Source organism: Staurois parvus, unplaced genomic scaffold (genome assembly GCF_062004578.1).
Source record: "Staurois parvus isolate SC_StPar_1 unplaced genomic scaffold, SC_StPar_1.0 ptg001948l, whole genome shotgun sequence".
In the NCBI taxonomy this organism is placed as follows: Eukaryota; Metazoa; Chordata; class Amphibia; order Anura; family Ranidae; genus Staurois; species Staurois parvus.
In genome coordinates, this window is record NW_028319744.1 from 73,552 (window position 1) to 145,258 (window position 71,707).

General features: G+C 48.5%; 2 protein-coding genes across 2 annotated transcripts; one reads left to right on the forward strand and one right to left on the reverse strand.

The window, feature by feature from the left end:
• Nucleotides 1–3,453: 3,453 nt before the first annotated feature.
• On the forward strand, nt 3,454–19,107 carry LOC149433168 (tetraspanin-1-like). Its single transcript, XM_089664569.1, has 8 exons — nt 3,454–3,545; nt 9,534–9,598; nt 13,224–13,442; nt 16,529–16,603; nt 16,830–16,928; nt 17,016–17,168; nt 18,120–18,203; nt 18,628–19,107. The coding sequence occupies exons 2-8, from the start codon at nt 9,542–9,544 to the stop codon at nt 18,694–18,696; spliced, it is 756 nt and encodes a 251-aa protein (XP_089520695.1). The 5' UTR covers nt 3,454–3,545; nt 9,534–9,541; the 3' UTR covers nt 18,697–19,107.
• A 39,399-nt stretch (nt 19,108–58,506) lies between these two features.
• LOC149433169 (tetraspanin-1-like) lies at nt 58,507–66,124 on the reverse strand. The gene is made up of 8 exons (XM_089664568.1): nt 66,036–66,124; nt 63,422–63,486; nt 61,376–61,594; nt 60,914–60,988; nt 60,527–60,625; nt 60,295–60,438; nt 59,963–60,046; nt 58,507–59,081 (listed from the first exon to the last, which is right to left on the reverse strand). Exons 2-8 carry the CDS (start codon nt 63,476–63,478, stop codon nt 59,016–59,018), a joined length of 744 nt encoding a protein of 247 aa, XP_089520694.1. The 5' UTR covers nt 63,479–63,486; nt 66,036–66,124; the 3' UTR covers nt 58,507–59,015.
• Between the last annotated feature and the right edge of the window lie 5,583 nt (nt 66,125–71,707).

Consider the following 71,707-nt stretch of genomic DNA (forward strand, 5'->3'; position numbering starts at 1 on the left):
AAGAATAATTAATGCGGGGTGCCTGGAGAATGTGATGCAAGGGCAGTTAATTTTGTTACTAACCGCCTACAAACCTATCGTAATATTTGGGAAATTTATAATAACTTCAGGGAAAAAAAGGAAGACAGTAAAAGTGGTGGTTTCCTCAAATTTGGTGGTCAGTGTAGATGTGTCCCCATACATTGGTGGTTGGTAGAAAATTGAACCCTTTGGGTTTGTTGGGTTGGCGCAGTGTGGTACGGTGGGTAGAAAGCACACAGAGTCACGATTTGCCCAAAATGATGAATTGCAGAACTAGTAAAAGTAGAACTGGGCCTGGCAGGGAGGCCCACCTGACCGAGGCGCTTGCAACAGTTCGGTACAGAGATAGCAGGATGCAGGTTCAGCATCTGTCATGAGGAGCAGAGTGCGGCCTGGCCGGTCCAACCCAATGGGGAGCTTCCTGAGAAGGTAGATGTAGTCCCTACTCTTTCGGCACTCTACTGGAACCTTTCCTTGCCGCTAATGCTGTCCCTGACAGACGGGTTACCTGTCCCCATGCTAGCCACTCACATAAAGCACGCCAAAAACCAGGGTCAGAGTCTTAAATAGACTTTGTCTGGCCCAAGATGGCCACCAGGGTTACATGGGACAAGTTTGTCGACAGACTCACATCCACTGTAAGATTAATGACTATGAGCTGGAAGCGCTGCATTCTGTTTTAGTTAACATGTTTCTGGCTCTGTCAGTAGTTCGCTGACTACATAACCCCCATCTGTCCCACTAATCACGGGACTGTCCCGGGATTTGAACCAAACCTGGGAGGGGGGGTCCTGTGGATTGGTGCTGGGAGCTGGTATTCGTATTCCACCACCTGATGCCAGGATTTGACTGCGGCAAGTACAGGAGATTAGGAAAATCTACGTATGCCTGCTTCCCATTTCCTGCACTGGTCTGAGGTCTGATTGGGTTTTGGAGGGTGGAGGAGGGTGATCTGAGATTTTTAGAGGGGCCGATCTAGAGTCTATAGATCTAAAGTCTACAAAGGGGGCAATCTAGGGTCTATAGAGGGGCCGACCTAGTTTCTATAGAGGGGCCGATCTAGGGTCTATAGAGGAACTGACCAAGGGTCCATAGAGGGTCTGATCTAGGGTCTACAGAGGGGCCAATCTAGGATCTATAGAGGGGCTGATCTAGGGTCTATAGAGGGGCTGATCTACGGTCTATAGAGGGGCTGATCTAGGGTCTATAGAGGGGCTGATCTAGGGTCTATAGAGGGGCTGATCTTGGGTCTATAGAAGGGCTGATCTAGGGTCTATAGAGGAACTGATCTATGGTCTATAGAAGGGCCAATCTAAGGTCTACAGAAGGGCTGATTTGAGGTCTCTGAGGTCTAAAAAAGAGCTGATGTTGAGTTTATGGAAGGGCCGATTTAGGGTCTATGGAGGGGCCGATCTAGGGTCCACAGAGGGGCCAATCTTAGGTCTATAGATAGGCCAATCTAGAGTCTACAGAGGGGCTGATCTAGGGTCTATAGAAGGGCTGAGGTCTATAAAAGAGCTGATGTGGGGTTTATGGAGGGGCCAATCTATGGTCCATGTAGGTATCGTTTTAAGGTCTTAAGAGGAGCTAATCTGAGGTTTATAGCTGGTCTGACCTAAGGTCTGTAGAGGGGCTGGTCTCAGGTGAAGTGAGTAGGGAGCACGGAAGGGCAGTGAATAGGGAGCAATAACTGGCAGTGAATAGGGAGCAATGATGAGCAGTGAATAAGGAGTGATGATTGCCAGTGAATACGGAGTGATGACAGGCAGTGAATAGGGACCAATGACGGGCAGTGAATAGGGAGTGATAACGGGCAGTGAATAGGGAGTGATGATGAGCAGAGAAAAGGGAAGAATGAGGGTCAGTGAATAAGGAGTGATGTCTGGCAGTGAATAGGGAGCAATGAGGGGCAGTAAATGGGGAGCAATGAGGGGCAGTAAATGGGGAGCAATGAGGGGCAGTAAATGGGGACAGTGAAAAGCAAGAGATGACCAGTAGTGAATAGGGAGCAATGAGGGGCAGTGAATAGGGAGCGATGAGGGGCAGTAAATGGGGAGCAATGAGAAGCAGCAAATGGGGAGGAATGAGGGGCAGTGAATAGGGAGCGATGAGGGGCAGTAAATGGGGAGCAATGAGAGGCAGTAAATGGGGAGGAATGAGGGGCAATGAATAGGGAGCGATGAGGGGCAGTAAATGGGGAGCAATGAGAGGCAGTAAATAGAGAGGAATGAGGGGCAGTGAATAGGTAGAGATGACCAGTAGTGAATAGGGAGCGATGAGGGGCAGTAAATGGGGAGCGATGAGGGGCAGGAAATGGAGAGCGATGAGAGGCAGTAAATGGGGAGCACTGAGCGGCAGGAAATGGGGAGTGATGAGGGATGAGGGGCAGTAATTGGGGAGCGATGAGGGGCAGGAAATGGGGAGTGATGAAGGCCAGTGAATAGAGAGGAATGAGGGGCAGTGAATAGCTAGAGATGACCAGTAGTGAATAGGGAGCGATGAGGGGCAGTAAATGGGAAGTGATGAGGGGCAGTGAATAGGGAGGGATGAGGGGCAGTGAATAGGTAGAAATTACCAGTAGTGAATAGGGAGCGATGAGGGGCAGTAAATGGGGAGTGATGAGGGGCAATAAGTGGGGAGCAATGAGGGGCAGTAAATAGGGAGGAATGAGGGGCAGTGAATTGCTAGAGATGACCAGTAGTGAATAGGGAGCGATGAGGGGCAGTGAATAGGGAGCGATGAGGGGCAGTAAATGGGGAGCGATGAGGGGCAGTAAATGGGGAGGAATGAGAAGCAGGAAATGGGGAGCGATGAGGGGCAGTTTAGTGGGAGCGATGAGGGGCAGTGAATAGGTAGAGATGACCAGTAGTGAATAGGGAGCGATGAGGGGTAGTAATTGGGGAGTGATGAGGGGCAGGAAATGGGGAGCGATGGGGGGCAGTTTAGTGGGAGCGATGAGGGGCAGTGAATGGGGAGCGATGAGGGGCAGTGAATAGGGAGCGATGAGGGGCAGGAAATGGGGAGCAATGAGGGGCAGGAAATGGGGAGCTATGAGGGGCAGTGAATGTGGAGCAATGAGGGGCAGGAAATGGGGAGCGATGAGGGGCAGTTTAGTGGGAGTGATGAGGGGCAGTTTAGTAGGAGCGATGAGGGGCAGTGAATAAGTAAAGATGACCAGTAGTGAATAGGGAGCGATGAGGGGCAGTAAATGGGGAGCGATGAGGGGCAGGAAATGGGGAGCGATGAGGGGCAGGAAATGGGGAGCGATGAGGGGCAGTGAATGACCAGTAGTGAATAGGGAGCAGAAGACGGAAGGCCGGGCTCGGCTCCCTATCACCACACAGTATGCCCAGGATTTGATACGCTCCTCACGTCACAGATAAGACGGTCCCTATGAATAGAATAGGCACCGTGTGGGGGATGGACGGGGCTCCAGTCTCACCTGTTATAAGGTGTGTGTACCTGGGATAGTCACACACCTGCACAGTCTGGATATCACAGATCTCTGCACAGCCACAGAACAGGTCAGTCATTCGGGATATCCTGTCATGTCTGATCCCCATTCCTGTCCCCTCTATGGAGGTTGGTGGAGCCATGAATAATCTGGAGGCTCCTCTCTAGTGATGGAGATTTGTCATCATTGTACAATCCCAGATCCGGAGGAGTCCATCCAACCCTTTCCCTCCCCGCCTGCTGGGAGACACTTCCCGGCATCTACTACTCCCCAGACCATTTACACCGATCTGCCATAACTTTATGACCACTGACAGGTTCAGGGAATAACATCGATTATCCGGTTACTATGGCATCTGAAGGTGGGTGGGATATATTAGGCAGCAAGTGAACATGTGGTCCCTGAAGTGTTCATGACAGTTTGTTGTGTATGGGGCTGTGTAGCTGCAGACCGGTCAGGGGGCCCCATGCTGACCCATGTCCACAGACAAGTGCCTACAATGGGGACGTGAGCATCAGAACTGGACCACGGAACCATGGAAGAAGGTGGCCTGGTCTGATGAATCCCATTTTACATCATGTGATTGGCCGGGTGGGTGCGCGTCACTTACCTGGGGAAGAGATGGCACCAGGGTGCAATATGGGAAGAAGACAAGCCGGTGGAGGCCGAGTGATGCTTTGGGCGATGTTCTGCTGGGAAACCTTGGCTCCAGCCATTCATGTGGATGTCACTTGGCAAGTACCACCTACCTGAACATTGCAGGTGACCAAGTCCATCCCTTCATGGAAATGGTATTCCCTGATGGTGGTGGCCTCTTTCAGCAGGATAGTTCGCTCTGGCACTTGGCCTCCAAATTCTCCAGATCTCAATCCAATGGAACATCTGGGGGCCGTGCTGGAAAGTCCCATCCATGGAAGCCTCACCTCCCAATTTACAGGACTTGAAGGATCTGCTGCTGAAGGCTGGGTGCCACCACAACGTACCTTCAGAGGTCTAGTGGAGTCCATGACTCAGTAGGTTATGGTGGGTGGTCATAATGTATGGCTGATCGGTGTGACGGACATTCCTCTCCCCAGGACCACCCTCCGGTGTATGTAGCTGGCATTGTACATGTTTGTTGGGACCGTCTCTCTCCAACCCAATGAATGTTAACATGGTGGAGGAAGAAGACTCCTATCACCTAATAATATGACTTGTACATTCCTTCCCCCGACTCATACGATTCCCATCCCCCGTGTACAGTATTAGCCCATTCCCCATGTACAGCTGTTGGAAGGGTTTCTTACTGTGAAAGTTGTGAGAAGAGTTCCTTACTGTGACAGTTGTATGAAGGATTTCTTGCTTTGAGATCTGTGGCAAGGATTCTTTACTGTGATAGCTGTGAGAAGGGTTGTTTACTGTGAGAGCTGCTGGGTGGGTTCCTTTCTTTGAAAGCTGTTGAAAGGATTCCTTACTGTCACAGCTTTGGGAAGAGGTAATTAAAATGAAATCCATGGGAAGTGTTTCACACTTACCTTGAGAGCTGTATGAAGGACTCTTTACTTTGAAAGTTGTCGGAATGGTTCCTTACTGTGAGAGCTGTTGGAAGGGTTGCTTACTGTTAGAGCTGTGGTAAGAATTCTTTACTGTGAGAGATGTGAGACAGGTTCCTTACTGTCAATTGTGTGTGAAGGGTTCCTTACTGTGAGAACTGTGGGAAGGGGTTCTTGCCTTAAGAGCTGTGGGAAGGATTCTTTACTGTGAGAGTTGTGAGAAGGGTTCCTTGCTGAGAGAGTTGTGAGAAGGACTCCTTACTGTGAGAGCTCTGAGAAGTGTTCTTTACTGTGAGAGCTGAGGGTAAGGTTCCTTTCTACTAGTGCTGTGCGAAGGGTTCTTTTATGTAAAAGTTGAGGGAAGGGCTGTTGGAAGTACTTCTTACTGTGAGAGTTGTTAAATGGGCGTATTACTTTGATAGCTGTGAGAAGTGTTCTGTACTATGAGAAGTGTGGAAAGGTTCCATACTGTGATTGATTACTGTGCAAAGGGTTCCTTGCTGTGAGAGTTTTTGGGAGAGTTCCTTTCTGTAAGAGCTTTAGGAAGGGATCCTTTCTGTTAGAGCTGTGAAAAAAATTCCTTACTGTGAGAGCTTTGGGTAAGGATCCTTACTGTGAGAGCTGTGGGAAGGGTTCCTTACTGTGAGAGCCACTTGAAGGGTTCATTATTGTGATAACATTGGGAAGGGTTCATTACTGTGAGAATTTTGTGAAAGGTATATTGCTTTGAGATTTGTGGAAAAGATTCTTTACTGTGAGAGCCGTAAGAAAAAATGTGTACTGTGTGAGCTGTAGGGAGGGTTCCTTGCAGCGATAGTTTTGGGAAGGGACCCTTATTGTGAAAGCTTTGGAATAGGTTACGTACGGTAACAGCCAGGGGCGGACTGACAACTCATGGGGCCCCCGGGCAATGGGGGATCATGGGGCCCCTGTGTCCTTTCCCAAACTCAAAAAAGATTATGAAATAGGTACCAGGGGCATCTCATGGGGCCCCCTACTGACCCCGGGCCCTCGGGCACTGCCCGAGTTTCCAAATGGTCAGTCCGCCCCTGGTAACAGCTGTGTGAAAGGTTTCTTATGTTGAGAGCTGTGGGAAGAATCCTTTTACTTTTTTAATTCTGGGAAGGGTTCCTAACTGTGAGAACTTTTGGAAGAGATGATAATTGTTAGAGCTGCAGGAAGGGTTCTTTACTGTAGGAGCTGCAGGAAAGGATCCTTACTGTAAGTGCTGTGTAATGGGTTCCTTACTGTGAGAGTTGTGGGATAGGCTACATACTGTACGAGCTGTTGGAAGGGTTCCTTACTGTGGAAGCTGTGGGAAGGGTTCCGTAATTTGAGAACTGTTGGAAGGGCTCCTTACTGTGGAAGCTGTGGGAAGGGTTCCATAATTTGAGAACTGTTGGAAGGGCTCCTTACTTTGAGAGCTGGGAGAAGGGTTCTTAATTGACAGCTTTGGGAAGGGTTCCTTTCTGTGAGAAATGTGGGAAGGGTTTCGTATTTTGAGAGCTGTTGGAAGGGTTCCATACTTTCACAGCTGACAAGAGAGCTCTCTACTACGGAACTGTTGGAAGAATTCCTTACTAAAAGAGTTTTCAGAAGATTTCTTTTAGGACAGTGAGAAGTTCCACAAGAGCTGGATAGGGCTGCATACATTCCTATAATACTTCTTCCAGGCAGAACATCTAAAGAAATGTGATTTTGAGGTTCAATGGAGTAAGGAAGGATTTTTGGCCAACACTACGAGGATTTTTTTCCTCCCTCTGGATCAGTTGGGATATTTTGGGGTATTTTCCATATAATCCACCAATTGGGTTTATATATTTTTGAGCACCTGTGTCCTGTTTGCCAGTTGTTGTGACTCATCTGCTGCCGGTCATATTATTCTCCTTCCTCATTTGGAGGATCTCACTTCTTGGTCAGGAAAATTTAGCTTTATTTCCCCCAGAGCAACCCTTCGGTGTATGTAGGCAACACCAAATATTTTTGTCAAGAGCAAGTGGTCTGTAGCTGAAAGATTAATTATTAAACAGGGGCTGATGTGTGTCCAGCTTTCTCCACCCTGAGGAAGGTCAAAAATGGTGAAGAAAAGTGACTCTTATCTCCGTGACGCACCCTGTACCTGGATGATAAATGTCCTTGAAAATCCAGAACACATCAGGATGTTTCACACCCGACCTCACCGACTTCATTAATATATATCAAAACTGAATCCGTCTACTAACTGGGGTCCTCAAGTAAAAAGGATTTATATATTGTTTAAAAATAGGGTAACCAGAGGACAACTCATGGGGCCCCCAGGCAATAGGGGATCATGGGGCCCCTGTGTCCTTGCCCAAAAGTCAAAAAAGCCTATTAAAAAGGTACCAGGGGCATCTCATGGGGCCCCCTACTGACCTCGGGCCCTCGGGCAGTTCCCGATTTCCAAATGGTCAGTCCGCCCCTGAGGGTAACGAAACCAGCCTTTTCCTCTGCATCCTAGAGAAAACAATGGTTTAACCCTTCCTGGAGGGTGGGGGGGGGGGGGGGCGCGGCAAAGGGTTTTTTTCTATTCTGAAGTTGGCCTTTAAGAATTTCAGTGAACTTTATTTGAAGACCTTTCTCAGTTTTTAAGAAAATGCTTCTTGCTGCACGATGTTCTTGTGGGAGGAGCCAAAAAAGGTCCTATGAGCCGCGCATCACTGCAAGACCCTGTGGTAATGGAAAATGAAAGCCTCAGCCCGTGCTCCAGCCAAGCCATGACCCCCAACTCATTTTACTGTGACCCGGGCAAAGTGAAATGCATTGGAGGCTCGGCTCGGCATAGGACCTTTTTTTATCTGGTATCATTGGAGCTGGGTTGAGCTGTGACCTTCCCAGCACTCTCAGCAGTATACTACAGGAGAGGACCCGGCCGGAACCTTGAGTGGCACCCCCTATTTGTTGTCTGGTCCTTGTAGGAGGGTCAACCCTTCATCACCACCACCTGAGCAATTTCAGCATTGTAATGAGAAAAGCTGCTGTGTCTGCATTCCTTTAGAAGTTGGAAGGGCCTATTGCAGGACATAGACAGGTCGAAAATCGGCCGATTTTCGCACTGTTAGTGGGTTAATTGGTCGGCCATTTTTCGGGGTTTTGGCATTTTTTTTATCGGTAAAGTTGGAAAATTTGCAGCCGATTTTGACGATCAGCCGATTTTCCCGACAATGATGGGCAAAAAAAATCTGCGCATGAGCCGTGACCTGCAAGAAGAAGAAAAAGCAGAAGAAAAAGCAGAAGAGAAAAGGAAGAAGAAGTAAAAGAAGAAGAAGAAGAAAAAGAAGAAGAAGAAGAAGAAGAAGGAGAAAAAAAATTCCAGTCCGCTATTATATTTTATATGAAAAGTCTTGCGGTTGCAACAATGTATCTATTTGTATCCAAATAAAAACATCTGTATCCGAAATTGTTGCAACCGCAAGACTTTATTCATGTAAAATATAATAGTGGAGCTCTCTGCAAGGGACAGAAGTAAAAATGCCGGCCGTAGACGGGACGAAAATCGTCCAATTTTTTTACCGTTGGTGGTAACGTCGGCTGATTGAACGACCGATTTTTCTTTTTTTTTTTAAAAAATGGTCGTTTTTCGACCCATCTATGGCCTGCATCAGGGGCGGACTGACCATTTGGAAACTCGGGCACTGCCCGAGGGCCCGGGGTCAGTAGGGGGCTCCATAAGATGCTCCTGGTACCTTTTTCATAGACTTTTTTGAGTTTGTCAAGGACACAGGGGCCCCATGATCCCCTATTGCCCGGGGGCCCCATGAGTTGTCAGTCCACCCCTGGCCTGCATATGTTGGTATATCTCTAAAAATGAAACTCCTATTGAAGGGAATACTTTGCATTCAACTTGCATTTGGTTCTTTGGGCAGTTCTGTATAATAAGAAAGCAGAGGATGCCTCCAAGTTGCCGTAATGCAAGACCGATGCACTTTCATTTTTTTGTAATTCACTTTCACGGAAAGGTTTCTTCACAGTAAGAGCTGTGAGAGTGTGGAATAGACTCCCTCCAGAGTTGGTTGTGGCCAGCTCAGTGGATTGCTGTAGGAAAGTCCTGGATTCTTTCTTGGATACACAGAATATAACTGGATATAACATTTATAGGGAAAGTTGATCCAGGGAATATCCGATTGCCTCTCGGGGGATCAGGAAGGAATTTTTTTCCCTGCAGGAGCAAATTGGATCGTGCTTTGCTGGGTTTCTTTTTGCCTTCCTCTGGATCAACTGTGGGTGTAGGATTATAACTTTTTTTTTTTTTTCTATGGTTGAACTGGATGGACTTTTGTCTTTTTTCAGCCAGACTGATTATGTAACTTGAAATAGCTTGTAATGATAGATAGATACGTTTATCCAACGTCTGATTTTCTACAAAGTGAGTTATTTTCAGTGAGATGAGATATGAAAATTACAGTCAGCTGGCTGAAGATAAAGGCCCTTATCCTTGTGAATTAAGTCTAAAGATGTCTAATCGTAGGAGGTGACTTTTGTAACTGTCTCTGTCCTTCTCTTTCCAGACACAACCATGAGCTGCTTCACTTGTATCAAGGTTTTGATGTACTTGTTCAACCTGGCCATCTTTGTGAGTATACAGTCTTTGTGTCTGTTTCTAGTTGGGTCTGTCGGTTCCTCTATTATGGGGCTGGTTGTAAACCAGATGACCTCATCTCACCTCATCTTGTAGCCATTGGCCTGTTTAGTTTGTGAGATACTCCTGGGGGTTCTGGAGGTTGGGTGGCCAGCGGAGGGTCTCAGCGTCTCTCTGTTAGACCATCAGCTCCCTCACAGTGCTCAGAAATTGCAGTATATATTGCCAGGTTCTGATTGGTCAATCCCAGCTGTAGGTTAGAAGTGGTCTGTATACAGTACACATCGTGTTCAGGGGTCTTCAGGTGGAAAAACCTATTAAAAGTACAGAATGCAGTATGGTATGAGATGAAAATCCAGGTGACTGGGTGACCTTCAACAATGGATACTCATGTTTCCTCACATGTCCCCCAAAGGCTAGCTTGATATAATACTCCAATTCATAGGTGCCCCTTGGTCCTCTCTTTGTGAATGTACAATACAATCTACCATGTTTGGCTCTTTGTCCCTTTCTACATTGAGGAACAACACACTATATCACTAGTGCCCCTTGGTCCCCTTTACATGGAGGTACAATGCACTGTATCATGAGTGCCCCTTGGTCCCCTTTACATGGAGGTACAATGCATTGTATCATGAGTGCCCCTTGGTCCTCTTTACATGGAGGTACAATACACTGTATCATGAGTGCCCCTTGGTCCCCTTTACATGGAGGTACAATGCACTGCCCTGTGTTCCACTTGGTCCTCTCTTTGTTTAGGTATATACACTGTGATATGAGTGCCCCTCGATCTATTCCATGTGGAAGTACACTCTGCCCTGTCTCCCCTCTCCACATGGAGGTACAGTATTCTCTGCCATGTGTGGCCCTCAGACCCTGTCTACATGGAGGTACAATATTCTCTGCCATGTGTGGCCCTCAGACCCTGTCTACATGGAGGTACAATATTCTCTGCCATGTGTGGCCCTCAGACCTTGTCTACATGAAGGTTCTGTATTCTCTGCCATGTGTGGTCCTCAGACCCTGTCTACATGGAGGTACAATATTCTCTGCAATGTGTGACCCTCAGACCTTGTCTACATGAAGGTACAATAATCTCTGACTTTTGTGGCCCTCAGCTCCCCTCTACATGGAGGTACAATATTCTCCGTCATGTGTGGCCCTAGGATCCCATGGAAATGGAGATATAATATTTTTTGCCATGTGTGGCCCTCAGTCCCAATGTACATGGAGGTACAATATTCTCTGCCATGTGTGGCTCTCAGTCCCATCTACATGGAGGCACAATGTTCCCTGTCATGTGTGGCCCTCAGGCCCCGTCTACATAGAGGTACCATGTTCTCTGCCATGTGTGGCCCTAAGTCCCCCTCTACATGGAGGTACAATATGCTCTTCCATGTGTGGCCCTCAGTCCCCTCTACATGGCGGTACAATATTCTCTGTCATGTGTGGTCCTCAGTCCCCATCTACATGGAGGTACAATATTCACTATCATATGTGGCCCTCAGTTCCCCCTCTACATGGAGGTACAATATTCTCTGCCATGTGTAGCCCTCAACCCCCTCTGCCTGGAGGTACAATATTCTGTGCCATGTGTGGCCCTCAGCCCCCTCTACATGGAGGTACAATATTCTCTGCCATGTGTGGCCCTCAGTCCCCCTCAACATGGAGGTATAATATTCTCTAACATGTGTGGCCCTCAGTCCCCATCTACATGGAGGTACAATATTCTCTATCATATGTGGCCCTCAGTTCCCCTATACATGGAGGTACAATATTCTCTGCCATGTTTGGCCCTCAGTCCCCATCTACGTGGAGGCACAATATTCTCTGTCATGTGTGGACCTAAGTCCCTATGTACATGGAGGTATAATATTCTCTGCCATATGTGGTCCTCAGTCCCCCTCAACATGGAGGTATAATATTCTCTAACATGTGTGGCCCTCAGTCCCCATCTACATGGAGGTACAATATTCTCTGCCATGTGTGGCCCTCAGTACCCTCTACATGGAGGTACAATGTTCTCTGCCTTGTGTGGCCCTTAGTCCCCGTCTATATGGAGGTACAATATTCTCTGTCATGTGTGGCCCTTAGTCCCCCTCTACATGGAGGTACAATATTCTCTGCCATGTGTGGCCCTTAGTCCCCCTCTAAATGGAGGTACAATGTTCTCTGCCATGTGTGGTCCTCAGTTCCCCTCTACATGGAGGTACAATGTTCTCTGCTTTGTGTGGCCCTTAGTCCCCGTCTATATGGAGGTACAATATTCTCTGTCATGTGTGTTCCTCAGTCCCCTCTACATGGAGGTACAAAATTCTCTGCCTTGTGTGGCCCTTAGTCCCCCGCTACATGGAGGTACAATATTCTCTGCCATGTGTGGCCCTTAGTCCCCGTCTATATGGAGGTACAATATTCTCTGTCATGTGTGTTCCTCAGTCCCCCTCTACATGGAGGTACAATATTCTCTGCCTTGTGTGGCCCTCAGTCCCAATGTACATGGAGGTACAATATTCTCTGCCTTGTGTGGCCCTTAGTCCCCCTCTACATGGAGGTACAATATTCTCTGTCATGTGTGGCCCTCAGGCCCCCTCTATGTGGAGGTACCATACACTCTCTTAGGGTTCCTCAATAGACAGATGGAGCTCTGTAATACATGTGGACAGATATTCCTCAGATTAAGTGGCAGCCAATGGGCTGTGGCCTCCGTCTTGTACCTCCTTTGTTGCTCGGGATTAATAAAGTAGAACTAAATTCTCAGTGAGAGGCGTAGAGGATGAGGAAGAGGATTATGCAGAGATGTGCGTCCTGACATGTGCCTTTACATCCAAAGACAAATCATTTCCATATTATGGTTTCATAGGAGTTCAGGACCTGCTCCACCCACAATCATAAGCCCTCCGGCTATTACACAGTAAGAGTTGTTCGGCTGGTTTGAGTCTCTTTTAGAAGAGACTTGTGTTCCATTGTTTCCTTGTTCCTGTAATCGGTACATTTCCATAGAGCAGATAACTGTACAATGTACAGGCCTTCCATTGTGCCTGGAGGAAGTGGAGCTCATCTGCCCCGGGTTTTGCTATCCTTGGTGCCATCCTGAGATGACTCCTCTATTTATATCTATAGACGGCAGGGGCGGACTGACAACTCATGGGGCCCCCGGGCAATAGGGGATCATGGGGCCCCTGTGTCCTTGCCCAAACTCAAAAAAGCCTATGAAACAGGTACCAGGGGCATCTCATGGGGCCCCCTACTGACCCCGGGCCCTCGGGCAGTGTCCGAGTTTCCAAATGGTCAGTCCGCCCCTGATAGACCGTGTTCTCTGACTGCGGCCTGTCTTTAATATCGGAGAACAGTTGCAAAATACGGGGTGACCATTTCAGGGTGGAATCATCAAGGTGTCCTGGCTGTTCTAACGACAACAATGAAATATCATCATGTTTTTCCCCAGGAGTCTTCCAGGACAGCACAGAAGGTGGGAGGAGCCTCTCTCCTGTCTGCTGTCCCGGAAATTTCCTGGAAGTTGAGTTATCAGAAAAAAAAGTGGTTTTCTGCTGTACCCAAGTTGATCTTCCACTCCCCACCACAGGCTTCATAGGCTGACTTTTTATCTCTTTTTTTTTAGCTGGCTGGAGGAACTCTGCTCGGAGTGGGGATCTGGGTCAGCGTGGACAGCGGATCTTTCTTGAAGATATTTGGAACACTGGGAACTGGAGCGGATAGTATTGCCTCCCAGTTTGTCAATGTTGGATATTTTCTGATCGCCATTGGAGCGTTGCTGGTCATCCTGGGATTCCTCGGCTGCTGCGGAGCCCAGAAAGAGAGCAAGTGCCTGCTGATCTTGGTGAGATGGGGCAGGGTGGTTGTGGTGTGCGTGGTGGTTGATGGGTAGGGTGGTTGTGGTGGGGGAAATGGTTAATGAGCAAGTTGGTTGTAGAAGGTGGAGTGTTTGGTGGGTGGGATGGTTGTGAGGGATGGGATGGTTGGTGGATGAGGTTGTTTTTGGTGGGCAGGGTGGTTCTGATGGGGGAAGTGGTGTGTGGGGTGGCTGGTGGATGTGGGAGGCAAGGTGGTTTATGGATAGAGTGGTTGTGATGGGGGAAGTGGTGTGTGGGGTGGTTGGTGGATATAGGAAGTAAGGTGGTTTATGGACAAAGTGTTTGTGGTGGGGGAAATGGTTAATGAGCAAGGTGGTTGTAGTAGGTTGAGTGGTTTGTGGGTGAGGTGGTTGTGAAGGATGGGATAGGATGGTTGGTGGGTGAGGTTTTTTTTGGTGGGCAGGGTGGTTTTGGGAGGTAAGGTGGTTTATGGACAGAGTGGTTGTGATGGGGGAAATGGTTAATGAGCAAGGTGGTTGTAGTAGGTGGGGTGTTTGGTGGGTGGGGTGGTTGTGAGGGATGGGATGGTTGGTGGGTGAGGTTGTTTTTGGTGGGCAGGGTGGTTGTGATGGGGGAATTGGTGTATGGGGTGGTTGGTGGATGTGGGAGGCAAGGTGGTTTATGGGCACAGTGGTTGTGGTGGGAGAAATGGTTAATGAGCAAGGTGGTTGTAGTAAGTTGGATGTTTGGTGGGTGGGGTGGTGTTGAGGGATGGGATGGTTGGTGGGTGAGGTTGTTTTTGGTGGGCAGGGTGGTTGCGATTGAGGAAGTGGTAATGGGAAAGGTAGTTGCAGTGGGTGAGGTTGTTTCTGGTGGGCAGGGTGATTGTGATGGGGGAAGTGGTGTGTGGGGTGGTTGGTGGATATAGGAAGTAAGGTGGTTTATGGACAGAATGGTTGTGATGGGGGAAATGGTTAATGAGCAAGGTGGTTGTACTAGGCTGAATGTTTGGTGGGTGGGGTGGTTGTGAGGGATGGGATGGTTGGTGGGTGAGGTTGTTTTTGGTGGGCAGGGTGGTTGTGATTGAGGAAGTGGTAATGGGAAATGTGATTGCAGTGGGCGGGGTGGTTGTAATGGACGGAATGGTTGGTGTGTGTGGTGGGTTTTTTTGTGTGGTGGATGGGATGGTTGGTGGGTGATGTGGTTGTGATGGGCAGGATGGTTTAGGCGGGCAGGGCAGTGTCTACATTTTTCATAGAGTGGATGACATTGCTGAGTATGGAACTTCATATTTCTATATGTAATAAATCTTCAATGAAGAAACTTCACTTAATTATTTTATAGCATAAAGAATTTCTTTGTGGGGGGTTACATGAGGTGTTTGGGAGGTTCTTGCAATACAGGTACACATCAAAGGGATAATCTGGTGCATAACAGGCAATAACAAGTAAATATCTATTATAAAGGTCTGGATGTATGAAGGTTTCTCAGTAATGAGGGTATCTGGACATTGGCCATGTAGGCTTAAATGGTCAGATTCCAGGAAGTGAGATGTCTACCCAGTCTGTAGCACTCAGACCAGCTGGGGTTTTTTATGTGACTGGCCCAACAGACTGTAGTGATTCGTGTGAGAGAACTCTCTGACATTTTGCAAAATGCTGGAAATCCTTAATGTGTGATAACAGCTTCCAATGTCCTTTTTCGACCTACATGTCCAATTGTCTCTTGAGCCACACTGCACCATCAGGCAGTTTATGGTTGTCATGCGGCTCCTTTAGTGAAGTGCTGGGGTTATATGTACCACTGAATGACTATGAGTGCTCTGTCTTGTGTTTTATGTGTGCTGGAAGGCCCAGTCCTAAAGGGCTCTCATGACAACAAAGTTGCCTCTGCAGGATGCTCCTAACTGTCAGCTATCCCTCTGCCCCCATCCTACTGGAGTCACCTTCCAAGAGGGCCAGGGTAGACTTCAGGCCTAAGGACTCAAGCCTTTCTCCTTGCAGTTATCCTCTCCAGGCATCAGAACCTGGAAGGCAAGAGGCAGAGGACCCCCCCCCCCCCTCGTCCCCCACAGGGCAGAGCCCCATAGGGAAGAGAGCTAGCTGAGAGTCCATCAAGGTTTATACCTTTCCCCAGCATGCATCACTGTCAACAGAACTCCTAGTGGTTGACCAGAGAAGGCTATGAACGTTCCAGTATCAATGACATCCACTGGCAGCTGGGGGAATCAATAGGCAGACCACGCTTAGGGTGAGATAGTGATGGCAAACTATGGAAAACAGTCAAGGCTGCAGGCCTTTCCCCAGCATACATCACTGTCAACAGAACTCCTAGTGGTTGACCACAGAAGGCTATGAACGTTCCAGTATTAGTGACACCCACTGGCAGCTGGGGGAATCAATAGGCAGGCCACGCTTAGGGTGAGATAGTGATGGCAAACTATGGAAATCAGTCAAGGCTGCAGACAACCCGGCAATACCAAATTTAAAGTAGAGGCTTATAGCAGGGCCACTACACGGGCATGAAGTCTCCTGTGAACTGACCATGTAGGCAGATGCCTGACCTGAGAATATTCTATGTGGTAGACCCATAGGGTGGTTTTTGTACTGGATTTTGTTCTACTTTCTTCAGGAAATCTATAGAAGAGAGATCTAAATAGGACTGGGGTGGTAACAATCAGTGATGGGACAGGGTCATCTAGTGCCCAGAGCGGAGTGTTTTGTATCCCCTTCTTCCAGTACAAATTCCCCTCCCAGCTCCAAACCTCTCCCTCCCCAAATCCCCCTCTCCCAGCACACATAACCCCCAAATCCCCTATCCTACTGCGAATCCTACTTCCCCAAATTTACCCTCCCCAATCATCCCTACAACCACAAATTCCCCAATTCCTAACACAAATCCACCCTTCTGGTACGAATCCCCCCCCTCCAAAACACCCCATCTACCACAAGCCCTTAAATCCCCACTGAGCCCAGGGCAGCCGCCACTTCTGCCTACCCTTTGTCCCGGCCCTGTTGACAATCCTCACCCACAAAGATGGAGCATGTTGTGTCTCACATAATGTCTTACTTAATGTTATCACCTGAGCCTGACGGACTTCTATTTCTTGTAGTTCTTCTCCATCGTCCTGATCATCTTCATCGCAGAGATTGCCGGCGCCGTGGTGGCTTTGGTCTATTCCTCTGTGGTAAGGACCTTCCAGACACCTCCCACCAGGAATTGGGGGATGTCTGTATTTAGTAAACGCATCTCACTTGTCTGACCAGATTCTCATCTCACATTTTCTTATTTTAAAACATAAAATTGTGGTTCAGGAGAACTAGAGGAAATTGTCAGAATTTAGAGAGGACAATTCGGGTGATTTTAGCCTCTTGATTGACTGACTTCTTACAGACTGGCCTCTTCTTCTCCAGGCACAAAGTTTCCTGAGGTCCGTCCTGACTCCAGTTCTGCAGGACGACTATGGGAAGAACCAAGATGTCACCAAGACCTGGAACATCACAATGACAAAGGTAGGAGGCACAAGTGACCCCTTGTGTGGCGAATGTTGCCTGTCTCTGTACCGGTCACACCGTCTCATTCTCCATTTTCCTTTCCAGCTGAAGTGCTGCGGCCTCGACAACTACACGGACTTCACCAATTCCTACTATGTGAAGACTAATAATGGATTTTACCCACAACAATGCTGCAATTCCACCATCACCAACACCACCACCTGTACAGTGTCTACCGCCACCATGGCTAATGTCAAGGTAGGGTCTGCCACCATTTTCTTGTCTCCATTAAAGGATCATTCCATTTAAAACTGATTCTTTGAGTTATGGCAAATGTTGATTAGGAATAAGCTCAGTGTTCGGTTCGAATGTACGTTTGAGGGTCTTCATCGTGGAGGAACGTGACAGCTTCCAGCTGCCTATGGCCGCTAAGGAAGGGGCTTGCACCTGCTGCATCCTTACCAACCACTGACACCACCAGGCCTATGTACTTACATGGTCCCCGGCCACATAAGCAAACGGGCAGGGAATGGAGCAGGCTACATCATTGCCACGTGGCCATATTTGGGCAATGATGTCACCACTATTCCCACCGCTTCCTATATATAGCAGATGACAGCTTGGGGATCTGTTATTCAGCTTCGCGTAGCATCGAGGTTAGTCATGTGGGGCGGGTCGTCAGGTTTTACTTTGGCGAGTCCACAGGTGGCGAGGCATTGTGATGGATTTACCAGAGACATTTTTGGGGGATTTGCAGACCCCTCAAACACTGACCAGGGTTGTAGGGAAGAGGCCCTTGTCCTCATCAACAAGGCACGGGGGTGTTAAGGACATGTGGGTCATTTCCACCCAACCAAAATTCTGGTCTTTACCTCCTATATCCTCAATTCTGGTCTTCCTGCCAGTACACGGAATTACTGAGCCCCTGGTATTTGGGTAGAACAGGTCGCCATCAGGGGCGGATTGGCAACTCATGGGGCCCCCGGGCAATAGGGGATCATGGGGCCCCTGTGTCCTTGCCCAAACTCAAAAAAGCCTATGAAAAAGGGACCAGGGGCATCTCATGGGGCCCCCTACTGACCCTGGGCCCTTGGGCAGTGCCCGAGTTTCCAAGTGGTCAGTCCACCCCTGATCACCATGTATTATATCCCTATGTGCTTCTTCATAAAGGCCTATTTCCAAGACTAACCTTCCATCTTCTCTCCTCAGGGCTGTTACCAGCAGATTCTGGACTTGTTGAAGACAAATGCACGTGTCGTGGGAGGTGTTGCAGCTGGAATTGCTGCCCTGGAAGTAAGTGGTCACACATGTTATCAGTTTTGGCTGAAGTCCTACGTCTTCCCCTGGTTTTGGTTGAAGTGAGGAAGTGAGGAGCACCCCCAGTTAGCTTTTTTGTCTGACCTACTGGGGAGATTTACCCTCGCTCTATCTTGGTGACCACCATCAGCAGGTCAAAAACTGAGGTAATATCCACAAGTTGTCATAGGAACAGAGGGAGACTTTCTTTCATTTCCTGTTGTATCACAGGGACAGGAAATCAGGCAAAATTCTCTAACAAATACACACTGTATGGTGGTTGCCACTCTTTGATGCTCCATCCAAAGTAGAATAAAACAAGAAAAAAATTCAATCAAAGGCCAGATATTTCAATGAACGGATGGAGTTGGTGGAGTTGAAGTCTCATACGAGTCTAATGAGTTTTTTTTTTTCCTTTTAGCTGGCAGCCATGGTGGTGTCCATGTACCTGTACTGCAAGATAGACAAGAACGACTCCATTAACAGCTGAGGGCAATCTAGTCCACATATTATGTCAATGACATTTCAAGATGAGGATCACGGACAATGCGAAATGACTACGGTTGGCCCGGCGCAGCCTTCTTATCGTACTTTATAATGGAGCCGCTTGTCGACTTTTGTAATCAGATGACATTCTTTACTAAAATGAACTCTGCAAATCTATGGATGGGAACCCATTTATTATACGGTTGGGTGTCCTATGACCCTCTCTGCAGAGCCACCGCGGGTGCCACGTACAATTGTGTTGTCATGTTTCCTCTCCTCCTTTCAGTTTTGGTGCCAAAACCCAAAAAAAAACAGTTTTTCTTCATTTTGGATTTATTTAATATCATTTAATCTTGTAAAGTGGACAGAATAATACGAAGGACGTAGAAATAATAAAGCTGGTCTTTGCCGTCAATTCTCTCTGCTTAGTGGCCAATCGCCTTTCAGTATCAAGGTGCAAAGATGGCTGACTGGGTAGAAAATAAGAAATTCGGTGTACAAAGCTGCTCAGCTCCCCGAACACAGCAATTGTCATTTCATGGCCAAAGGAGGACAGGCTGAGCGATAAACCCCGTGCCTGACAGTCTCACTAACTGGGTGTCCAGTCCCTCCACACCACACACTCCCTCCAATGTGCCCTGTCTCTCCACTATGCCCACTCCCTACTCTGGTCCCATTCCCTCCACTGCACCCACTCCCTCCATTGAACCCACTCCCTCCACTGCACCCACTCCCTCCATTGTACCCATTCCCTCCACTGCACCCACTTCCTCCATTGTACCCATTCCCTCCACTGCTCCCACTCCCTCCATTGTACCCATTCCCTCCACTGTGCCCACTCCCTACTCTGGTGCCATTCCTTTCACTGTGCCCACTCCCTCCATTGTACCCATTCCTTCCTCTGTGCCCACTCCCTCCATTGTACCCATTCCCTCCACTGCTCCCACTCCCTCCACTGTGCTCACTCCCTACTATGGTCCCATTCCCTCCCCTGCACCCACTCCCTCCATTGTACCCATTCCCTCCTCTGTGCCCACTCCTTCCACTATTCCCTTTACCTCCAATGATCTCATTCCCTTCATAGCGCAAACTCCCATTGTACCCATTCCCCCCACTGCGCCCACTCCCTCCACTGTGCTCACTCCCTACTCTGGTCCCATTCCATCCCCTGCACCGGCTCCCTCCATTGTACCCATTCCCTCCACTGAGCCCCCTCCCTCCATTGTACCCATTCCCTCCACTGAGCCCCCTCCCTCCATTGTACCCACTCCCTCCACTGTGCCTACTCCCTACTCTGGTCCCATTCCCTCCACTGCACTGACTCCCTCCACTGTGCCCACTCCCTACTCTGGTGCCAATTCTTCCACTGTGCCCACTCCCTCCATTGTACCCATTCCCTCCTCTGTGCCCACTCCCTCCATTGTACCCATTCCCTCCTCTGTGCCCACTCCCTCCATTCTACCCATTCCCTCCATTGCGCCCACTCCCTCCACTGTGCCCAATGCCTACTCTGGTGCCATTCCTTCCACTGCGCCCACTCCCTCCATTGTACCCATTCCCTCCTCTGTGCCCACTCCCTCCATTGTACCCATTCCCTCCATTGCGCCCACTCCTTCCATTGTGCCCACTCCCTACTCTGGTGCCATTCCTTCCACTGCGCCCACTCCCTCCATTGTACCCATTCCCTCCATTGCGCCCACTCCCTCCACTTTGCCCAATCCCTACTCTGGTGCCATTCCTTCCACTGTGCCCACTCCCTCCATTGTACCCATTCCCTCCTCTGTGCCCACTCCCTCCATTGTACCCATTCTCTCCTCTGTGCCCACTCCCTCCATTGTACCCATTCCCTCCATTGCGCCCACTCCTTCCATTGTGCCCACTCCCTACTCTGGTGCCATTCCTTCCACTGCGCCCACTCCCTCAATTGTACCCATTCCCTCTACTGCACCCACTCCCTCAATTGTACCCATTCCCTCCACTGCGCCCACTCCCTCAATTGTACCCATTCCCTCCTCTGCGCCCATTCCCACCATTGTACTCATTCCCTCCACTGCGCCCACTCCCTTCATTGTACCCATTCCCTCCTCTGTGCCCACTCCCTCCACTATTCCCTTTACCTCCAATGATTTCATTCCCTTCACAGCCCAAACTCCCTACACTGATCCCATTCCCTCCACTGCGCCTACTCCCTACACTGATCGCATTCTCTCCACTGTGCCCATTCCCTCCATTGTACCCATTCCTTCCTCTGTGCCCACTCCCTCCACTATTCCTTCTCCCTCCACTGTGCCCAATCCCTACACTGATCCCATTCCCTCCGCTCTGCCAACTCCCTACACTGATCCCATTCCTTCCAATGTACCCACTCCCTCCATTTTACCCATTCCTTCCTCTGTGCCCAATGCCTCCACTAATCCCTTTCCCTCCACTGTGCCCAATCCCTCCAATGATCCCATTCCCTACACTGCTCCCACTCTCTCCATTGTACCCATTCCCTCCTCTGTGCCCACTCCCTCTACTCATCTCTTTCCCTCCACTGTGCCCAATCCCTCCACTGATCCCATTCCCGCCACTGCACCCCCTCCCTCCATTGCTCCTATTCCCTTCTCTGCACACACTCCCTCCACTGATCCCATTTCATCCACTGGGCCCACCTTCCTCATTGCATTCACTCCTTCTACTGTGACCACTCCCTCCACTGCATCCACTCCTTCCACTGCTATGCCAACCCCTTCCAATAAACATGCATCTTCCATTTGTAGGCAGGTGCAGTCTATGTTCTCCACTGTAGGTGGCGCTCGACCATAGCGGTAATGTAGATGGGGGAGGAAGTTGTGAGGAACGTGGTTCCTCTATAATCTCCTCGGTCACAGGGAGACAGCTATCTGATTGGATGCTGACACCTCATGTGACTTTAGCGGCCATCTTGGGTGAGGGCACAGCCTATTCAAGGCCCTGACTCCTGGGCTTGGTGCACATTTTGCAAGTGCCTAGCACAGGGACAGAACCTCCGTTTGTCAGAAACAGTACTTAGAATCAGGGAAAGGAAGAAGAATCAGGGAAGAGGAGAAGGGAAAATGCAGGGACTATACCAACCTCTCCAAGGAAGCCTCTTCTTTGGGTTTGAACCAGCCAGGCCACATTCCGCTCCTCGTGGCAGATACTGGCAGCATCTCCAGGTTTTCAGACTACTGCTCCACCGCTGATACCGTTGTAAGTGGCTGCGGGCGGGTTGCTTCCTTGCTGGGCCTGTTTGTACTGAATTTTTATACATTATATTGCTATTGCCAAACTTGGACCCTGTGTGGTCACTGCCTGCCAGATCTCACTGTACCTAGCCCACACATTGCTCCAACGCCTTCTACTATATCCACTCCCTCCACTGTGCCTACTACTCCTGTGATCCCACTCCCTGCACTACACCCACTCCTTCCACCACACATACTCCCTCCACTGATTCCATTCCCTCCATTGTGCCAACGTCTTCCATTGATCCCATTCCCTCCACTGATCCCACTCCCTCCATTGTGCCAACTCCCTCCATTGATCCCACTCCCTCCATTGTGCCAACTCCCTCCATTGATCCCACCCCCTCCACTATGCCTACTACTGCTGTGATCCCATTCCTTGCACTACACCCACTGCTTCCACTAAACATACTCCCTCCACTGATCCCACTCCCTCCATTGTGCCAACTTCTTCCATTGATCCCATTCCCTCCACTGATCCCACTCCCTCCATTGTGCCAACTTCTTCCACTGATCCCATTCCCTCCACTGATCCCACTCCCTCCATTGTGCCAACTTCTTCCATTGATCCCATTCCCTCCACTAATCCCACTCTCTGCATTGTGGCAACTTCTTCCATTGATCACACTCCCTCTAATGTGCCAACACTCTCCATTGATCCCATTCCCTCCACTGATCCCACTCCCTCCACTGATCCTACTCCCTCCACTGATCCCACTCCCTCCGCTGTGCCAACTTCTTCCATTGATCCCACTCCCTCTATTGTGCCAACTCTCTCCATTGATTCCACTCCATCCATTGTGCCACCGTGATCCACTGATCCCACTCCCTCCACTGATCCCACTCCCTCCATTGTGCCAACTCCCTCCACTGATCCCATCCCTCCACTGTGCCAATGCAATCCACTGATTCCACTCCCTCCACTGATCCCATCCCTCCATTGTGCCAACTCCCTCCACTGATCCCATTCCCTCCTTTGCACCAATACAATCCACTGATCCCATCCCTTCTTTGTGCCAACACAATCCACTGATCCCGCTCCCTCCTTTGTGCCAACACAATCCACTGATCCCATCCCTCTTCGTGCCAACTCCCTCCACTGATCCCATCCCTCTACTGTGCCAATGCAATCCACTGATCCCATCCCTCCATTGTGCAAACTCCCTCCACTGATCCCGTCCCTCCATTGTGCCAACTCCCTACACTGATCCCACTCCCTCCATTGTGCCAAGTCCCTCCACTGATCCCATCCCTCTTTTGCATAGACTGGAAAAACAATAAAATAGAAAAAAATGGATTAGAATAGAATGGAAAAGAATATAATATAATAGAATAATTAATAGAATAGAATAAAATAGAATGAATACAATTATCCTCGGAAACTCAGATTTCGAATAGAATAAATTTGAATTGAATAGAACAGAACATAAAAGAATGGAATATATTGGAATAGAATAAAAAAAAAGTAGACTAGAAAAAGAATAGAATAGAATATAATACACCAGAAAAACAATAGAGTAGAAAAAAAATGGATTAGAATTGAATGGAAAAGAATAGAATAGAAAAAACAATAGAATTGAATAAAATAGAAAGAATACAAGTGTCTTCAGAAATTCAAATTTTGAATAGAATAAATTTGAATTGAATAGAACAGAACATAAAAGAATAGAATAGACTATAACAGAATAGAAAAGAGTAGACTAGAAAAATAATAGAATAGAAAATAATAGATTAGAATAGAATGGAAAAGAACAGAATAGAATAGAAACAAATAAATTAGAATAGAATGGAAAAAAACAATAGAATAGAATAAAATAGAGAGAATACGTGTCTTCTGAAATTCAAATTTCAAATAGAATAAATTTGAATTGAATTAGAATAGAAAATAATATAAATTAATAGATTCGAATAGAATGGAAAATAATAGAATAGAAAAAAAACAATAGAATAAAATAGAAAGAATATAACTGTCTTACGAAATTCAAATTCTGAATAGAATGGATTACAAAAGAATAAAAAAGAATAGAACAGATAAAACAATAGAATAGAATAAAATAGAAAGAATATAAATTCTTCTTCTGAAATTTGAATTTTGAATAGAATAGATTAGAAAAGAATAGAATGAAATAGAAAGAATATAACTGTCCTCTGAAATTCAAATTTCGAACAGAATAAATTCCAATAGAATAGATTAAAAAAGAATAGAATCGAAAATAAGAGAATAGAATAAAATATAAAGAATATAACCATCTTCCAAAAAAGTTAGAATTCAAATGCCAATTCGAATTTGGTGGAATCAAATTCAAATCGAAACGAATTCCGAAAACAAATTAAACGAGTTTTACAAAATGAAAGACTTGTCTGTTCTTCACAATGAAGTCCGATCGATTCAATATTTTTGCTTCAAATCCGAGCCAAATTTGATTCCAATACTTCAAATCCATTGGGGGAAAAAATTCAAGTCCGCTCGAAAAATGAAGAAGCGAAAAAAAACGAAATGAGCAGAGGCGGACTGACCATTTGGGTACTCAGGCACTCCCCGAGGGCCCAGGGTCAGTAGGGGGCCCCATGAGATGCCCCTGGTACCTTTCATAGGCTTTTTTTGGGTGTGGTTTTAAGTGTGGGTGAGGGCACAGGGGCCCCATGTTGGGAATTTAAGTTGATTGGAGTCCACCTGTGGGTTATTCAGGTGATTGGAGTCCACCTGTCAGGAATGGACTCACCAACGGTGGTGAGACTCACCTGCCTTGTGGGCTGCATTACCAAGGCTGGCCAGCGGGTGCTCTCAGCAGCCAGAATCTCACTCCTGCAATCAGGCCATCACCTGAGGCTGATTGCAGAAGGTGTATTTAAGCAGGACCAGGCCTGTGATCAGTGCCTTGGTGTATGTTTCCCATGAGCCCTTGTACCTGCCTATCTGATTTTTTGCTGATCCTGCCTGATCCTGACCTCTGCTGACTTCTCCTGCCCTGATCCCTGGCCTGTCTGACTTCTCTTGGATACCCTCATTGGATCTGATCTCCTGTTACTGACCCGGCGAGTGACCCGACTATTCTGTGCCTGCTGCCTTGTACCGCGCTGTCCCCACCGTTACCGACCCGGCCTGTCTGACCACGCTTCTGCTCAGCCATCCATCCGTCCTGCATGTACCCATCCGCCTCTTCACATCAGGCTCTTCTCCAGAATATACCTCTGGCAGATCCCTCTACCACGGATGGGTGTACTTAGGGGCCGCGACCTGGTCTCTGTCTGCTCCAAGTCCATCCCCACCATGAGGGGCCCTGGTGAACAAGCAGACTGGGGCTTAGACTCCGCGCCCTGGGGAATCCTATTCCGTGGGTGGCTAGAGGTGCCGCCAGGCGGTGCATTACAGGACCATACGGCCTGCCTGGCCATTCCACCTCTCCAGCCCTGACTACGCCTGTGTTCCCACACATGTCTGGTCATACCCAGATCCCTGACACCACCTGTGGGACATTCAGTTGATTGGAGTCCACCTGGGGGACATTCAGTTGATCGGAGTCCACAAGTGGGACATTCAGTTGATTGGAGTCCCCCTGTGGGACATTTAGTTGATCGGAGTCCACCTGTGGGACATTCAGTAGATTGAAGTCCACCTGTGGGACATTCAGTGGATCAGAGTCCACCTGTGGGACATTCAGTGGATCGAAGTCCACCTGTGGGACATTCAGTGGATCGGAGTCCACCTGTGGGACATTCAGTGGATCGGAGTCCACCTGTGGGACATTCAGTGGATCGGAGTCCACCTGTGGGACATTCAGTTGATCGGAGTCCACCTGTGGGACATTCAGTTGATCGGAGTCCACCTGTGGGACATTCAGTTGATCGGAGTCCACCTGTGGGACATTCCGTTGATCGGAGTCCACCTGTGGGACATTCAGTTGATCGGAGTCCACCTGTGGGACATTTAGCTGATCGGAGTCCACCTGTGGGACATTCAGCTGATCGGAGTCCACCTGTGGGTTACTCAGTTGATCGGAGTCCACCTGTGGGACATTCAGTTGATCGGAGTCCACCTGTGGGACATTCAGTTGATCCGAGCCCACCTGTGGGACATTCAGTTGATCGGAGTCCACCTATGGGACATTCAGTTGATCGGAGTCCACCTGTGGCACATTCAGTTGATCGGAGTCCACCTGTGGGACATTCAGTTGATCGGAGTCCACCTGTGGGACATTCAGTTGATCGGAGTCCACCTGTGGGACATTCAGTTGATCGGAGTCCACCTGTGGGATCATTCAGTTGATCGGAGTCCACCTGTGGGATCATTCAGTTGATCGGAGTCCACCTGTGGGATCATTCAGTTGATCGGAGTCCACCTGTGGGACATTCAGTGGATCGGAGTCCACCTGTGGGACATTCAGTGGATCGGAGTCCACCTGTGGGACATTCAGTTGATCGGAGTCCACCTGTGGTACATTCAGTTGATCGGAGTCCACCTGTGGTACATTCAGTTGATCGGAGTCCACCTGTGGGACAATACAATAGAATAAAATATAAAGAATACAAGTGTCTTCAGAAATTCAAATTTCGAATAGAATGAATTTGAATTAAACAGAACAGAACATATAAGAATAGAATAGAAAAAATGGATTCGAATAGAATGGAAAATAATAGAATAGAATAGAAAAAAAAATAGAATATAATAAAATAGAAAGATCCCCTATTGCCCAGGGGCCCCATGAGATGCCCTTAGTACCTTTCATAGGCTTTTTTTGGGTGTGGTTTTAAGTGTGGGTGAGGACACGGGGGCCCCATGATCCCCTATTGCCCAGGGGCCCCATGAGTTGTCAGTCCTCCCCTGGAAATGAGTAACTTAATGAATCGATCCGAATCAAAACTAAACACACGTTTCCGCTCTGCACAGGTCCAGTTGCTTGCACTGACATTGCCGAATTTTTCCTGAACCCTCTAATCAGACCACAGCTGCATGGAGTGTGTCCTGCATATTTTTCTTCCACATAACCGTCTGGGTGCGACGCGGCTCTCCTCGGCTACTGTCACCCTTATCGCCATCTATGAGCGACTTTACACCAACGAGTGCAGACGAGGCCATCGATCTGTTATTGATCCCTGATAACGCCTCCTTATCTCCTCCACCGTGTGAGGAAGGTCATTCATGGATTGGGGTGGTAATAAAAAAAAAGTTTTACTGCCGAGGGGTGGGGTTTCCCACAATCAGTCATTATCATTGATCGAAATTCACCGTCTCGATGTGTTTTTTGTTACGGCTCGTCTGCTGAGTCGGGAGCGCTGTCTCTATAATCTGATGGTACAATCTCCTCTGCCAGGACCGACCAGTGCAGCGGGAGGGCCGGATCGAAAAATAAAACCGAATCTTCGCATTTCGTATTTTTCGGAATTAGCGATTTTTTGAATGTTTTACAGCCCATCCAGAAAGTATTCCCAGCTTCACTTTTGACACATTTTGTCATGCTGCGGCCTTATTCCAGAATGGAATTCCTCCACATTCTACAAACAATCCCCATAATGACAAAGAAAGAAGTTCGTTTTCAAATCTTGCAATATATTAAAAATAAAATATTATTTAAAAAAAAACCCCACACATGTATGTAAGTATTCCCAGCCCCCCCCCCCATGTACATAAGTATTCCCAGCCTTTGCCATGACACTCAGAATTGAAATCCAGGCACCCCTTTCCCACTAATCATCTTTGAGATGTTTCCACAACTTGATTGGAGTCCACCTGTGGGACATTCAGTTGATTGGAGTCTACCTGTGGGACATTCAGTTGATTGGAGTCCACCTGGGGGAACTTCAGTGGATTGGAGTCCACCTGTGGGACGTTCAGTGGATTGGAGTCCACCTGTGGGAAATTCAGTGGATTGGAGTCCACCTGTGGGACGTTCAGTGGATTGGAGTCCACCTGTGGGAACTTCAGTTGATTGAAGTCCACCAGTGGGAAATTCAGTGGATTGGAGTGCACCTGTGGGACGTTCAGTTGATTGGAGTCCACCTGTGGGACGTTCAGTTGATCGGAGTCCACCTGTGGGACATTCAGTTGATTGGAGTCCACCTCTGGGACATCCAGTTGATTGGAGTCAACCTGTGGGACATTCAGTTGATTGGAGTCATCCTGTGGGATATTCAGTAGATTGGAGTCCACCTGTGGGACATTCAGTTGATTGGAGTCCACCTGTGGGACGTTCAGTTGATCGGAGTCCACCTGTGGGACATTCAGTTGATCGGAGTCCACCTGTGGGACATTCAGTTGATCGGAGTCCACCTGTGGGATCATTCAGTTGATCGGAGTCCACCTGTGGGATCATTCAGTTGATCGGAGTCCACCTGTGGGATCATTCAGTTGATCGGAGTCCACCTGTGGGACATTCAGTTGATCGGAGTCCACCTGTGGGACATTCAGTGGATCGGAGTCCACCTGTGGGACATTCAGTTGATTGGAGTCCACCTGTGGGACATTCAGTTTATTGGAGTCCACCTGTGGGACATTCAGTTGATCGGAGTCCACCTGTGGGACATTCAGTTGATCGGAGTCCACCTGTGGTACATTCAGTTGATCGGAGTCCACCTGTGGGACAATACAATAGAATAAAATATAAAGAATACAAGTGTCTTCAGAAATTCAAATTTCGAATAGAATGAATTTGAATTAAACAGAACAGAACATATAAGAATAGAATAGAAAAAATGGATTTGAATAGAATGGAAAATAATAGAATAGAATAGAAAAAAAAATAGAATATAATAAAATAGAAAGATCCCCTATTGCCCAGGGGCCCCATGAGATGCCCTTAGTACCTTTCATAGGCTTTTTTTGGGTGTGGTTTTAAGTGTGGGTGAGGACACGGGGGCCCCATGATCCCCTATTGCCCAGGGGCCCCATGAGTTGTCAGTCCTCCCCTGGAAATGAGTAACTTAATGAATCGATCCGAATCAAAACTAAACACACGTTTCCGCTCTGCACAGGTCCAGTTGCTTGCACTGACATTGCCGAATTTTTCCTGAACCCTCTAATCAGACCACAGCTGCATGGAGTGTGTCCTGCATATTTTTCTTCCACATAACCGTCTGGGTGCGACGCGGCTCTCCTCGGCTACTGTCACTCTTATCGCCATCTATGAGCGACTTTACACCAACGAGTGCAGACGAGGCCATCGATCTGTTATTGATCCCTGATAACGCCTCCTTATCTCCTCCACCGTGTGAAGAAGGTCATTCATGGATTGGGGCGGTAATAAAAAAAAAGTTTTACTGCCGAGGGGTGGGGTTTCCCACAATCAGTCATTATCATTGATCGAAATTCACCGTCTCGATGTGTTTTTTGTTACGGCTCGTCTGCTGAGTCGGGAGCGCTGTCTCTATAATCTGATGGTACAATCTCCTCTGCCAGGACCGACCAGTGCAGCGGGAGGGCCGGATCGAAAAATAAAACCGAATCTTCGCATTTCGTATTTTTCGGAATTAGCGATTTTTTGAATGTTTTACAGCCCATCCAGAAAGTATTCCCAGCTTCACTTTTGACACATTTTGTCATGCTGCGGCCTTATTCCAGAATGGAATTCCTCCACATTCTACAAACAATCCCCATAATGACAAAGAAAGAAGTTCGTTTTCAAATCTTGCAATATATTAAAAATAAAATATTATTTAAAAAAAACCCCCACACATGTATGTAAGTATTCCCAGCCCCCCCCCCCCCATGTACATAAGTATTCCCAGCCTTTGCCATGACACTCAGAATTGAAATCCAGGCACCCCTTTCCCACTAATCATCTTTGAGATGTTTCCACAACTTGATTGGAGTCCACCTGTGGGACATTCAGTTGATTGGAGTCTACCTGTGGGACATTCAGTTGATTGGAGTCCACCTGGGGGAACTTCAGTGGATTGGAGTCCACCTGTGGGACGTTCAGTGGATTGGAGTCCACCTGTGGGAAATTCAGTGGATTGGAGTCCACCTGTGGGACGTTCAGTGGATTGGAGTCCACCTGTGGGAACTTCAGTTGATTGAAGTCCACCAGTGGGAAATTCAGTGGATTGGAGTGCACCTGTGGGACGTTCAGTTGATTGGAGTCCACCTGTGGGACGTTCAGTTGATTGGAGTCCACCTGTGGGACATTCAGTTGATTGGAGTCCACCTCTGGGACATCCAGTTGATTGGAGTCAACCTGTGGGACATTCAGTTGATTGGAGTCATCCTGTGGGATATTCAGTAGATTGGAGTCCACCTGTGGGACATTCAGTTGATTGGAGTCCACCTGTGGGACGTTCAGTTGATTGGAGTCCACCTGTGGGACGTTCAGTTGATTGAAGTCCACCTGTGGGAAATTCAGTGGATTGGAGTCCACCTGTGGGACGTTCAGTGGATTGGAGTCCACCTGTGGGAAATTCAGTGGATTGGAGTCCACCTGTGGGAAATTCAGTGGATTGGAGTCCACCTGTGGGACATTCAGTTGATTGGAGTCCACCTGTGGGACATTCAGCTGATTGGAGTCCACCTGTGGGACATTCAGTTGATTGGAGTCCACCTGTGGGACATTCAGTAGATTGGAGTCCACCTGGGGGAACTTCAGTTGATTGGAGTCCACCTGTGGGAAATTCAGTGGATTGGAGTCCACCTGTGGGACATCCAGTTGATTGGAGTCCACCTCTGGGACATCCAGTTGATTGGAGTCCACCTGTGGGACATTCAGTTGATTGGAGTCCACCTGTGGGACATTCAGTTGATTGGAGTCCACCTGTGGGACATTCAGTTGATTGGAGTCCACCTGTAGGACATTCAGTGGATTGGAGTCCACCTGTGGGAACTTCAGTTGATTGGAGTCCACCTGTGGGACATTCAGTAGATTGGAGTCCACCTGGGGGAACTTCAGTTGATTGGAGTCCACCTGTGGGAAATTCAGTGGATTGGAGTCCACCTGTGGGACATCCAGTTGATTGGAGTCCACCTCTGGGACATCCAGTTGATTGGAGTCCACCTGTGGGACATCCAGTTGATTGGAGTCCACCTGTGGGACATTCAGTTGATTGGAGTCCACCTGTGGGACATTCAGTTGATTGGAGTCCACCTGTGGGACATTCAGTTGATTGGAGTCCACCTGTAGGACATTCAGTGGATTGGAGTCCACCTGTGGGAACTTCAGTTGATTGGAGTCCACCTGTGGGACGTTCAGTGGATTGGAGTCCACCTGTGGGACGTTCAGTTGATTGAAGTCCACCTGTGGGAAATTCAGTGGATTGGAGTCCACCTGTGGGACGTTCAGTTGATTGGAGTCCACCTGCGGGACCTTCAGTGGTTTTCAGTCCACCTGTGGGACATCCAGTTGATTGGAGTCCACCTCTAGGACATCCAGTTGATTGGAGTCCACCTGTGGGACATTCAGTGGATTGGAGTCATCCTGTGGGATATTCAGTGGATTGGAGTCCACCTGTGGGACATTCAGGTGATTGGAGTCCACCTGTGGGACATTCAGGTGATTGGAGTCATCCTGTGGGACATTCAGCTGATTGGATTCCACCTGTGGTACATTCAGTTGATTGAAGTCCATCTGTGGCACATTCAGTTGATCGGAGTCCACCTGTGTGACATTCAGTTGATCGGAGTCCACCGGTGGGACATTCAGTTGATCGGAGTCCATCTGTGGGACATTCAGTTGATTGGAGTCCACCTGTGGGACATTCAGTTGATTGGATTCCACCTGTGGTACATTCAGTTGATTGAAGTTCACCTGTGGCACATTCAGTTGATTGGAGTCCACCTGTGGGACATTCAGTTGATTGGAGTCCAACTGCGGCACATTCAGTTGATCGGAGTCCACCTGTGGGACATTCAGTTGATCGGAGTCCACCTGTGGGACATTCAGTTGATCGGAGTCCACCTGTGGGACATTCAGTTGATCGGAGTCCACCTGTGGCACATTCAGTTGATCGGAGTCCACCTGTGGGACAATACAATAGAATAAAATATAAAGAATACAAGTGTCTTCAGAAATTAAAATTTTGAATAGAATGAATTTGAATTAAACAGAACAGAACATATAAGAATAGAATAGACTAGAAAAAATGGATTCGAATAGAATGGAAAATAATAGAATAGAATAGAAAACAAAATAGAATATAATAAAATAGAAAGATCCCCTATTGCCCAGGGGCCCCATGAGATGCCCTTAGTACCTTTCATAGGCTTTTTTTGGGTGTGGTTTTAAGTGTGGGTGAGGACACGGGGGCCCCATGATCCCCTATTGCCCAGGGGCCCTATGAGTTGTCAGTCCTCCCCTGGAAATGAGTAACTTAATGAATCGATCCGAATCAAAACTAAACACACGTTTCCGCTCTGCACAGGTCCAGTTGCTTGCACTGACATTGCCGAATTTTTCCTGAACCCTCTAATCAGACCACAGCTGCATGGAGTGTGTCCTGCATATTTTTCTTTCACACAACCGTCTGGGTGCGACGCGGCTCTCCTCGGCTACTGTCACTCTTATCACCATCTATGAGCGACTTTACACCAACGAGTGCAGACGAGTCCATCGATCTGTTATTGATCCCTGATAACGCCTCCTTATCTCCTCCACCGTGTGAAGAAGGTCATTCATGGATTGGGGCGGTAATAAAAAAAAGGTTTAACTGCCAAGAGGTGGGGTTTCCCATAATCAGTCATTATCATCGATCAATATTCACCGGATCGATGTGTTTCCTGTTTTACGGCTCGTCTGGTGAGTCGGGAGCGCTGTCTCTATAATCTGATGGTACAATCTCCTCTGCAGTGACCGGCCAGTGCAGCGGGAGGGCCGGATCCAAAAATAAAACCGAATCTTTGCATTTCGTATTTTTCGGAAATTTGCGATTTTTTTAATGTTTTACAGCCCATCCAGAAAGTATTCCCAGCTTCACTTTTGACACATTTTGTCATGTTGCGGCCTTATTCCAGAATGGAATTCCTCCACATTCTACAAACAATATCCTTTAGTGACAACGGGAAAGAAGATTGTTTTGAAACCTTTGCAATTTATTAAAAATAGAATATTAAAAAAAAAAAAACCCACACATGTACATAAGTATTCCCAACCCCCCCCCCCTTGTACATAAGTATTCCCAGCCCCCCCCCCCCATGTACATAAGTATTCCCAGCCTTTGCCATGACACTCAGAATTGAGCTCCGGGGCATCCTGTGCCCACTAATCATCCTTGAGATGTTTCCACAAGTTGATTGGAGTCCACCTGTGGGACATTCAGTGGATTGGAGTCCACCTGTGGGACATCCAATGGATTGGATGTCCACCTGTGGGACGTTCAGTTGATTGGAGTCCACCTGTGGGACGTTCAGTTGATTGGAGTCCACTTGTGGGACATTCAGTTGATTGAAGTCCACCTGTGGGAAATTCAGTGGATTGGAGTCCACCTGTGGGACGTTCAGTGGATTGGAGTCCACCTGTGGCACATTCAGTTGATTGGAGTCCACCTGTGGGACATTCAGTTGATTGGAGTCCACCTGTGGGACATTCAGTTGATTGGAGTCCACCTGTGGGACATTCAGTTGATTGGAGTCCACCTGTGGGACATTCAGTTGAGTGGAGTCCACCTGTGGGACATTCATTGGATTGCAGTCCACCTGTGGGAACTTCAGTGGATTGGAGTCCACCTGTGGGACATTCGGTTGATTGGAGTCCACCTGTGGGACATTCAGTTGATTGGAGTCCACTTGTGGGACATTCAGTTGATTGCAGTCCACCTGTGGGACATTCCGTTGATTGGACATGATTAGGAAAGGCATACACCTGTCTATAGAAGGTCCCACAGGTCACAGTGCATGGCACAGCACAAACAAAGCCATGAAGTCCAAGGAATTGTCCGTAGACCTCCGAGACAGGATTGTATCAAGGCACAGATCTGGGGAAGGGTAGAGAAACATTTCTGCAGCATTGAAGGTCCCAATGAGCACAGTGGCCTCCATCATCCGTACATGGAAGACGTTTGGAACTACCAGGAATCTTCCTAGAGAGGGCGCCTGGCCAAAATTAGCAATCGAGGGAGAAGGGCCTTAGCCAGGGAGGTAACCAAGCACCCGATGGTCACTCAGAAAGAGCTCCAGAGTTTCCAGAAGAACAACCATCTCTGCAGCACTCCACCAATCAGGCCTGTATGGTAGAGTGGCCAGACGGAAGCCACTCCTCAGTAAAAAGCAAATGGCAGCCCGTCTGGAGTTTGCCAAAAGGCACCTGAGAGACTCGCGGACAATGAGAAATAAAACTCTCTGGTCTGATGAAACAAATATTGAACTCTTTGGCCTGAATGTCAAGCGTCATGTCTGGAGGAAACCAGGTACCGTTCACCACCTGGCCAATACCATCCCTACAGTGAAGCATGGTGGTGGCAGCATCATGCCGTGGGGATGTTTTTCAGTGGCAGGAACTGGGAGACTAGTCAGGATGGAAGGAAAGATGAATGCAGCAATGTACAGAGACATCCTTGATGAAAACCTGTTCCAGAGCGCTCCGGACCTTAGACTGGGGCGACGGGTCGTCTTTCAGCAGGACAATTACCCCAAGCACACAGCCCACATCACAAAGGAGTGGCTACGGGCCAACACTGTGAATGTCCTGGAGTGGCCCAGCCAGAGCCCAGACTTGAACCCGATTGAACATCTCTGGAGAGATCTGAAAATGGCTGTGTGCCGACGTTCCCCATCCAACCTGATAGAATTTGAGAGGTTGCTGTGTAAATCCCTTCTTGTTCTACCCCTGCCCATCACTTTACTGCTCCAGAACTTCATCATTAATCGCCTCCTCCTCCTGACCAGGCTCACAAGTGCCAGAAGGTGGCGCTTCCCGTTATGCACCCTCTTCAAACATGGCCCGCGGACTGCGGAGGGCTGACTGCAGACACTGGCTGACCCACCCAGCTCTTACTTCAATGGGTTGCTGCCAGTTCTCTCCCTATTCCTTCTTCTGCGAAGGGGAAAATAGTTAAGTGTAGCACCCTCCTAGTTTATCTAGGGGGAGCTAGATCTCAGTGGTTGGTCAGGAGCTGGCTAGCAGCTCAGGTGAGATAGCCAGAGGGGTCAAATTGTGGTCAGGACTGAGAGACTCTGCAGGCCAGACCCTCTGGATTTTCCCCCTGCTCTGAGGCTTTTGGAGGAGGGCCTTGGAGGTGTTGGGTGGATCTGAGGAGGGGTTGGCTGCACTTTTGAGTGACCTAAGCCCATCCTCAACAGGAGGCTTGGCAAGGGGCTGGGACTCCCTTAAAATGTGTTGGAGCCTGCTCAGTAGCAGGAGAGGGTGATGGGAGAGTGAGGAGCAGGAAGATGTGAGACTGGAGGAGGAAGGCTGCCAGGAGGCCTAGTGAGATGAGGCCTGCCTGTGAGCCTGAAGCCTGAAAGGAGGACTCACTGACCCCCTGAGAGAGGACCACCTGTATGGCAGGGAAGGAGCTGACCAGCTGATAGGTAGCAGCAGCCATTCTGCAAGCAGTACAGGAGAGGATCTGAGTAAGTAGATCTGCACACCCTGGGCAGATAGGGGAAGGAGCACTCTGGTGGGAAACCAGATTAGCCCTCTGCTAGTGACTGTTACCCATTTAGAGGTACAGGAGCCAGATCCCATCCTCAGGAAGAAAGTCTCCAGATTGCTGGGTGAAGAGGAGTTCATCTAGGGTCTACAGTAGTACAACTGGAGCTGCTGGCTGGCACTCCAACAGAGACTGTGTCAGAGAAGAGAAGCTGTGAATAGTTCAGTTGTCCTCAGATTTTGGTTCCCTTGGTCATCATATACACCCCTTACTGCATCCAAGTTTAATTCCCTCAATAAAATACCAAAAACCAATGCTCAAGGCCTGATTCCTGTCTACGGATGAAAGCTTGAGTGGAAAATGCTAACTGACTGGCTGTGCAGGACTATAGGGGGACCCAATTTCATCAGGTCTAGGGGTATATGGGATGCCCAAGGAAATGTAAAACATGAGGACAACTTCACAAAAAGTGCGGACCAAAAATTAGCAACACTCTTATTAAGGAGCACTGAGTCCCCTTTTTGTGTACCTCCTCAGACCATAGATGAACTTTTCCTCATCCACCCGGATGTCCTGAGCATATCTTTGGGCAAGGGTTTTCAAAATCTACTGCAGGGTAGTCCCAGATGAGAACTAGTTGGGTATTGCACCTGACCGTTCTCTACCTTCTGTGGCCGAAGTAGTGTAGAACTTCTCACACTGTCCTGTCTTGTAGCTTAGTGGGTTGCAGCTGCTTTCAGGCCTTATGATGGGCTGGCTCCTTCCCTGCTGACAGGTTGTCCACCCTAGGAGACTATAGGGCAGTGAAGATCCTTCTGTCTGTTTCAGAAAGCAGGTAGCCCCCCCTTCCTTGAGGTCCCCTGCCAGGCTTCACGCTCCAGCACCTTCCTTCATTCCATCTTCCACCCGACTCCAGCACACACTACTCCTCTGCTGTACGGGATCTCTCACATTTAAGGGTTGTCTTAGTCACCATGCCAGACCTCCTGCCTGGGGATTGGCTAGGTTCCCCTAAACATGCAAATCCAGGCCTCCTACCCTCTTCCTTTTCTGTAGTTTCTAGAAGGGTGGGAGGGCTCCGGAAGCCCTCACCTGTAAAGCCTCCCAGCCTGGCGGAGGTAACCTCATTGCCTCACTCCCAGGCTTACTCATCCCAGGCTTCTAACAAGCCTCTAACAATAAAAAAATTCTATCTACCTAGAGGGCGCTACACAACACTAAATCCGGCCATAGATGGTTCAAATCTCGACCAGTTCAGCAAGAACCATGTATGGGCAGGCTCAGTAAACCTTCATCCAACCTCCATGTTATTGGAGTTGTCATATGGAAAAGCCAGTTTGAATGAAGAGCCATGGTGAAAAAGTGCCCGTGGGTTTAACCAATCAAATTTTTTGTGTATTCATTTCTGGTGGTGGATATAATGGAGGCTGTGACAGGAGCGTGTTGTCCGCTTCCATACGTTGTACCGGTAGGGGCCCCTCCTTGTTCTGTCAGGATGTTGGGAGGTCAGTACATAAGGTGCTCAAGAGGTCAAGACAATAAATCACTGGGAGCTGCAATGGAAATCTCAGCAGATGAGATGCACGGCTGGCTATGGAGGAAGTTATACAAAGCCTGTGGAAGATTCCGGTAACGTTCGCCATTCACCTTTAGCCCCTGGCAGGTCCCGAATATCTCGTTTTTAGGGAACTTCATACAGAAATGCTACAAATAACGTTTTCCAGTGCAGCACGCTGAAAACTCATTGGCTCCTGTCATCGTTTTTCACTGAAGGAGGTGATAAATGGCAGTTGGCAATAAATGGCAGTTGCAGAATTATCTATCTCAGCAGAAGCATCATTCCAGATGTCTTCATCTCCAGAATTATCTGTGTCGTTAGACGGCTCGAATTGTAAACCGACTTTTTATGTGTCTTTTCTTAGCCTCTCTGATCTGGCTGCAGCCCAAAATAGAAGAACGGAACCTCAAGGTTCAAATTTCGACAAATTATCGGCAGTCCAGAGATGTGAAGGTTCAGCAGGAAGTCAGAGCAGTTTCATAATTAGTGACGGGTTCCCTTCCCTCATTGCCTCCTGTCCCCCTACTCTATGCTGCCCTCAGTCTCATTTTATCCCTCATCCTCTTCTACATTCCTTCATCCCCTCCTGCTCCCCCCCCCCATCCTATCCCAGACCCCCAATCTGTCCCCGTACACTTCTGCCTCTCTGCCCTATACCCCCCAATATCCTTCTCACCTTCTACCCCCCTCAATTCCCTTCTGTATTCTTCCCATCCCCTCCTCCCCCCCCCCCTTCTCCCTGTCCTATCCCGGACCTCCAATTTGTCCCCATATACTTCTGCCTCTCTGCCCTATGCTACCCCCCAATATCCTTCTCACCTTCTACGTCCCCCCATTCCCTTCTGTATTCCTCCCATCCCCTTCTGCCCCCTCCCCCCATGCCCTAAACTCTTCCCTCCTACCCATTCCCTCATGTACCCTCCCTGCCTCCCATATCTGTTCCTGTACACTTCTGTCCCCCTGCCCTATGCTACTCCCAATCTCCTTCTACCTCCCATCCCTTTTTCTATCCCTTCTGCCCCTCCTACCCCCCTTCTCCCCATCAAATCTTGAACCCCCAATCTATTCCTGTACACTTCTGTCCCCCTGCCCTATGATATCCCCCAATATCCCTCTCTCCTTTTACCTCCCATCCCCTCCTGCCCCTCCTACTCCCCCCCTGCTCCCCATCAAATCTTGAACCCCCAGTCTATTCCAGTACACTTCTGTCCCCCTGCCCTATGCTTCCCCCCAAATCTCCTTCTCTGCTTCTTCTTCATCTCCTTCTGAATTCCTTCATCCCTCCTGCCCCCTCTTTCTCTCCATCAAATCCTGAACACCCAATCTGTTCCCGTACACTTCTGCCCCCCCCGCCCTATGCTACCCCTCAATATCCCTCTCTCCTTCTACCCCCCTCTTTTCCCTACTGTATTCCTCCCATCCCCTTCTGCACCCCCATGACCACCCTACCCATTCCTTCATGTACCCTCCTTGCCTCCCAAATCTGTTCCAGTGAACTTCTGTCCCCCTGCCCTATTCTATCCCCAATTCCCTTCTCTCCTTCTATGTCCCCCCATCCCCTTCTGTATGCTTCCCATCCCCTTCTGCCCCCCCCCCCCATGCCCTGACCTCCTCCCTCCTTCCTATTTCCTCATGTACCCTCCCTGCCTGCCATATCTGTTCCTGTACACTTCTGTCCCCTTGCCCTTTGCTGCCCCCCAATGTCCTCCTCTCCTTCTACCCCCCATCCCCTTCTTCATTCCTTCACCCCCTCCTGCCCCCCCCTTTCTCCCCATCAAATTCTGCCCCCCCCCCCTCCGTCCTATGCTACCACCCAATATCCCTATCTCCTTCTACCCCCTCTATTCCCTTTTGTCTTCCTCCCATCCCCTTCTGCCTCCCCCATGACCATCCTCCTTCACCCCTACCCATTCCTTCATGTACCCTCCCTGCCTCCGATACCTGTTCCTGTACACTTCTGTCCCCCTGCCCTATGCTACTCCCAAATCTCCTTCTACCCCAACATTCCCTTCTGTATTCTTCCTGTCCCCTTCTGTACCCCCATGACCCCCCTACCCATTCCCTCATGTACCCTCCCTGCCTCCCATACCTGTTCCTGTACACTTCTGCCCCCCTGCTCTATGCTACCCCCAGTTTCCTTCTCTCCTCCTCTCCCCCATCCCCATCTGTATTCTTCCCGTCCTCTTCTGCACCCCCATACTTCCCTACCCATTCCCTCAGTTACCCTGCCTGCTCCCATACCTGTTCCTGTACACTTCTGCCCTCTGCCCTATGCTACTCCCAATTTCCTTCTCTCCTTCTCCCCCCCCATCGCCATCTGTATTCTTCCCATCCCCTTCTGCACCCCCATGACCCCCCTACCCATTCCCTCAGTTACCCTCCCTGCTCCCATATCTGTTCCTGTACACTTCCGCCTGCCCTAAGCTACCCCCAATTTTCTTCTCTCCTTCTACCCCAACATTCCCTTCTGTATTCTTCCCATCCCCTTCTGCACCCCCATGACCTCCCTACCCATTCCCTCATGTACCCTCCTTGCCTCCCATACCTGTTCCACCACACATCTGTACCCCTGCCTCCCTCCTGACCCCCATCTACCTCTGCCCCCCACTAATTCCTCCTGCCCCCTTGTCACCCCCTCCCTCTAGGGTTCTCTGGCTCCCCTCTCACAGCTCCAGACCCCCCTCCTCTCCCTGACCCATCACACAGCAAACTCATCACAATAAAGTCCAGCAATAAAGTCTTTGTGCCGCGGAACGTGATTTTCAGTGAAAGGGAAACTGCTGACGATAATCAGGATTTTTACTGTCCTGCCAAGTGACGCAGGTGAGAGGCGGCTTATCACAGGCATGGAGGTTTAATTACCTTCACTAATAGGTCGCGGAGTCATGCCAGCTGCTTGTAAATGACTGCGAGTATATGAAAATAATCCGTACCGGATAGGAGGCACAACACACCGCCATTTCAGTCATCTGTCCAGGCAGAGCCGGCAAGTTAGCAAGCAAGGGCCTCCTGCCCACAACCGGGCCCCTTCCCCACAACCCAGGTCCAGTGGTGCTGGGGGGTCTGAGGTTGGGGGACTTATCCCCAGAAACTGGAAGCCATTTTTTTAATAATAAGGGAGGACCGATGTATTGCCCCCCCCCTCCCCTTCCCTCCCCATGTGAATCAGTAAGGGGCCATGATTAAGGCTCATTGCCGAAACGCGTAAGCTGGTCTTACCTGTACACCCTACTCGATAAAGTCATTCTTCGGAAGGACGATGTGACGGGAGTGACTTTTGGGGTTGGGGGGACCCCTGTATCATCTCCCCATGTTCCCATTATGTGTGAGTCACCCTGTGCCTGTTAGGGGAGCAGGGTGATCTGTCCTAGTATTGTGTGGACATGTCTAGGTGGGGTGTGGGGGTTGTTTATTGTTCACTGCCACTTGCTGTATCCCATTGTTCTATTGTGTCTTGCTTGAAAGCAAACTATTATGGGATGTATGTGTTCCTGTATTGTCTGCTGCCACGTGGTGTATCCCATTGTTCTATTTTGTGTCTTGGTTTGGTGGGGGGTGTTTCAGGCAGCCCTTCCCCCTGACGGGATGGCCTGCTGATGTGTTTCCTGTTACTGGTTGTATTTCCCCGCCCTGTGTATATATCTTGTGTTTGTGTTAAAATAAAACAGTTGACTTCCTGTCTTAAGAAGTCTGGTGCTGCCTATTTCCTGTATGGTCAGCGGTGGTGTCCGTGGATAATGTTCGGACAGGGAAGCGGGAGTGTAATGGAAATATCCTAGCGCAGTCGGGGTCCGGTTCCGTTACAGACGAGTTGCCGGTTCTTCACTCCTTACTTTCAAGGGGCACATGGTGCCTCTACTCGCTCATGTGTGACGGGTGCAGCGATATTCCCCCCACATGCTTTTTCCTCCTGGATGATGGAAACAGACTGCGCTCCTCCATGTGCGGTGGCAGCGGCTCAGGCGGTGGAAGAAAGAAGAGCTCTTCTTTCCCACCCCCGCCCGAGCCGCTGATACCACACAGGGAGGGCTGACTCTCTGCGTTTTCCTGGCCGGTGCCCCTTCCTTCTCCGGTCAGCAGCAGGGAGCCAAGCAATAGAAGGATGGCGGCCGTCTCTGCATAATTCCTCCAGCCGCCCACTCAGTTTCTGTGGGCAGAGGGATCATTGCTACAATTTCATTGGGTCTGGTGAGAGGGTCTGTCGGCCATAATCCAATGCCGCTCCTAGGGACTGAGCCTTTAGGACCTACCTACCAGTTACCCCATAGCTAAAGTACATCCTGTAGGCCCCATTGACTGCCTTAATGCGCGCCAACGAGCTCCAATGATTTAGGACTACAGGGAAGACTCAGGACTACAGACTGCCCTCAATTGTAGCTGTTCCAAAGCTCTAGCCCCTTTGCTAGTAAAAAGGGTACCATACCCCGCACAGGGAAGAGTGGCTCTCTGTTTTCCTGGCCGTTTCCCCATCCCTTCTCCTGTCAGTAGTTGGGAGCCGAACAGTAGAAGGATGGCTACAGCTTCTGCATAATTCCTCCAGCCGCCCACTTGGTTTCTTACCCTTTCCCTCTCTATTGGTTGCATCAGGGGGACCAATAAAAAGAAGCCGAGGGGAGCATCATGGGACATGTAGTCCCAGGGACAGGCGGCCCCATTTAAAACTGAAGGGAGCAAACTGCAGCCCCCAGCATGCTCTGCTGGGGGAGAAGAAGGGCTGGAGAGATCATCTCTGCAATGTTGTTGGGTCTGGTGAGAGGGCTCGTTGGCCATCATCCACTACCATGCCTAGGGACTGAGCCTTTAGGAACTACCTAACAGTTACCCCATAGCTAAAGTACAGCTTGCAGACCCCATTGACTGCCTTAACAGGCACCAACGAGCTCCAACGATTTAGCCGGTGAAGACTCAGGACTACAGACTGCCCCCAATTGTAGCTGCTCCAAAGCCCTAGAAGGATGGCTGCCATCTCTGCATAATTCCTCCAGCCACCCACTCAGTTTCTTCCCCCTCCCTCTCTATTGGTTGCAGCAGGGGGACCTATAAGAAGAAGCAGAGGGGAGCATCATGGGACATATAGTCCCAGGGACTACCCATTTAAAACTGAAGGGAACAAACTACAGCCCCCAGCATGCTCTGCTGGGTGGGAGGTAGGCCTGGAGAGACCAACAGCGAGGCAGAGGGTAGCATCATGGGACATGTAGTCCCAGGGACAGGCAACCCTATTTAAATCTGAAGGGAGCAAGAGACAGCCCCCAGCCTGCTCTGCTGGGGGGGAAGAAGTGCCGGAGGGATCATTTCTGCAATTTCCTTGGGTCTGGTGAGAGGGCTTGTTGGCCATCATCCACTACCGCTCCTAGGGACTGAGCCATTAGGACCTACCTACCAGTTACCCCATAGCTAAAGTAGAGCTTGCAGGCCCCATTGACTCCCTTAACACGCGCCAACGAGCTCCAACGATTTAGCCGCTGAAGACTCGGGACTACAGACTGCCCCCAACAGCAGGGGGACACATCAGAAAAGGCAGAGGGAAGCATCATGGGACATGTAGTCCCAGGGACTACCCATTTAAAACTGAAGGGAACAAACTACAACCCCCAGCATGCTCTGCTAGGGGGAGGAAGGCCTGGAGAGATCATCAGTGAGGGAGAGGGTAGCATCATGGGACATGTAGTCCCAGGGACAGGCAACCTGTCAGGGCTCCGGGTATGACCAGACGTGTGTGGCCCGACACAGGGAAATACAGACTTCAGGTATAGTGTGTAAAACAATATAATTTACTAAGGGCAACACAAACATAAACGCAGTGCAACAAACCAAACCCAAAGCTAACACAAATATGTACAAGGTGCAACAAACCCAAACATAAACTGATATATATATATAAATATGGAGAACAACATAGTCAGGCGGGCCGGGTCTGTAGCTAACAAGCAGACAAGGTACAAGGAGTAGGCAGAAGATTGGTCAGGAGTAGCCGAGGTCGGTGCATGCAGAGTTCAAGCAGGATCAGGCAGGAAGCAGACAGGATGCAGGTACAGGGGCTCATGGGAACAATACACCAAGGCCCTGACTGCAGGCCTGGCCATTCCTTAAATACACCTCCTGCAATCAGACTCAGGTGATGGCTTGATTGCAGGAGTGAGCTTCTGGCTGCTGAGAGCACCCGCTGGCCAGCCCTGGTACTGCAACCCACAAGGCAGGTGAGTCCATTGGCGAGTCCATTCCTGACACAACCCTATTTAAATCTGAAGGGAGCAAGAGACAGCCCCCAGCATGCTCTGCTGGAGGGGAGAAAGTGCCGGAGAGATCATCTCTGCAATTTTGTTGGGTCTGGTGAGAGGGCTTGTTGGCCATCATCCACTACCGCTCCTAGGGACTGAGCCATTAGGACCTACCTACCAGTTACCCCATAGCTAAAGTACAGCTTGCAGGCCCCATTGACTGCCTTAACGGGCGCCAACGAGCTCCAACGATTTAGCCGGTGAGGAGTCAGGAATTCAGGCTGCCCTCAACTGTAGCTGCTTCAAAGCCCTAGTCCATTTTCTAGTTAAAAAGCGTACCACACCCCGCTCCATTCATTGGAGTCCTCGCAAAACCAAGCGTAGGATTATAATCATGCTGCATTTAGAGTTTGTATTCATTGTTTGTTGCTGACGTGCTAATTGATATATTGATTCTGGCTCAGGATTATTATTATTATAATAGGACCGTATTTCTTTCTCTTCTACTTGGGTTTAGTTTTTACCTTGTTTAGCACTGTGCACTAACTTGCCTGCTGTGTGTCCGATCCTGCTCCAACTGCCATTTATTCTGATCCGTATCAATATATTAAGCATGTTTACCACTAATCGGTGTGTGTGTTTATTTATTGGCAATACCCCACAGCCAGGCGATAAGTATTTTACATTGTGTTGTTACTTGTACTTGCAGTGATTTTATTCAAACAGATGTGCTGAGGTTGTTATTGTAGCCGGGTGCGCAGAACAAAAGGACCCAAAATTACCAAGCGGCACCTTTGGGGGTGGCTCTACACACACAAAAAATGTAACCTACAAATAAAAGCATGCAAATGCTTGAGTTCTTTAATAAAGAACTCAGTGTCCTCCACCCCTCTCTGCCAATCCCTCCACTGGCCTCCACTCAGTGTCCTCCACCCCTCTCTGCCAATCCCTCCACTGGCCTCCACTCAGTGTCCTCCATCCCTCTCTGCCAATCCCTCCACTGGCCTCCACTCAGTGTCCTCCACCCCTCTCTACAAATCCCTCCACTGGCCTCCATTCAGTGTCCTCCATCCCTCTCTATCAATCCCTCCACTGGCCTCCATTCAGTGTCTTCCATCCCTCTCTGCCAATCCCTCCACTGACCTCCACTTAGGGTCCTCCACCTCTCTCTGCCAATCACTCCACTGGCCTCCACTCAGTGTCCTCCATCCCTCTCTGCCAATCCCTCCACTGGTCTCCACTCAGTGTCCTCCACCTCTCTCTGCCAATCCCTACACTGGCCTCCATTCAGTGTCCTCCACCTCTCTCTGCCAATCCCTACACTGGCCTCCATTCAGTGTCCTCCACCCCTCTCTGCCAATCACTCCACTGGCCTCCACTCAGTGTCCTCCATCCCTCTCTATCAATCCTTCCACTGGCCTCCATTCAGTGTCTTCCACCCCTCTCTGCTAATCCCTCCACTGACCTCCACTTAGGGTCCTCCACCTCTCTCTGCCAATCACTCCACTGGCCTCCACTCAGTGTCCTCCACCCCTCTCTGCCAATCACTCCACTGACCTCCATTCAGTGTCCTCCACCCCTCTCTGCCAATCCCTCCACAGGCCTCCACTCAGTGTCCTCCATCCCTCTCTATCAATCCCTCCACTGGCCTCCATTCAGTGTCCTCCACCCCTCTCTATCAATCCCTCCACTGGCCTCCATTCAGTGTCCTCCACCCCTCTCTGCCAATCCCTCCACTCAGTGTCCTCCACCCCTCTCTGCCAATCCCTCCACTGGCTTCCCATTGCCCAATGGATAAAATTCAAAACATTAACAATAACATATAAAGCCATTTATAACTCCGCCCCAAATTACATCAAATATGCCCAATGGATAAAATTCAAAACATTAACAATAACATATAAAGCCATTTATAACTCCGCCCCAATCTTGTCTCCAAATATCACCCAAACCGTCCTCTCTGCTCCTCGCACCACCTCCTGTTCTCTAGTTCTCTTGTCTCCTCCAACCGTGATCGTCTCCAGGACTTCTCCAGAGCCTCCCCCATCCTCTGGAACTCTCTACCCCAATTTATCAGACTATCGCCTACTCTTCTCACTTTTAGGCGATCTCTGAACACCTATCTCTTCAGGGAAGCCTATCCTGCCCTCAGCTAATAATGGAATCTTCTACTCTTCCAACCAGTCCATCCCCCACAGTCACTACTTTTTGTACCACCAGCCCCTCCCTCCTAGATTGTAAGCTCCCAGGATCAGGGCCCTCCTATACCTCTTGTATTGAACTGTATTGTTGCTGTATTTTCTCCCGTTATATTGTAAAGCGCTGAGCAAACTGTTGGCGACATAAATCCTGTATAATAATAATATATGTTTCCCTCCATCGCTGCATTTGCTCTCGCACGACCTAATGGAGAAATCCTGGATGCTGCCATACAACCCTGGAAATATGGGACAGCAAAACTATGAAAGTCTCTGACAAAGACTTTCCAGGTAAATGTCCTGATGATTGAAATCCTCGGTATTTCCTCACAGAGAATTCATCTTCTTCATCGATATTACACCCTCTGCAGACAGGGGTGTCTCCCCTCCCCTCAACCAGTTCCCACACGGATTCGATGTTCTCCGCAGACAATAGGGCCCCGTCCGGCGCACAAAGGAGGATTCCTTCCATAGAATCGTCTCTTTATGATCACAGCGAGTTCTTGTCTCTGCATTATGCGCACATACAAAGGCCATTGTGGGTGCGTCCCGTTCCGTCCGTCCTCTGTGAACTTGCCGTCTGTCTCTCTGGTTTCACGTAATCCGTCTGTCTGTGAATGCGGATGGAGCTGCTGTACGAGAGAGGCCGGGGGGCCGCCGCAATATTATCTCCGAATATAAAATCTGCTTTGTTTTCTGAGAGTCGGAGCTCTTCTACCTACTAAACAGATCCGGATAACAGTCTAAAGCTGACCACACGCATCACAATCTGATTGTATGATCCACCAACAACTATGTAGTACAAGGGCCTCCCCGATTGGGTGCAAATTCCTTGGATAGTTTGGGTTGGTGCTCATCTTACAGAGGGGTCTAGTTTTATTTTAAACTTGTATAGCAGATACAAAGTTCAGCTGCTGCAGAAAGAGACATTAAGGGGATCGCTTCCAGTATATGCCCCCCCCCCCCGCTACACCCATCACCCTCCCTGTGCACCAGGGCAGTGGTTAAGGGGGTACCACCAGTCCTGTAGTATGGGGCCCAGGCCAGCAGGGGGGCCTGGGATGGGTGATGGGTGAATCAGATGTGGGCAGGGAGGGTGATCGCAGGGGCGGGGCAACTACAGGAACCAATACCCTGTATAGTGCTCTCCCTGGCAGCTGAGAGATGGCTCCTCCTCTCCCACTGGCTTTTAGCTGCTGCAGAGAGAGCCATTCAGGGGATCGGTTCCAGTATTTGCCCCCCCTGCTACACCCATCACCCTCCCTGTGCACCAGGGCAGTGGATAAGGAGGTACCACCAGTCCTCTTGTATGGGGCCCAGGTCAGCAGGGGAGCCTGGTAAATCCGATGTGGGTAGGGAGGGTGATCAACGGGGCGGGGGAGCAACTACAGGAACCGATAATCTGTATAGCGCTCTCTCTGGCAGATGACAGCTGGCTCCTTCTCATCTCCCACTGGCTTTCAGCTGCTGCAGAGAGAGCCATTTAGGGGATCGTTTCCAGTATTTGCACCAGGGCAGTGGATAAGAGGGTACCACCAGTCCTCCTGTTTGGGTCCCAGGCCAGCAAGGGGGGTGCAGGCAGCTGGGTGAATCAGATTTGTGCAGTGGGGGAGATCAGCACCATGGGGGGGGGGTAATTACTGGAACGGATCCCCTGTATGGCTTTCTCTGCAGCAGTAGAAAGCTGGCTTCTCCTCTTCCTCCCGTTGGCTTTCAGCTGCTGCAGAGAGGGCCATACAGGGGATGGGTTCCAGTATTTGCCCCCCCCGCCAGACCCACCACCCTCTCTGTGCTACATGAGCAGTGGATAGGAGGGTACCACCAGTCCTCCTGTATTGGTCCCAGGCCAGCAGGGGGTCCCAGGCATCTGGGTGAATCAGATATGTGCAGGGAGGGTGATCAGCGCCATGGGGGAATAATTACTGGAACCGATCCCCTGTATGGCTCTCTCTGCAGCAGTAGAAAGCCGGCTTCTTCTCCTCTCCCTCCCATTGGCTTTCAGCTGCTGCAGAGAGAGCCATACAGGGGATCGGTTCCAGTAATTGCCCCCCTGCAACACCCATCACCCTCCCTGTGCACCATACATTTCCCCCTGCTGCCAAGGCCCCCTGTGTGCCCCCCACCCTCACAGTGCTGCCGCCTTCCCTCCTCTCCTTTCCTCCAGCAGCTGCTAGCACACAATAGGATCCTTCAGAATGGATAGTGGGGGAAGGGTCTGGTACATACTGTATGTCACATTTACCAGCCCCTTCCTTTCCTGTATGAGCACAGTGAGTGAGCGGTAGTTATCACTCACTGTGTTCATTCGTAACTGAAGCATAGTAAACCGTTTTATTTTAATTTTTTTGGCGAGGGGGGGCTGTCAGGTTAGCTCTATGGGACCCCGTGGTTTCTAACAGCAACCCTGATTGTATCTCTTGTACAAAGATGTACAGTGAAGGAAATGCGTATTTGCTCCCCTGCTGATTTTGAATGTTTGCCCCTCACAAAGAAATGATCAGTTTTGTGTTTCTTCCATTTGTGAATGATTGCACCAACTGTTGTCACCTTCTCACCAAGCTGCTTGGCCATAGTTTGGTAGCCCAGTCCAGCCTTGTGTAGGTCTACCATCTTGTCCCTGACATCCTTGGACAGCTCTTTGGTCTTTGCCATGGTGGAGAGTTTGGAATCTGATGGTTTGATTGGTCCTGTGGACAGGTGTCTTTTATACAGGTAACAAAATGAGATTAGCAGCACTCCCTTTAAGAGACTGCTTCTAATCTCAGCTTGTTACCTGTATGAAAGACACCAGGGAGCCAGAAATCCTGCTGAATGATAGGGGATCAAATCCTTCTTTCCCTCATGAACATGCAGATCAGTCATCATTTGTTAGACGCATTTCTGCTGAATTTGTTGTTGTATTCTGTCTCTCAGTGTTACACCGAACATTCCATTGTTAGACCGATCGTTTCTGTGTGAGGGGCGAACATTCACCATCAGCCGGGGAGCAAATACGCATCTCCTTTACTGTGTGTACTTCATCTATCTTTCTATTGGCAAAACACTGATAACCCTAATTTTCGGTGCATCACCCATTTGTGCCCAATTTGCACAGGACAAATGTACGTTGAATAATGTATATTCTCTGGACGAATGCCTATTCAACATTTTCAAAAATGTGCCCCAACCTTTGAAGGAGATTGTAGAGAGACTGTACAGGTTGTAAAGTGTATGCTGAGCTTAACAAATATCACATTAAAGGAAGGCCCGGAGTAAGAAAAAAGAAGACCTGAACGAAGTGCCGGCATGACGGGTTAAAGGGGGTTGGGAGAGGAGAGTACCATTAGCAAAAGGGGGAGTCTAAATGGTTTTAAGGAGGGAGTGGGGGGAGCTACAAGGGGTGGTCTGACAGGGTTTGGCAGGGGGTCTTCAGTCGGAAGAGAGTTTTCACAAGGCAGACTTCCCTCCCGCCCGTTTTATGGTTTGTTTTGGTGGTGGTTGTGCCATGTTGGTGCTGGGGGACAACCGGTGGGGTGCAAGGTCCTCGTTGGTTAATGTGGGCACAAGGAAAGGCACTTTGTAGGAACCCTTCTGAGGTACGGTTTCCAGTTGTTCTGGTGTGGGTATCTGCGGTGGTGTCTCCGAGTCGGTGATGTTGCGGCTGGAGGCCTAGGTAAGCAGGACGCAGGTATACGTTTTCTTGATGCTTATTGGGACCTTGAAAAACGTAAGTTTATACTGTGTTTCTGTTATTTAAATGTTATTTATTAATGGTTGTAATAAAAGGCCGTTTTTGGGCCATTAACTCCATTTTGTTGTCAGTGTGGTTACTTAGGTTAAGGATGGGGGGTAGGTATTGGTTCAGTGGGACTGGATCAAGCCATCTTTAGTCCCCTGGTCAAGCTTTAATATTCTGTGCAGAGATCCATCAGTTCTTTCTGTTTGTAAGCTGTGCCGGGGCCCTGAGGGGTTTGGGGACCCCAGTTTATGTGCGGAGTAAAGCAGAACATGCCTCCATCAAGGAAATATGGGATGAAACAAATACAGGGTCCCTTCTGAAAATGCTAGTAGCCTTTCATTCAGCCTTTGTCCAGGTTCCCTTCCATGATGGTCCACTGGTGGAGCCTATTGTAGGAATATTAATAGGCAGTATTTTTACACAGAACCTCTGAAGTCAATACAGGGTGAGGGGCCCCCTGTTCAGGTTTTGCCCCGGGGTCCGCAGACTTTTAGCAGTTTCTCTGTCTAGCACTGAGAAATCACTTTATTACTGCACACTGAGATGGGATTATCTCAACATGGTCACCATCAGAACCTCCCGATATAACTGAGCAAACTCTCCATGAATAGAAAGATTGGGGATGATGAGGGTGAAGACAATGATAAAGGCGATGAACAGGAGGATGAAGATGAGAAATATGTTGAGGGTAAGGGAAGGATTATGATGAGGATAACATGTGGGCTACAAACCAGCAGATTGGGCAGGAAGCCAGGGGCATTCAGGAGGAGTTCAGGATGCCGAAAACAACAGGGAGGGGTACAAAAAAATGGAGGGGAGAAAAAGATTAGGAAAAAGCGGAGTGGCAGAGGTGGAGAAAAGGACGAGTTAGAAGGATAGCTGCCCAGTGTGAGTTGCATTGACAATTGTCTTTTTGTTGCCACACTTTTCCAGACACCATCACCATCCACTGGAGGGCAGTAAGGGCTCAATCACACTAGCAGTTTGGGGTGGTAAAACCCTGTGGTTGAGCTGTACTTTTACCATCACCACCCCCTCTGGGAAAGGAGGAGATGTATGGGCTTCCTCAGAGAAGGGGAAATCTATGGGCTTTCTTAGGTGAAAGCTAAGAACTATGGCCTTCTTCAAGTGAAAGTGGAAATTTATGGGTTTTCTCCGGTGAAGGGGAATATCTATGGGCAAAGAGGAGATCTCTGAGCTCTGATCTCTGACCATCCATTGGAGGGCAGTAAGGGCTCAATCACACTAGCAGTTTGGGGTGGTAAAACCCTGTGGTTGAGCTGTACTTTTACCATCACCACCCCCTCTGGGGAAAGCTAAGAACTATGGCCTTCTTCAAGTGAAAGTGGAAATTTATGGGTTTTCTCCGGTGAAGGGGAATATCTATGGGCAAAGAGGAGATCTCTGAGGAAGGACAGAAGGTAAAGCCCATAGATCTCCACCTACACCCAAGGGAAGGCAGAGACCTATGTGCTTACTTAGGGTAAGGGGGAGATATATGGACTTCCTCAGGGGAAGGGGGAAATGTATGGGTTTCCGCAGGGAAAGGGGGAGATCTATGTACTACCTCAGGGAAAGGGAGTGATCTATAGGCCTCCTCCAATGGGAGGGGGGAGCTTTGGGCTTTCTCAGGGGAAAGATGAGATATATGGGCTGCCTCAGAAGAAATGGGAGATCTATGAGCTTCCTTAGGTGAAGGGGAGGAACTATGAGCTTCCGCAGGGAAAGGAGGAGATCTGTGGGCTTTCTCAGGAAAAGAAGAGATATCTGGGCTTCCTCAGGAGAAAGGAGAAATTTATGAGCTTCCGCAGGACAGGGAGATCTGTGGGCTTCCTCAGGAGAAGGAGGAGATATCTGGGCTTCCTCACTTCCTCAGGAGAAAGGAGAAATTTATGAGCTTCCTCAGGGAAGGGAGATCTATGGACTTCCTCAGGAAAAAAGGGGGGGAGGGTAATTTATGGGCCCCCAAATTGTGCTGACTGTTTGTTGCTCTTTCCACTGTCATTTACAGAACCAGTAAATCATTGTTGGACTCTGTTTGGTGCTCTTTCTGGTGCAACTGTATACAGAGTACACAATTTGGGTGACACCCTATTTTTGAGGGGCCTCCTCCTTGTGAAGAGGCACCAAACTCAAGCCTTTGGCTCTGCTAAGGACTTCATTTCTATTTGTAGAGAATCCACATCCAGCACCTCACCCCCTACCTCGTGTAAGTATTGTATTGCCAGACTTTGGTTCAGGAAGTGTTAACTTCCTAGTTCCTCCTGGTTTGTTGACTAAGCATGGTAAATAGTTCTGATTGTTTGTCTACAGTCTTTGCCCAAAGCAAATTCTGTACCTTAACATCTAAAGTGACACATCTTTCAACATGAGACAAAGTGGACCTGTCTACTGCAAGCAATTGTATATGAATCTGATATCAGAGCGGGCAAGAGATAACACAATATCTGTTCCATGCCTTGTGAGGAAATTGTTCTAGATTGATATTTTCTACATGTGTAGTAGAGGTTCCAAAACAAAATACACTTGAATGTTAATGAGGGAGTGAACATCCCGTGCCCCTGAAGGATCATGTTCACTCCTGACAAGTGTTCATTACACACGACCTCATTGGATAACCAGCTATCACTACATTCATACCTCCCAACTTGATTGTGCGTTGATCAGTTCTGCCTTTATCTGGAAGGAGGTTCCAGTGATCAGTGTGGGAAGGATTAATCACTAGGTCATGAATATTTTTCAGACTCAGCCAATCCCTGATAGTGTCGTTCAGAGGTTTGGTGTGGGAAGATGATAAATGTCTGGGAGCACCTTTCCAGAACTCTCTTTTTTAACTGGAGCTCTCCTCCTGGGTGCCATGTTTGAAGACAGTCCTCATGATGTTCTATGTGCTGGAGGCCCTGAAAACCAGATTAGAGCTGGAGATACCTGAATGGAGCTGGACAGAGATATTCTGGTCTGAAAAGGGTGACAGAGGAGCTGGGTCGATGATGTCATCTGGACCTAGGAGGAGAGATCTTTGCTCAGGGACTCAGGGATTTGTGTCTGTTCATAGAGGAACAGAGGTCAGATCTTGGTGAGAGGGAACATGGTGGCTGCTCTCAGAGGGTCACAGATTTATCTGGCTGTCCTTTGTTCATCAGCATCTCTTTTGAGAGGTGGCCCTCAAAGGACCTACAGTTGTGCCCCTTGGAGAATTGATACAGTATGTACCATTTTTAAAGAAAACATGAGTGAGCCGGCAAAACCCATTTCTTTTATTTCTTACGGGAATCATATTCTGTAACTATAGGTCATAGCAGAATGGCCCAATCATAAAACAAAACATGGCAAACCAATCTAATTCCCCATTCAAAAGTCTGCATCCCCTTAGTTCTTAATACTGTGTATTGCCCCTTTACCATCAATGACAGCAGCCAGTCTTCTGTAATACTTGTCTATGAGGCCCCTGAATTCCTGCAGGTGGTAGAGCTGCCCATTTGTCTAGGAAAAATGCCTCCACGCCATGCAAAGTCTTTGGTGGTCTTGCATGAACAGCACGTTTGAGATCTCCCCAGAGCGGCTTGATGATATTAAAGTCAGGAGACTGTGTTGGCTACTCCAGGACCTCCACCTTTTTTCTGCTGTAACCACTGGAGGGTCAGCTTTACTTTGTGCTTAGAGTCATTGTTGTAATGGAAAGTCCAAGATTGTCCCATAAGCAGCTTTCCTGCAGAAGAATGCAAATTGTCTGCCAGTATTTTCATCTTGCCATCAATTTTCACAAGATTCCCCATGCCTTTAGAGCTCAAACACCCCCAAAACATCAGTGAGCCATCACCATGCTTCACAGTGGCGATTTTTCTCGCTGTTGACCTCTCTTCAAACAGCGCTTATGGTTGTGACCATAAAGCTTTATTTTGGTCTCGTCACTCCAGATTACAATGTGTCAGAAGCTGTAAGGCGTGTCAAGGTCTTGTCGGGCATATTGTAACCGGGATTTCATGTGGCATTGGTGCAGTAAAGGCTTCTTTCTGGCAACTCAACCATGCAGCTCATTTTTGTATCGTCATATTGTGCTCCTTGAAACAACCACACCGTCTTTTAACAGAGCAGCCTGTATTTCTTCTGAGGTTACCTGTGGGGGTTTTCTTTCTATCCTGCACAATTCTTCTGGCAGTTGTGGCTGCAATCTTTCTTGGTCTACCTGATTTTGGCTGGGGAGCAAGAGATCCCCAAATTTTCCACTTCTTAATAAAGTGATTGAACAGTACTGACTGGCATATTTAAGGCTTTGGATATCTTTTTATGTCTTTTTCCATCTCTATAAAGTTCCAATACCTTGTTGTGCAGGTCTTTTGACAGTTCTTTTCTGCTCCCCATGGCTCAGTATCTAGCCTGCTCAGTGCATCTGTGTGAGAGCTAACAAACGCAATGACACAGACACTAATTGCAATTATAGACAGACACTAATTGTAATTTAAAAAGCCACAGATGTGGGAAATGAACCTTTAATTACCATTGTAACCTGTGTGGGTCACCTTGTGTGTCTGTACCAAGGCCGAACATTCCAGGGGGCAGAGACTTCTGATCCGGGGGCAGAGACTTCTGATCCAGGGGGCGGAGACTTTTGATCCAGAGGGCGGAGACTTCTGATCCAGGGGGCGGAGACTTCTGATCCAGGGGGCGGAGATTTCTGATCCGGGGGGTGGAGACTTCTGATCCAGGGGGTGGAGATTTCTGATCCAGGGGGTGGAGACTTCTGATCCAGGGGGTGGAGATTTCTGATCCAGGGGGTGGAGATTTCTGATCCGGGCCATTTGGGTGATTTCTGTTATCATTTATCATTTAAAAAGGAGTCAAACAACTATGTGATAATAAATGGCTTCACATGATCACTATCCTTAAAGGATAAGCTCAGCTTTAGTAACATGCATACCCCGATGTGACAACCATAAATTTTTCAAAAATGTGACCACGCTTGGCTCCGCCCACCCGGCTGCGTCACTCATTCACGGTGTTATGTGAATGAGAAAACTACAAGTCCCAGCAGCTTTTGCAGCTGTCGACTCGAAGTTGCTCACAGTAGTTCATTGAGTCTTCTTGCCAGTAAGTATCGGCTTCCCCGTACGAGGAAGCAGATTCACTGACAGGTCTGCAGGAGAGCTGCATGGCACCAGCGATCTGCTTATCGCTGGTGCAAGGCTCCCCCCAATAAATGCAAATGTTTTTCTTTCCTGCAAAAAAATGTGCATTCATTTTTTGTTGAAAAGTGAACTTAAAATAGAAGACGTTTTTTTTTTTTTGCATGATTGGTCATATTTTCAATATCAACGCCAAACTTTCACGATTTCTCTCAGAGGATGCAAATTTTTGAAAGCACAACTGTATTGTTGATTCAGCATATCATCCTGCTGGTATCCTGCACCCCCTGAACCCTCTCTTCGGTGGGAGAACTGCAAAAATGATTATTATTATTATTATTATACAGGATTTATGGCGCCAACAGTTTGCTCAGCACTTTACATTATAGTGGGAGACAATACAGGAACAATACAAGAGGGAAAGGAGAGCCCTGATCCTGGGAGCTTACAATCTAGGAGGGAGGGTTGAATGGTACAATAGGTAATAACTGTGGGGGATGGACTGGTAGGAGGAGTAGAAGATTCCAGTAGTAGCAGAGGGCGGGATAGGCTGCCCTGAAGAGATAGGTTTTCAGTGATCGCCTAAAGGTAAGTAGAGTCGGTGATAGTCTGATAGATTGGGGTAGGGAGTTCCAGAGGATGGGTGACGCCCTGGAGAAGTCTTGGAAAAAATGGTATAGGACCCTAGAGACGGGAGCCTGATCATTGTTAGAGGTTTGTCGGGGAGCTGTTGGACCTAAGTAAAGGGCAGGTGGCCACGGGACAGATAGGAGAACCCAAGAATTACTAACGTTCCCCTCTAGAGAGTCATCACCCCATAAAGGTCCTTGCTGTGACACTTTGTGTCGTAGGGTGACAACGCTTTGGCTCGTCTACTGCTATGTCCTGCCTGTAGATCACACTGTCACATGATCTCCTAAAGGAAACTACAAAAGGTAATACTGATACACATTGCCCAGGAAAATTACACCATTGTCACCATCTAAAGCGGACCTACCATAAGACTGGAAGAAGCACTCTATTGAAACCTCCCAACACCAAAGTCAAATCATCGCTAAGGGCCCAAGCTGTGGCTGTTTCCTCTTTATTTACATCCATTGGCGACTTTATTGGGTCCACCTGTTCAATTGCTTGGTAACACAAATTGCTAATCAGCCAATCACATGGCAGCAACTCAGTGCATTTAGGCATCTAGACGTGGTGAAGACTACTTGCTTAAATTCAAACAGAGCATCAGAATGGGGGAGAAAGGGGATTTAATTGAATTTGAATGTGGCATGGTTGTTGGTGCCAGATGGGCTGGTCTGAGTATTTCAAAAACTGCTGATCTACTGGGATTTTCACACACAACCATCTCTAGGGTTTACAGAGAATGGTCAGAAAAAGAGAAAACAGCCAGCGAGCATCAGTTGTGTGGAGTAAAATGCCTTGTTGATGTCAGAGGAGAATTGGCATTAGATTTCAGCTGTGGCATTCAGATGGTAGGGTCAGAATTTGGAGCAAACAACATGAAAGCATGGATCCATCCTGCCATGTATCAATGGTTCAGGCTGGTGGTGGGGGTGTCATGGTGTGGTGGATCCATCCTGCCTTGTATCAACAGTTCAGGCTGGTGGTGGTGTCATGGATCCATCCTGCCTTGTATCAATGGTTCAGTCTGGTGGTGGTGGTGTCATGGTGTGGTGGATCCATCCTGCCTTGTATCAACAGTTCAGGCTGGTGGTGGTGTCATGGTGTGGTGGATCCATCCTGCCTTGTATCAATGGTTCAGTCTGGTGGTGGTGGTGGTGGTGTCATGGTGTGGTGGATCCATCCTGCCTTGTATCAACGGTTCAGGCTGGTGGTGGGAGTGTCATGGTGTGGTGGATCCATCCTGCCTTGTATCAACAGTTCAGGCTGGTGGTGGTGGTGTCATGGTAGGGTGGATCCATCCTGCCTTGTATCAACGGTTCAGGCTGGTGGTGTCATGGTGTGGTGGATCCATCCTGCCTTGTAACAACGGTTCAGTCTGGTGGTGGTGGTGTCGTGGTGGATCCATCCTGCCTTGTATCAACGGTTCAGGCTGGTGGTGGGAGTGTCATGGTGTGGTGGATCCATCCTGCCTTGTATCAACAGTTCAGGCTGGTGCTGGTGGTGTCATGGTGTGGTGGATCCATTCTGCCTTGTATCAATGGTTCAGGCTGGAGGTGGTGGTGTCATGGATCCATCCTGCCTTGTATCAATGGTTCAGGCTGGTGGTGGTGGGGGTGTCATGGTGTGGTGGAGATTTTCATAGCACTAGCAAGATGGACCTAATAAAGCAGCTGGTGAGTGTATACCCAGCAACCTGGTCATTTAATAAACTAGGTATTAGGATGTCTGTAGATCACCATCTTCCATAGTAGGGGTAATCATGTCAGGCTGTCTCTGGGCAGACCTGTCAGCTCATCTTATATCAAGGAAGAACCTAAACTTATCACTCCCTTCTGATTGGTGCATTATTATGTGGCAGGAAGATTGTTCAACAATAGCCAGGTTCCTCTCCATGGGTGGATTGGCTGGATAATGCCAGTTCCCACCCTTCCCTTTTGCTGTGGTATGACCTATAATTGGAGGAAATGCCACTCACATTAGGTGGACAGTGATTTACTTAAAAGGGACAAAACCATTCAGATTGTCCCCTTATCTCTCCTGTCCAGTCTTCAAACCACCACTCCTTCCCTCCATCACTTTGTGCCCACCTCTACAACAGGGGGAAACCGTGCAGATCTTGGAGGACCTGGTGGTGGCAAACTTGGACTGCAGATATGTCTGCTTTATAGTGAGAGGAAGGTCTTGATGGGGCAGGTCTATGCAAAAGCCTAATTATTGGCCCTTCTAAGCCAGCTGACCCAAGTTCAAAGGCCAGGCAGTGCATTATGGTCATGGTTACTATTATCATGATGTGATAAAAGAGGAGTTGGTTATGTTACCATCTTATCCTTTCAGTTACCATGGTAATTTCACTGGCACGCAGGATACCCCACCAACACATGGCAGTGTCAATTGTGACCCTCATCCCTAGCAGTGTATGAAATACCCTCACCCAAAAGAGCCAGACTTCCAGCAGGCAGTATGACAGTTACTTCTGCAGAACATTCACGCTGCAGTTTTTTTGACCTAACAATCCAATACAGCAGAACATATAGAACACAAGAATTATTCCAAAACTTCAACTGATCTTGGAGGGTTTTATTTTTAAATTGTTTCTTCATACCTCCAACTGGCAGAGAATGAAAAGATTGCGGTGCAAGTCCGTGTCACCTTCACCCTACGGCAATGTTACAGAAGAGATAGGTAAGGGGATAAGTAGCATGTGTTAGGGCCCCTTTAAGGAATACAGTTATTGGTCAGCTTTGCTCCAATTAGGTGAGGAAGTACAGAAGGGAGGGAGGTTCAAAAGGCAAAAGGTTCTAGAAGGAGCCCTGTGGTGACAGACCAAGGCGCGGCCATCTTGTCCTCTGCGGTGACAGACCAAGGCGCGGCCATCTTGTCCTCTGCGGTGACAGACCAAGGCGCGGCCATCTTGAATTTCCCAGATTTGATAGTACCTAATCTTAGTTCTGGTTGTCAGCTCAATAATCGGGCCACTTACCTCTCTGGAAATTCTATTCTAGAGATGTGAACAAAGCACTCCATGTACATTACATACTGTACTTCTGACCCCTGCACTATGTAAATTACACTTCTGACCCCTGCATCCAGAGAGGGGGCTCTTAAAAGGGCCTACTACTTTTCAGGGTACTTCTATTAGGGGTGGGTATGGCCAGCATGTCCTTTGAACTCTCTTCCCACTTCAGATTTGGCATGTCATGTGCCAAGCTGATGGAAGTAGTGACAGCAACATCTCACTACTATCAGCTTGCAGTGACAGGAACCCTGCTTGTGGTGCCTCTTCCCTCACATGATACTTACGATGCCCCTCCTGCCCACCCCTAGTGATAGGCACCTCAGAGTTCCTGATGCAAGGAGTGAAATGTCTTTGTTCACTTCTCATTTATAAAAAAAATTACTGGATCATGTGCCATCACCCTTCCTGGTGTGTCCAATTGTCACCTACCTATAACAAATGCATGCACACATTTTGTGAGGGTGTCAAAACACAGTTCAGTCATCACCCTCTTCTCCCATGGTCAGGAAATTAGGGTGATAGCCACTTTTTTTGACTGGGCAGAAAAATCAGAATGTTGGCTTTACAATCAGGAGAGAGGAGAGAAAGAATTTACAGAAAAGACCAGCTTTATTATATACATCCTTCATAATATATCCACTTCACGTTCCTCAAAAAAAATAATATGAATATCAGATATTAAATAAATCCATAATAAAATAAACTGATTTCATCACATCGTTTTTTGGCACCAAAACTGTAAAACGAGGAGAAAACAAAAAAAAATGTGCCAACACAATCATACGTGGCGCTCCAGGGGAAGGGGGAATCTCCGAGAGACAGACACTCAGTGCATGAAAGAAAGACTTTTCACAACCCTGTTGACTGAGAAGATTGGAGGGTTCTGATGAATTTCCATCCATAGGAGAAAAAAAAAAAAAAAGCCACAAGTTCATAGCAATAAAGAATCACGGTCTAATTATAATGGAGCGCCTTATTGGACATATGTAAAGTGCAATTCAAAGGCCGCACAGGGCCCAACGTAGTCATATTGCATTGACACCAATCCTCATCTTGAAATGTCATTTACATAATGTATAGGCTAGGCTGTCCTCAGCTGCTAGTGGATGGCACCGTGCTTGTCTATCTTGCAGTACAGGTACATGGACACCACCATTGCTGCCAGCTAAGGGAAACAGAAAAAAAAAAAACCATGTTAAATCTTGTACCGAGACCTGGATTCCACCCCAACTAGGCATACAGCTCATAGGGATCAATTTAAATGTGGGGCCACCAATGTACAGTAAAGCTCCCCCAGAGGCCCACAAAGGATGGGGAAGATTATTGTGACCTGAGCTGCATTAGGAGTGTTGTGAGCCCTCAGCTGCCACATCTTCCCACTCCTGCTGCAGGACTCAAGTCTCCAAAGATTCCTCCCAATCATTGTTGTGAGGGCATTCCTTCCTATAGGGTCATCCCTGTAGAGAGAACATAGTGTAAACTGACTGTACCCAAGTCAAATTGAAGGGTCAGCTTGGGTACAATCAGCCTGCCCATAGATGGGATTGAATCTCAGCCAGTCCCTGCTGAACCAGCTGAGATTCACACCATCTGACCAGTTTTAGGGGAGCAGCGCCCTAGATGCACAATATGGCCGCCTACAGTTGACAGAGTGGGAAACACCTCAGTATAGCAAAGTCTTCAAAGGGATCACATACCTAATCTGAACAGTGACCACCGACTCCCCTTTATAGAATATCTGACCTTTCTTGGATGAAAAATTCTTGTTTCTATCACTTGATGACGAAAAGAAAGGAGGAGGAGGGGGGTGTGGAGGACAACAGAAAGTGAGGACATCACCCTTTTAGCCAGCTGCCATCATATACAGTAGTTGTCCCAGTTGGACGATTTTCCCTCTAATCCCATTCTGGGAACAGCTTCTGGATATCTCCCTCAGCTTCAGTGGAGAAAACTCTATGGAGGTTCTAACCCTACCTCAGCCCCACCCAAAACTAGAGAAGACATGGGACTCCAGAAAAAAAAATTAAACATATGCGACAAACTTACCTCCAAGGCACCAATTCCAGCTGCAACACCTCCCACAATGGCTGCATTTTTCTTCAACAAGTCCAAAATCTGATTGAAACAGCCCTGAGGAGAGAAGACAAAGTTAGTCGTGAGATGGCCCTCTATGGAGAATTTAGAGATACGATACATGTGCTGGTGCCCAGTCAACCTAATAGCAGAAGTTCAGTCAGTCATTCTACATACTGACTGAAAGACCAAAATTAAAAGAGGGAAACAAAAAACTATTTAGGGGAAGAGATAAAACATCTACCAGCCTGAAGTTTCAGTTGGGTCTAAATAACCTCTCAAAACCAGAAAATAGTGGATCTTACTGGGACTTTAGAGGTGTGGGCGAAATTCTCTGTACAGGAGGAGGTGGTGTTGAAATTGCAGCATGCTTCTGGGTAAACTCCTTTGTTCTTCACATAGTATGAATTGTTGAAATCTGTGTAGTTGTTGAGCCCGCAGCACTTTAACTGAAATGAAAAATAAGCGTGTGAACCAGGGTGAGCTGTACATACAGGGGCAACATGTGGTCACACGGGGGTCACGCATGCTTCTTACATCCTTCATGGTGTTGTTCCAGCTCGAGGTAACATCTTGCTTGTCACCGTACTGAGTCTGCAGGACCGGAGTAAGGACAGACTGCAGGAAACTTTGTGCCTGGAGAATAGAAGGGTGGCTGTTAGAAGCGCACTTAGGGGAGATCAGCCAATCAGAGACCAAAAATCACCTTAAATCTTCCTATCACCAAAATTCTGACAATTTCCTCCAATACCACTTAAAACAAGAAGAGGAGTTGTCAGGCAAGAGAGATGTATTTGCCAACTATAGAACCCGCTCCCCAATTCCTGGAACTTCCTGCAGCATTCATCACCTGACACCCCTAACCCCTCCCCCCTTTATAGAGAAAGAATTTGCTGAGATGAGAAGTGTCTAGAAGGTCCTTACCACAGAGGAATAGACGAGAGCTACGACAGCGCCTGCAATCTCTGCGATGAAGATGATCAGGACGATGGAGAAGAACTACAAGAGAAAGTTTGGTCAGTTCCTCTTCTATAAACACATAAAATATCCTGATGTCTGGGGCCAGCTCCCACCAAGATTCCCTAGGCTGAAGGACTCCACAGGCCAGATACGGCAAGGTCATCCATTCAAGGACTCCACAGGCCAGATACGGCAAGGTCATCCATTCAAGGACTCCACAGGCCAGATACGGCAAGGTCATCCATTCAAGGACTCCACAGGCCAGATACGGCAAGGTCATCCATTCAAGGACTCCACAGGCCAGATACGGCAAGGTCATCCATTCTATGGAGATGGTAGGCATAGCCAGCTCACCATTAATAACGTAGACCCTGCCCCTACCACCAGCCCACCCATTACTCCCCACAACCACCTTGCCAATCTCACCATAATCAGCAGGCACTTGCTCTCTTTCTGGGCTCCGCAGCAGCCGAGGAATCCTAGGATGACCAGCAACGCTCCAATGGCAATCAGGAAATATCCAACGTTGACAAACTGGGAGGCAATACTATCCGCTCCAGATCCCAGTGTTCCAAATATCTTCAGGAAAGAGCTGCTGTCCACGCTGACCCAAATCCCTACTCCGAGCAGAGTTCCTCCAGCCAGCTAAAGAAAAGAGAAAAGGTCAGCCTATGAAGCCTTCCATGAATCTTCCAGGACAGAGATGGGAGGAAGGCTCCTTCCACCTTGTATGCTGCCCTGGAAGATTCCTGGGGAAAAAAAAAAAAAAACCATGATGTACCGTTAGCACATCCAGGAGGACGCCTTGAGGACTCCACCCTGAATTGGTCACACATTTTGCACTGCTCTCTCATAACACAATTCAGTAAACCGCCCTAAACCCTCAATTGTTCTTGTAAAATCAGAGACAGGCCACACTCAGAACACCTTCTTTAGAAATAAGAAGCGTCATCTCAGGAAGGCACCAAGCATAACATAACTCAGCAGATGAGCGCCACTTTCTCCACACACAATGGAAGGCCTGTACATTGTATAGTTATCTGCTCAATGGAAATATACCAAATTACAGGAACAAGGAAACAATGGAACACACCTCTTCAGAAATAGAACCAAACCAGTCAAACTACTCTCACTGTACAATAACCGGAGGGTTTAGGATTGTCAGTGGAGTGGGCCCTGAGAGCCTATAAAACCATAATATGGAAATTATTTTTCTTTAGACGTAAAGGTGTTCAAATATCTGGTAGTCCACACCGTCCGACGCCTCTCAGGAAACACAGTTTAATAATCCCAAGCAATGCAGGAGGTACAAGATGGTGACCACAGCCCTTTGGCTTCCAGTGGATCTGATGAATATCTGTCCACATATTACAGAGCTCCATTCGGCTATAGAGGAACCCAAAAAGTGTGTTTGGTACCTCCTCAGAGGGGGACTGAGGGCCACACACGGCAGAGAATATTGTACCTCCACATAGAGGGGGACAACCATTGCTGAGAATATTGTACCTCCATGTAGAGGGGCACTGAGGGCCACACACGGCAGAGAATATTGTACCTCCATGTAGAGGGGGACAAGCATTGCTGAGAATATTGTACCTCCATGTAGAGGGGCATCGAGGGCCACACATGGCAGAGAATATTGTACCTCCATGTAGAGGGGGACAACCATTGCTGAGAATATTGTACCTCCATGTAGAGGGGCACTGAGGGCCACACATGGCAGAGAATATTGTACCTCCATGTAGAGGGGGACAAGCATTGCTGAGAATATTGTACCTCCATGTAGAGGGGCACCGAGGGCCACACATGGCAGAGAATATTGTACCTCCATGTAGAGGGGGACAAGCATTGCTGAGAATATTGTACCTCCATGTAGAGGGGCACTGAGGGCCACACATGGCAGAGAATATTGTACCTCCATGTAGAAGGGCACTGAGGGCCACACTATTGTACCTCCATGTAGAGGGGGACTAGGGGCAACCACTGCTGAGAATATTGTACCTCCATGTAGAGGGGGACTGAGGACTGCACCCGTCTTAAGTATATTGTACTTCCACACAAAAGGGAGCCAAGGGGCATCTATGAATGGGATTATCGTACTTACATACATAGCTGGCCTTCGGATGACATGCAAGGCTGCATGAGGTTCCATCTGTGAAGGTTGCTCAGGTTCTGGTGATTATTTTTTTTTTAATAACTTACAGCTGGCATTGGCCAGTTAGTAGCCGACATTGTGAAGCACAAATTGCAATGTCTATGCTGAACTTGGTCTAAAACAGACACCAAGCTGCCCTGCTGGCCACCCGACTTCCATTGGAGGATCTCACAAACTAGGGAGACCACCAATGGTTACAAGAAGAGCTGGGAGGACGATGTATTTCATTGGGAGGATGTCATCCAATTTACAACCAACCCCTATAGAGAGGGACCAACAGACCCAACTAGACAGAGACACGAAGATTGTATACTCACAAAGATGGCCAGATTGAACAAGATCATCAGAACCTTGATGCAGGTGAAGCAGCTCATGGTTGCGTCTGGAAGGAGAAGGACAAAAACAGTTACAAGTCACCTCCTGCGATCCAACATTATCTGAATTATAGCCAAGGTAAAAACTTTTACAGCAAAACTCCCTTTGGGATAAGAAACCCCCATCACACAAACACATGCACTACAAGTTATTTTATAAAGGGGGGGGGGGGGTAAGAGTTAATGGTCACTTCCTCACAACACTGCAACCTAGAGGCTCTCTTGGTATACAGAGCTGCCCAAGAAATCCACTGTCTGTATTTGGTTTTCCAAGACATCTGCAAGCAGGGGCGGACTGACCATTTAGGCACTGCCCGAGGGCCCAGGGTCAGTAGGGGGCCCCATGAGATGCCCTTGGTACCTATCATAGGCTCTTTTTGGGTGTGGTTTGAGTGTGGGCAAGGATACAGGGGCCCCATGATTTCCTATTGCCCCTGTCTGCAAGTCAAAAAATTTGTGGTATCTCCTGTAATGGTTTCATTTTTGGAAAAAAATAATATCCTTTAGGCACCTTCTAAAAGGGAAGATATTCCAGCTAACCCACCACGACAAAACTGAGATTGCTCAGGTGCCGATGATAAAGGCTGACCCTCCCATTCAAGGGCTTCAAGAAAAAAAAAAAAAAAAGTCTGTCAAAGAAGTTGGGTTAAATCCTTGGAATATGTAATTATTAGGGGATAAAGACAAGTCGGTGAGGTCGGGTGAGAAACATCCTGATGTGTTCTGGATTTTCCAGGACATTCATTATCCAGGTACACACTGCGTCATGGAGATAAGAGTTTCTCCAACATGTTTGACTGGGTGGAGGCAGCTAGACACACATCAGCTCCAGTGTAATAATTAATCTTTCAGCTGCAGACCACTCACTCCTGACAAACACGTTCATTATCAACCACATATGCTGGAGGGTTGTTCTGGTAGAATCCTTCCAAATTTTCTGATCTAGAGGGGAGATCCTCCAAATCAGAAAAGTAGATACAGCAGGGGCAGACAGACAACTCATGGGGCCCCCAGGCAATAGGGGGATCATGGGACCCATGTCCTTACCCAAACTCAAAAAAGCCTATGAAAAAAAAAAAAAAAAAAAAAAAAAAAAAAAAAAAAAAAAAAAAAAAAAAAAAAGGTGTAGCAGGGGCATCTCATGGGGCCCCCTACTGACCCCGGGCAGTGCCCAAGTTTCCAAGTGGTCAGTCCACCCCTGCAATACAGCCAGCAGCAGGCGAGTCACAATAGGTGGCAAACAGGACACATGGGTGTTCACAAATACAATAGGAAACGTGGGGCCAGATTTGTTGGTATTTTCTATACAATCCACCAATCTCCCAAAGGATCCAAAGAATTCAAGAAATCTCCCAAGATATGTGAGAAATTCTTTCCAGCCCAGAATCTTACATGATTAACCCCCAAAAAAAACAGAAATCTGCAGCCATTCCACCTAGAAGGAACTTATCCAGTCAAGGAACCCCTCCCACAGCTCAGGCGGCAAGGAATCCCTCCAGCAGCAAAGGAGGAGATTTTGGCAGACAGCATTCCTTTCACTCCAACAGCTAAAAATAAAAATCTGAGAATATTCATGGCGCCACCAACTTCTATAGAGGAGGCCAGGAACAAGGCATTTCCTGGCACTGTCACGTTACCACACCACGTTCAACGGTCATCAGTCAGGACTTTAGGGGAATCCACTGATCCTCTGACCTGACACTCACAATGCTCAGATATCAATGGTCCCTCTGTTGATCCCCCCCCAGGCTGTGGCTTGTTCTCATGGACTGTACTGAGGAAAAGAAAGCCGACCATGACAGACAGAACCCACACAGACCAATTCTGTACAACATGGACAGATCAATACAGAAGAAGAACCACGGTTTCCCAAATGGGCAGACTAGGTATGAGACAAAAGCAGCTTTGGGGGGGGGGGGGGGGGGGGGGAGAATCTCATATATATATATATATATATTTTTTTTTTCCCCTTTTTTGCTTATTTAAAATATATTCCAGTTTTGTTTCTTTTATTCCTTCAAACCTTTCCCTAAATCTGACAAATCCCGCTTTGATCAGTGTATTTCACAGTGCAGGGAGGGGCACTGCACAGGACACTGCTCACCTCCACCCCACTGTGTACACAACACACAATACATACAATACCAGATACAAAGATAAGATAAAACATCCACTCCCTCCTGCAACTCAGGGGAGGCAAATCTACCACCCCAACCAGTAGAGGACATAGACACCTCCAAGGAGAAAAGGACCCAAATGGGGACCACCTCCAGGTAACATGAGCCCCAGTTAAGACACCTCCAAGGAACAGGGACCCTAGTGGGGACTCCTCCAGGGAACAGGGACCCTAGGGAAGACACCTCCAGGGAACAGGGACCCCTCCAAGGAGCAGAGAACCAGTGGGTACCCCTCTAGGTAAAACATACTCCAGGGAACAAAGATCCTAGTGGGGACCCCTCCAAGTTACATGGACTCCAGGGAGCAGGGATCCCTTCAGGCAGCAGATGTCACACAGGGAGTTCAGACATAAGCAGATTCTGCTTTAAAACTTACTGACCTGTTCTGTGGCTGAGCTATGCAGAGGAGATCTGTGATATCCAGACTGTGCAGGTGAGTGATTATTCCAGGTACACACACCTTATAACAGGTGAGACTGAGGGGCGGAGCCGGAGACATGTCCATCCCCAGACTGCACCCATCCCTTCAGCTCTTTCCTCTATTCAAATGTAAACTTGTGATTTATGATGTCAGAAACTGGACAAGGAAGATTTCACACCGATAATGAGCCCAGCTTGTCCCTCCTTCTTCCTGCTCCCTGTTCATTGCCAGTAAACACTCCCTATTAACTGCCAGTAAACACTCCATATTAACTGCCCCTCATCCCTCCCTATGCGCTGCCCCTCATCGCTCCCTATTCACTGCCCCTCATCGCTCCCTATTCACTGCCCCTCATTGCTCCCTATTCACTGCCCCTCATTGCTCCCTATTCACTGCCCCTCATTACTCCCTATTCACTGCTCCTTGTCGCTCCCTATTCACTGCCCCTGGTCGCTCCCTGTTCACTGCCAGTGATCGCCCCTCATCGCTCCCTATTCACTGCCCCTCATCGCTCCCAATTCACTGCCCCTCATCGCTCCCTATTCACTGCCCCTCATCGCTCCCTATTCACTGCCCCTCATCGCTCCCAATTCACTGCCCCTCGTCACTCCCTATTCACTGCCCCTCATCTCTTCACAAGTGTGGCAGCATTCAGGAACACTGGTTCCGGGTTACACTGGTCTGGTGACACTGGCACTGGTGAGGCAGCAATCAGGAACACTGGTACTGGGAACACTGGTCGGGTGACACTGGCACTGGTGTGGCGGCAATCAGGAACACTGGTTCCGGGTTACACTGGTCTGGTGACACTGGCACTGGTGAGGCAGCAATCAGGAACACTGGTACTGGGAACACTGGTCGGGTGACACTGGCACTGGTGTGGCGGCAATCAGGAACACTGGTTCCGGGTTACACTGGTCTGGTGACACTGGGAAGCGATTTATAGATTGCGCAACAAAGTCTCTGATACATTTTAAATGCACCTAAACACACAATACTGAGGGGCCGGGTGGGGCCATGCGTTTTGGCACGCACAAAGGCGCACATGTTAGCAAGGGGGGCCATTAAGAATGAATGTCTTTGCCGCGCGTCTACAGAGGGGTAGCGCGTTTTTGTGCGTTGCGGGAAAGCAAGTGATTTTTCACGCGTTGCGGCAGCGCACTGGTGTGAACAAAGGCTCAATGTAAACGGCGCTGCAACACACCTCTGAGCGTCCAGTAAAATGTGTGTTTTTCTCGGCGTCATCACAGCGCATCAGAACAGATTTCTTCTTCCACCAAATTTCCCCGAAGGCGCTCAGTGAGCAAAAATGTCACCAAAAGTGAGATCAGATTTTCACACAAAAATCAATTTTCATCAAATTCTTTGGCTCATCCGGACCTGCGATGGGCTCCACCGGAGATTTTCCTGCACAGTGATTCTGAAGGACGGAGATATCATCCAATCCAATGATCCCCTGGACTAAGGATGGAGATATCATCCAATCTGATCCATCCCCAGGACTAAGGATGGAGATATCATCCAATCCGATCCATCCATCCATCCCCAGGACTAAGGATGGAGATATCATCCAATCTGATCCATCCATCCCCAGGACTAAAGATGGAGATATCATCCAATCTGATCCATCCATCCCCAGGACTAAGGATAGAGATATCATCCAATCTGATCCATCCCCAGGACTAAGGATGGAGATATTATCCAATCCGATCCATCCATCCCCAGGACTAAGGATGAAGATATCATACAATCCAATCCATCCATCCCCAGGACTAAGGATGGAGATATCATCCAATCCGATCCATCCATCCCCAGGACTAAGGACGGAGATATCATCCAATCTGATCCATCCCCAGGACTAGGGATGGAGATATCATCCAATCTGATCCATCCCCAGGACTAAGGACGGAGATGTCATCAATCCGATCCATCCCCAGGACTAAGGATGGAGATGTCATACAATCCAATCCATCCATCCCTAGAACTAAGGACAGAGATATCATCCAATCTGATCCATCCCCAGGACTAAGGATGGAGATGTCATACAATCCAATCCATCCATCCCCGGGACTAAGGACGGAGATATCATGTCACCCAATCCGATCCATCCCCCGGACTATTAGTTTGGATCCCTTAATTGGTGGTGAAGGAGATTACCTGAGATTACCTGGAGGAGGATATCCGACCTACTGACACACATCATGGAGACGTACCTGAGATGAGTCTGTAATCCCCAAATACGTCCAACTGATGGTTGTGACCTGGAGACGCGTCCAGACAGACGGACTTCACTGAGAGACACTAAAGAGGACCTGTCACTGCATCTGCTATCTGTCCAGGTGAGACCCCTGTGTGTAATAACCTCCATACAGGGGACTACAGGCCGGCCTTCCCACACACATGACCTTTAATGGCCCCCCAGTCTTAGTCCGTAGGGTTCAATATTGAGTTGGCCCCGCCCTTTCCACGCACATGACCTTTAATGGCCCCCCCAGTCTTAGTCCGTAGGGTTCAATATTGAGTTGGCCCCGCCCTTTCCACGCACATGACCTTTAATGGCCCCCCAGTCTTAGTCCGTAGGGTTCAATATTGAGTTGGCCCCGCCCTTTCCACACACATGACCTTTAATGGCCCCCCAGTCTTCGTCCGTTGGGTTCAATACTGAGTTGGCCCCACCCTTTGCAGCTATAACAGCTTCAACTCTTCTGGGAAGGCCGTCCACAAGGTTTAGGAGGGTGTCTATGGGAAGGTTGGACCATTCTTCCAGAAGCACATTTGTCAGGTCAGGCACTGATGTCGGGGGAGGAGGCCTGGCTCACAGTCTCCACTCTAATTCATCCCAAAGGTGTTCTATGGGGTTGAGGTCAGGACTCTGTGCAGGCCAGTCAAGTTCCTCCACCCCAAACTGGCTCCTCCATGTCTTTATGGACCTTGCTTTGTGCACTGGGGCGCAGTCATGTTGGAACAGGAAGGGGCCATCCCCAAACTCCTCCCACAAAGTTGGGAGCATGAAATTGTCCACAATATCACCTTAAGAGTTCCCTTCACTGGAACTAGGGGGCCAAGCCCAACCCCTGAAAAACAACCCCACAACATAAACCCCCCTCCACCAAACTGTACACTTGGTACAATGCAGTCAGGCAAGTACCGTTCTCCTGGCCACCGACAAACCCAGACACGTCCATTGGATTGCCAGACAGAGAAGCGTGATTGCTCACTCCAGAGAACACGTCTCCACTGCTCTAGAGTCCAGTGGCAGCATGTTTTACACCACGGCATCCGATGCTTTGCATTGCACTTGGTGATGGAAGGCTTGGATGCAGCTGCTCGGCCATGGAAACTCATTCCATGAAGCTCTCTACGTACTGTTGTTGGGCTCATCTGAAGGCCACACCAAGTTTGGAGATCTTTAGCTATTGACTCTGCAGACAGTTGGTGACTTCTGCGCACTGTGCGCTTCAGCATGCGCTGACCCCGCCCTGTCATGTGATGTGCCCTACCACTTGGTGGCTGAGTGGCTGTTGTTCCCAGTGGCTTCCACTTTGTTATAATCCCACTAACAGTTGAGCGTGGAATATTTAGTAGCCAGGAAATGTCACGGATGGACTTATTGCCCAGGTGGCCACCTATCACGGGACCACGCTTGGAGCCACTGAGCTCCTGAGAGCGACCCATTCTTTCACCAATGTTTGTAGAAGCAGTCTGCATGCCTAGGGGCTTGATTGTATACACCTGTGTCCATGGAGGGGATTGGAACACCTGAATCACATGATATGGAGGGGATTGGAACACCTCAATCACATGATTTGGGGGGGGGGGCAATACTTTTGGCAATATAGTGTGTGTGTGTGTGTGTGTGTGTATATATATATATATGCAGTGGGGCACAAAAGTATTTAGTCCCCACCAATTGTACAAGTTGTCCCACTTACAAAGATGAGAGAGGCCTGTAATTGGCATCATAGGTAGACCTCAACTATGAGAGACAAAATGAGAAAAAAATCCAGACAATCACATTGGCTGATCTGGAAAGAATTTATTTGCAAATTATGGTGGAAAATAAGTATTTGGTGAATATGAAAAGTTCATGTCAATACTTTGTTATATATCCTTTGTTGGCAATGACAGAGGTCAGACGTTTCCTGGAAGTCCTCACAAGGTTGGCACACACTGTTGCTGGTATGTTGGCCCATCCTCCATGCAGATCTCCTCCTCCATGCAGATCTCCTCTAGAGCAGTGATGTTTTGGGGCTGTCGCTGGGCAACACGGACTTTCAACTCCCTCCAAAGGTTTTCTATGGGGTTGAGATCTGGAGACTGGCTAGGCCACTCCAGGACCTTGAAATGCTTCTTACGAACCCACTCCTTCGTTGCCCGGGCAGTATGTTTGGGATCATTGTCATGTTGGAAGACCCAGCCACGTTTCATCTTCAATGCCCTTGCTGATGGAAGGAGGTTTGTACTCAAAATCTCACGATACATGGCCCCATTCATTCTGTCCTGTACATCAGTCGTCCTGGTCCCTTTGCGGAGAAACAGCCCCAAAGCATAATGTTGCCACCCCCATGCTTCACAGTAGGTATGGTGTTCTTTGGATACAACTCAGCATTCTCTCTCCTCCAAACACGACGAGTTGTGTTTCTACCAAACAGTTGTATTTTGGTTTCATCTGACCATATGACATTCTCCCAATCCTCTTCTGGATCATCCAAATGCTCTCTAGCAAACCTCAGACGGGCCCCGGACATGTACTGGCTTAAGCAGGGGGACACGTCTGGCACTGCAGGATCTGAGTCCCTGGCGGCGTAGTGTGTCACTGATGGTAGCCTTTGTTACGTTGGTCCCAGCTCTCTGCAGGTCATTCACTAGGTCCCCCCGTGTGGTCCTGGGATTTTTGCTCACCGTTCTTGTGATCATTTTGACCCCACGGGGTGAGATCTTGTGTGGAGCCCCAGATCGAGGGAGATTATCAGTGGTCTTGTATGTCTTCCATTTTCTAATTATTGCTCCCACAGTTGATTTGTTCACACCAAGCTGCTTGCCTATTGCAGATTCAGTCTTCCCAGCCTGGTGCAGGTCTACAATTTTGTTTCTGGTTTCCTTCGACAGCTCTTTGGTCTTCACCATAGTGGAGTTTGGAGTGTGACTGTTTGAGGTTGTGGACAGGTGTCTTTTATACTGATAACAAGTTCAAACAGGTACCATTGATACAGGTAATGAGTGCAGGACAGAGGAGCCTCTTAAAGAAGAAGGTACATGTCTGTGAGAGCCAGAAATCTTGCTTGTTTGTAGGCGACCAAATACTTATTTTCCACCATAATTTGCAAATAAATTCTTTCCAGATCAGCCAATGAGATTGTCTGGATTTGTTTTCTCATTTTGTCTCTCATAGTTGAGGTCTCCCTATGATGCCAATTACAGGCCTCTCTCATCTTTGTAAGTGGGAGAACTTGCACCATTGGTGGTGACTAAATACTTTTTTGCCCCACTGCATATATATATTATAAGGAAGAGGTAGAAGACACGGGACAGAGGGGATGTGACCAGGGCGGCTGCATACAGAGGAACCGATCTCTCCATTTTCCTCCTGCAGCCGCTGAATGCCTGCAGGAGGGAGAAGAAGAGATGTGG

Bases quoted from the DNA above. Each gene is read 5' to 3' on its own strand.
- LOC149433169 (XM_089664568.1), bottom strand. From the start codon at position 63,478: ATGAGCTGCTTCACCTGCATCAAGGTTCTGATGATCTTGTTCAATCTG. The intron at 61,595-63,421 runs GTGAGTATACAA...TCTTTTCTTTAG, and splicing joins TGTTCAATCTGGCCATCTTT to CTGGCTGGAGGAACTCTGCT. The intron at 60,626-60,913 runs GTAAGGACCTTC...TCTATTCTCCAG, and splicing joins CTCTCGTCTATTCCTCTGTG to GCACAAAGTTTCCTGCAGTC.
- LOC149433168 (XM_089664569.1), top strand. From the start codon at position 9,542: ATGAGCTGCTTCACTTGTATCAAGGTTTTGATGTACTTGTTCAACCTG. The intron at 9,599-13,223 runs GTGAGTATACAG...CTTTTTTTTTAG, and splicing joins TGTTCAACCTGGCCATCTTT to CTGGCTGGAGGAACTCTGCT. The intron at 18,204-18,627 runs GTAAGTGGTCAC...TTTTCCTTTTAG, and splicing joins CTGGAATTGCTGCCCTGGAA to CTGGCAGCCATGGTGGTGTC.